General features: G+C 35.3%; 3 protein-coding genes and 1 pseudogene across 3 annotated transcripts; all 4 read left to right on the top strand.

Annotated features, from left to right (window-relative positions):
* Nucleotides 1-9954: 9954 nt before the first annotated feature.
* On the top strand, nt 9955-10892 carry LOC131408033 (olfactory receptor 52A1-like; annotated as a pseudogene).
* Nucleotides 10893-15749: 4857 nt separating this feature from the next.
* Nucleotides 15750-42118, top strand: LOC131409070 (olfactory receptor 52A5-like). The gene is made up of 4 exons (XM_058546267.1): nt 15750-15896; nt 28177-29116; nt 34731-34752; nt 42031-42118. The coding sequence occupies exons 1-4, from the start codon at nt 15750-15752 to the stop codon at nt 42116-42118; spliced, it is 1197 nt and encodes a 398-aa protein (XP_058402250.1).
* A 2357-nt stretch (nt 42119-44475) lies between these two features.
* Nucleotides 44476-45414, top strand: LOC131408032 (olfactory receptor 52A1-like). The gene has a single exon (XM_058544602.1). The coding sequence runs from the start codon at nt 44476-44478 to the stop codon at nt 45412-45414; it is 939 nt and encodes a 312-aa protein (XP_058400585.1).
* Nucleotides 45415-62272: 16858 nt separating this feature from the next.
* LOC131409069 (olfactory receptor 52A5-like) lies at nt 62273-63244 on the top strand. The gene has a single exon (XM_058546266.1). The coding sequence runs from the start codon at nt 62273-62275 to the stop codon at nt 63242-63244; it is 972 nt and encodes a 323-aa protein (XP_058402249.1).
* The last annotated feature ends 8845 nt before the right edge of the window (nt 63245-72089 follow it).

The following is a 72089-nucleotide window of genomic DNA, read 5'->3' as shown; positions in this document are numbered from 1 at the left end:
GTTGTACACGTTAAATGTATACAATTTTTGATTGTCAATTATACCTCAACAAAGCTGGGGGAAAAGTCAATAATGCTTTAAAGCAGCAATAATGAATGAGAAAATAAAATAGAAAATGACCTCATTCAAAATGGTAATAAAAACGTATATATACCTAAAATAAATGTAGGAAATGTTCATTGCATAATATACCTTGTAATAATAATTGTCTCCAAAGCAATATATAAATTCAGTGTAATCCCAATTAACTAATATTATTTTATTGTTTGCATGCAGATTTTTTTTATTGTGGTAAATCTATGTATCATAAAATTTGTTACATTAATCATTTTTAAGTGTACAATTTAACAGCATTAATAATATTCACAATATTATACAACCATCACTACTATCTAATTCCAAACATTTTCATCACCCAAAACAGAAACTCTATACCTATTAAGCAATAGTTTCTCATTCCCCTGGTAATATTTAATCTATTTTATACTTCTATGAATTTGCCTATTCTAGATTTTCATATAAGTGGAATCATAAAATTGTGTGTCTTATTTGTTTCACTCAAAATAATGTTTTCAAAATTCATCCTTGTTGTAGCATGTATCCACACTTTATTTATTTTTATGGGTGCATAGTATTCCATTTGTATGTATAACTCACACATTTTTATTCATTAATCTGTTGTTATACACTTTGGTTGTTTCCGTCATTTGGCTATTGTGAATAATGCTGCAATGAACATTAACGTACAAGCATGTATGATTAGCTGTTTTCAACTTTTTGGATGCATACTCAGGAATGAAATTACTGGGTTATATGGTAATTCTATGCCTAACTTTTTTTGGGAACTGTCAAACTGTTTTCCACAGAATTTGCACCATTTTACATTCCCACCAGCAATGTATGATGGTGCCAATTTTTCCATATCCTTGCCAACACTTGTCAGTTTTCTTCTTTTTTAATTATAGACATTTTAGTCAGTGTGAAGTGGTATCTCACCGTGGTTTTGGTTTGTATTTCACGTGGCGTTGGTCATTTGCATATTTTCTTTAGAGAAATGACTATTCAAGTTCTTTGCCCATTTTTTAATTGGATTGTTTGTCTTTTAGGTTTTGAGCTGATGCAGTTCTTTCTATATCCTGGACGTTAAACCCTCTCAGATATATAATTTGCGAATATTTTTCCCATTTTGTAGATTGTATTTTCATTTTCTTGATAATGTCATTTGATGCACAAAAAAAATTTAATTTTGATGAAGTCTGACTTATTTATTTATTTTCTTAATTTTGTTGCTTGTGCTTCTGGTGTCATATCTGAGAAGCTATTGTCAAATCCAATTCATGAAGATTTACCTCTGTTTTTTCTAAAAATTTTATGGTTTTAACTTTTTTATTTGGGTCATTGCTCTATTTTTAGGCATGCTGGGTTTTAATGTTTATTTGAGAGAAAATTTTAAAAATTACTTGACAAATTAGACATCAGTTTATTATAAAAACAAAATAATCACAACAGTGAGGATATAACCAAATAGGCAAATTAAAGAGCAGAATCCAGAGTCAAGAAATAGATCCATATTATATAAAACTTTAAAATAAAATATATAGTTTCTCAAAATGTTTGAAGAAGTACAAAATTTTGGATGGAGTGAAAGTTCTCTCCTCTCTCCTGTCTCTCAACTCTCTTAATATTTCTCTTTATTACTATTACTGTCTCTGTCTCCCGTTGTCATTATCTATATCACTTGCTATGTCTACAATTCTATTTTTATCTATATCTCTATTACTGTATCTATTTTTGACTTTGTGTGTGGAATAGCTTGTTAACAATGAAAAGCATATGCTATAAAGAAAAATGTTGACTACATAAAAATTGTGTGGCATGTATATTGTATATGACAAGAATGAACAAAGTTAAAAAACAAAAATATATTGAAAATATAAACAAAAGTTGTTCTATATTTAAATTATAGTTAATGATTTTGTAAAATTAATTATTTGTTGTCTATTTCCTTTGTTTTCGTATCTGCATTCTCTTATATTTCCTGGAAAAAGACATTGGAAAATACTAAAAACTGGGAGAAACTATCCCTGTTTTCTAATGTGTTTAATTTTTCATTTCATGTGTTAAACACTTATTATGTTCCACATATAGTGATAAACAATTTACATATATTATCTTATATCACTATTATTGTGTTTCAAACACCTGGATCTCAGATAACTTAAGTAGTTCCCCCACGATCACAAGTCTATTAAGTGTTAGAACCTTGAATTCTCTTTATTACTGTGTTAAATTGCTTTTGTTACACATTCACTCCTGTACAAAAGACAGGAAGTTATCAGATTCATCAGTCCTCAAATTCTGCATGAAGCTATCATCTCTATGCTTATTATCACTGCCTTTCACTGCCATAAATGACCCAGCTGAGGTTTCAATTAGTTACTTCTGTGTTTGCCACGTAGCCCATGTAGGAATACACTTCCACACATCTAATCAGATTTCTCTTCCACACTTTGTGGTTTATGTGTCCCTTGTTTCAGAAATAAATTTCCTGTATTTTTTTGTAAGGAATTATCTGAAATATTACTGTCAGGAGCTCAGAACTGGATGTACAATAACTGACTAGAGATTTATAGTTTTCCATTCCCTGTGTGCTTCTCAATATCTTCCGAGGAAGTTTCTCCATGACCTTTTCCATGGTTCCATTAAGTTCACACCTGTAATATCCACTCTTGTTGACATCCCAGGGCTGGAGGCAGAGCATATCTGGATATCTGCCTCCTTCTGCCTGTTGTACACCATCACCTTCCTAGGAAACGGCATCATTCTTCATATTATCCACATTGACTCTGCTTTTTACCAACTCGTGTACATCTCTCTGGCCATGCTGGCCTTTGTTGAACTACGTGTCTTTGCTTCCACCACACCCACTGTGCTAGCCATTTTCCTTTTTGGCGTGAATGATATCAGTTTTGGTAGTTGTTTGCTCTGGATGTTTTCCATGCACTGTTTTACTTCATGGAGTCAGGTGTCCTTCTGACTATATTTGTACGCCACTTCATTGCCATCTACAGACCATTGCACTATACAACCATCTCAACAATTCTCTGTATCACTGGGATGGGAGCCACCATTGCCTTGCAAAGTGTGAAGCTCCCATTCCCACTACTCTTTCTTCTGAAGTGTCTGCCTTTATGTGCCAAAATACCCTCACACACTCTTACTGCCTGCACTCAGATCTGATCAAATTGCCTTTCGGAGACACCATCTCCATGGCATCCGGGTTTGTTTGTCATTAAATTCATATTTGTGATGGAATCATTGCTCGTTGTGATTTCTTATGTGCTGATTCTTCACACAGTACTAGGAGTATCTTCTAGGGCAGGATGGTGGAGGGCACTCAACACATGTGTTTCACACTTCTGTGCTATGCTTTTGTATTACATGCGCATGATCAGCCTCTCCTTGTTGTTATCGCTTTGGGCAGCATTTACCTCCACTCCACTGGTTTATTGTTGCTTATAAGTGAGCTATAAGCTTTAGTAGATGGTGAAAAGAAAAATAGCCCTACCCTTCCCCCTGAGAATAGAGAATGTCATTACTCTGAAGTAAGCTTATAGAAGGAGCTGTGGAACCTGGGCTTTTTCCTGGTGATGACATCATTTGTCTATCAAATCCTTGAGTACTCAATTCATTTGTTTTTTTCCCCATGAAAATAGGTAGAATGGGTCTGAGAGGTCTGTGTCCCCAGGTTCATGCAATTTAGTGATATGTATTTGTGAATGTAAAGAATCAGGACACAAAAGAGTATGTATTGCATTATTCACTTTATATGAAGTTTTAAAATAAGTATAACTAATTTAATGTCAAAAAAATCAGGACAGTGGCTACTTCAATAGGTGTAGAGGTGAGAGAATAACTGGGGAAACACATGAGGAAATTTCTGGGAAGATGAATATGCTCTATATTGTGTTAGGGATGTAAGTTGCATGGTTGTATCCATTTGTCAAAATGATACAGCTAATATTTCCATATTTCAATGTATGCCAATTTACCTCTAAACCTGTAAACAATAATAATAAAATAATAATAATAACAGCAATAATTATTGGGTTGCATAGTGCATTATAGGGTGGCAGTATAGAAGATACAAGAATGGCATCATGGTGATAGTTGTTGAACCTGAATGATTGGTAGATGGAGGTTCACTATAATAGTTTGTTTCCTTTGTACATGTTCAAATTTTTGTAATAAAAATTTTTAAAAATATTAAATCTTCATTGACTATGTGCCGTAAAACAGAGATAACTTTCAATTGTCAGAAAAAATATTTGAGTTTAGGAAACTATTTTATTTTTAATGAGCTAATTGTTAGAAAAAAAAACAATCTGAAAATACTGGTTTTAGGAGGAAATGACTGAAACAAACATGAACCTTGCTTTGTAAATAGCCTTAGTTGTCATGAATCCCTCAGTGGTTGACATGCTTCTGATCAAGAAGAGGGCAAGGAAGGAAGGAACAATTTGAGGTAACTCCCCTGGAGAGGGCCTGCGGGGCTCAATTTTTTTTTCAGGTGATTTTGACTTTCCACTAACTACAATGAGTATCTTCATAAACTACACAGTCTTGAACAACTAGCAGTCAACCAAATAATTAAGTGAGATTCCTGTCTTAAATTTAAGTGTATAAGGTGATGGGTGGCATAACTTATATAATTTTTTTCCTGTTTTTATCTAATTTACTCAACTTATTGAATTTTCATCATTTTTTTATATAACTATCTTTGAAAATGCTCAATTCATTGGAATCTCATAAAAATGGATTATGATATTTTTAATAGGCTGTTTTTAATTTTTCAAGGTAGTTTGGAAGCCATTCCATAACAATAATTGACTGGCAATCTCCATCACAATCCTTTAAATAGTATTATAAATCTCATTATACAAATGAAAAAACTAAGACAAACTATGTAAATTTATCAAAGTCATGCAAAGAGAAAATGGTACTTGCAAGAACCAAGTCTGCAATTTGCTGTTGGACAGTTGAGTCAGATATACTTATGTCCAAATTCTAGCTATCTCACTATTAATATCAATGGGACCTTGCTAATGATTTGACCTGTGTGAATTTAATTTCCTCATCTGTAAACAGGGGATAAAATAGAGTTTAGCTTTGATGGTTTAAAGATTAAATAAAATGATGCATATAAAGCAATTAGCATAGTTCCTGGTAGAATTTGCTCAAGAGGTACTTAGATTTTATTATACAATTGTCATTACTTTCCCACCAAATCAGAAGAAAATGTGTGAATCATGCAGCCAAATTGCACATTGCCTGGTAGTAGCTCTATATCTTAATTTTAAATTCAAAAACATCATAAAATCATTAATTTATTTCACAAGAGCTGTACACAGCTTACCATACTAAGTGATTTATGTAGATTAAGATCATTTAATCCACAGAACAGATGTATGTCTAAATATGTGATATTGTCTCCCAGTCTGTAGCTTTATTTTAATCTTTTTAATAGCATCATTGAAAGAACAAATTTTTTTTTGATGAAGTCGAATTTATCAATTTATTTTTCTTGGTTTATGCTTTTGAGTCCTTTGCTTAATACAAGGTCGCAAAAAATGTTATGTTTTCTTCCAGCAATTTTATAAGTTTAGATCTTACGTTTAGATTTTTAATCCATATCAAGTTAGCTTTTGTTTAGGAGAAAAGTTGATTTTCTTTTTATGGATATCAAGTTGTTTCAGCATTATTTCTAAAAAGGACTATTCTTTCTCCATTGAATTATCTTGTCATTGTTTTTGAGAATCAATTGATGTTATATGTAGACATACATTTCTTGATTCTGTATTCAATGATTTGTCAGTGCTTTTGGCAATACAAGTCTCTTAATCACTTTAGCTTTATCAAAACAAGAGATGGACAGAAAATAAATCTAATTGATTTTACTCTGCTGAGGACCTGGGTTGCCAGATTGGTGTATGCTTCATAATGAATGTATATCTATATTTTTGGTAAACAAATTAGATATGATAACTCTTTAAATACCGTTTAGTAGTCTAACCAAAAAAAAACCAAAAAACAAAAAAAGGAAGAAAGAAGATAGTAGGTATTGATCTAGGTATGAAGGGATTTCCAAAGGTTACAATAAAGTGGAAAAAAATTGTTTACACATCCTGCAATTAAATGAAGTGGGCAGGGACAATTTTGCAAAGGACGTGCAGTACAAAGGAAATTTGGATAAGATATGCCGTATGTATCTGGAACAGAGTGAGAAAACAGGAGCTGGAAATATTGTTATAAGAGTTGGTATAATAAAGATAAATAGTAAATTTTTTGAGAAGATAGAATTATTAACAAATTTGTATAGGTGAAGGTGAAATGAACAGAATTTAGGGGAGTACCAAAATTTAAAAACAATCAGTAGAACAGAAGAAGAGAAGGGAACCAAGATGGCAAACTACTCTAAATTGTTTGTTGGTGACTTGAGAATAGACTGAAGATTAGTTCAGATGCCAAGCTGAACTCTGAATCAATTTCATTCAACATAAATCAGTACCATTGTTTCTCTTTCCTTCACAGAGGAAATTTGGGAAAGAGTATTTAGGTTCCCTTGTCTTTTCATCTTTATCTCTTATTCTCCCTGAAATCCATTGTGAATGCCCTCCTCCATTTCACTGAAAGTATCCCTCCGAAATTTGCCAATGTCTCAACATTACGTCAAGTTCCTCTTAAGGTTAGCTACATACAAGAAAGTCTAGAAACCAGATGAAACATGTCAAGGAGAAAGATACCATGTGCATAAGCCTTTCTTACAACTTAATTGTTCTCATGATAAAAGATATACTAACTTATCTCACCATATCTCTAAAATTTGAAGCCATGTGTATATCACATCTTTTTCTTTCCATCAGGAGCACATGGTATGATTCCTTCACATATATAAAACACATAACAAAAGACTTTAGAAGGAAGAGAGGGTGAAAAGAAAAGAGGGACTAAGATACAAAGAAAGAGATGGAGAAAAATTTAGTCAAGTGTGCAACAACTTCCTCAGAGCTCAATAGAATAAGATTTAGAAATGCCCATCATAATTAGTCATTCTGAGAATATTACTAAATTTACAAAAGTAGCTTCAATATACTGAAAATCTGAGGAATGAGACTGCTAGAGAATGAAATGTAAATGTGTGACGAAAGAGCAATTATGAATACATATTTTTCTTTCCAGAAGTGCCTTAGTGAAAGGAAAGGACAGAAAGATATTTATTTAAATAGAATTCATTGGTAGAGGAACATGTCCACATTTAAGAGGATTTTAAATTTTTTGTAAATGAGGACAGCAGAAAAGGAACTCAGCTTATAAAAAGAAAATTTGAGTATACTAACTTCTCTGCATTTAGCCTATGGGGAAAGAGAAAAGAGGAAAAAGAGGAAATTTCTGCAAGTTGTAGAAAAGATTTCAGGGGTATTACATGTGGATGAACTCAAGAGAGCTTAATTAAAATCTGTTGATTCCCTCATGTTTTTGCTAGAGGCTAGGAACTCCCTCATCTCATGTTTATAACTCCTCCTTCTCCACACACCAGGAAACATTAAAATTGGTGGCTAGCATCTTTCTTCTCCAGTTTGAGCTCAATAAATTGATCTGTGCCCTAGAATAATACAGACCTTACCGTGAGTTTTGTTGGAGGATGAACACACAAATATTATCTCAGGCAGGCTTACTGAAGAGGGAGAGTGTCTGTATTGCAGAGACGAAAGAAAAGTATGAAAGGTTGTCCCAGAGTGTCCATATATTGGCAGATGGTCCCATTACCAAGTGGGTTAGGGTTCATGCATTGACTAGGTGCTGTTACGGAGGGTGCAATTAGAAGAAGAAACATTGCAGAACAGAAAATACAAAGGAATGAGACTGGCATCTCAGGAGAAGAGAAGAATTGATGAGTGATAGTGAAATGAAGAACTGACAATCCTCTTCAGTTTCCTGTAAGAGCAGAGCCAGCTCCCAACACAAATTGGCAAGTAAGTCTCATTATTTCCGAGTTTACCTCCATAATTATTTTATTACCAGTTTTTCCAACCGCAGTCACTCCATCCCACCAGCCCTATACTCATTTGGGTACTTCCACCTGCCATCCCATGATCTATACCTGTTGGATAATGCTCACATGTCAGCTCCTTACTCTTAAGTAAGTCAGACACTGTGATTGTTCTTAAAAGATACCTATTCTAATTTTGATTATCATAGAGGAGGAAAATCTTACCCCATTTAGAAAGAGTCAGTGATCTGTGGATTGGGGAGTAACGGAATTAATCATTGGGGAGCAAACCTGTCATGAAATGACCCCTACTGACTTGGTTCTTTCACTTGAGGTTTAGCAGCATAAACCACAGCTGCTTCCTGCGTTATGGGCATATTTGGTGACATTCACTATGTGTTTGGCTGATCATGAGTTTGCTGACATAAAGCAACTTTCTTGGAGAGTCTGTGAAAGAATGAAAGAACCTAATCATATTTTTCACAGAATTACAAACATTTCTCTAATGTACAGATTGAGAATTTCTTGCTTAAAAATATGTAATATAGGGCTGGCCCCGTGGCTTAGCGGTTAAGTGTGCGCGCTCCGCTGCTGGCGGCCTGGGTTTGGATCCCGGGCGCACACTGACGCACCGCTTCTCCGGCCATGCTGAGGCTGCATCTCACATACAGCAACTAGAAGGATGTGCAGCTATGACATACAACTATCTACTGGGGCTTTGAGGGGGAAAAGTATGTAATATAAAAAGTACTGATTTTGATCAGAGATGAACTTTCAGACAAGGCATAAGACCACAAGTTTTCAGAAAATTCAGTCTTCAATGAATTGAGAAGTGATTAAATTTTCTTCAGCTGCCCATAGCCCTCTCCTGAACCAGCCCTCTTCTGGTATCCTAAGGACTGCCCTCTGTGTTCATTTTCTAATTCTATATCTGAATCCTTTTAAGGAACCTGTCCTTTCGTCCTTTATTTTCTATTAATTTCTTATGCCTGAGCTCACAAAATGATTCAAGTGTTCCAGATGATCTATGGTTCAGTAAGGATTAATGAGCCTAAATGTGCCAAATCTCATGCTAATGGTAGCTCTGAGAGCTTAAACCCAAGAAATTAGCTTCTATTCTAGCTAAGTTACCTAGGCAAAATAAAATGCAGTTTTACTAGAAATGAAAAAAGTAGCAAGGAACATTGACCCAGACCTGCCTAAAGTACATGGATTTGAATGATCTTTTCTGAAGCTCTTTCTTCACTTTCTTTTGAAAGGACATCCAGTCTTACTAGATATGTAGGAACCTATAGTTATTATGTACAGATACAGTGTTGCATAGATCATATAGAAACATATAGATATATAAGTACATTAAGCTTTTGGGTTTCAGCCGATTCTATCTCTATTCTTTTTCACAGGGAACTTTTACACTAATACTGGTCAGAGTCTAAGAATTTGCTGGGCTAAACTGACTCTTCCTGACTTAGAGACAACTGGGAATAATAGCATATGAGAGAAGTATCCGGAATGTGGGATTTGGAGAACTACATCAAACTCTGATTAAAATGCAATTTCCAAGCAAAAGAAACAAGTTCAATTTGTTCACTCACAGGTACAGAATGGATATAACAGACAAGTCAGCAGTTAATTCCCTTATCCAGGAGATTTTGGTTCTAATGCAGTTGGCCTGCCATGCACATAAGAAATTATTGTGATTCAGTGCTTGTAGATGCCCTTCCTGAAAATAGTGTTGGTTTCTACGGATCTCTTTTCCCTTCAATAGGATGAATGATATGATCTTAGAGTTCCACCTATTTCAGACAGACTCAATACAATGACTTTGGATAAAATAGGAGATTGAAAAGGAACAGAAGCAGTGATTAACTTCTTTCCTTTGTATCAAGAGAGACAAAGACACTATGGCCATGTTAAACATCACAGTCTTCATGCCTTCTATACTGACACTAATAGGGATCCCATGCCTAGAGTCATGCAGTGCTGGATTGGGATCTCATTCTGTGTCATGTATCTCATTGCTATGATTGGAAATTCCCTGCTTCTAATCATCATCATATCAGAGTGCAGCCTCCATGAGCCCATGTACATTTTCCTAGGCCTGCTAGGAGTCACAGATATTGCACCTGATAGCAGCATTATGCCCAAGATGCTTGGAATCTTCTGGTTCCATATTCCAGACATTTATTTTCATTCCCGCTTCCTTCAAACTTGTCTCATACATGCATTTCAGGGCATGGAGTCAGGCATCCTGCTGGCCATAGCATTGGACCGTTATGTGTCCATCTGTTACCCACTAAGACACGCTGCCATCTTCACCCGCCAGCTAATCACCCAACTAGGGGCTGTGGTAACACTCAAGGCTGTCATTCTAGTGGCCCCAAGCCTACTATTGATAAAGTGCCAGTTTCAAAATTATCATACAACAGTCATCTCCTACTCCTACTGTGAGCACATGGCCATTGCAAAACTGGCTGCAGAAAATGTCAACGTTAGCAAAACCTATGGTTTGTTTGCAGCCTTTGCTGTTGCAGGTTTTGACCTCATATTCATCACCTTGTCCTATATACAGATATTTATCACAGTTTTTCGTTTGCCCCAGAAGGAAGCTAGGTTGAAAGCTTTTGATACTTGTATCGCTCACGTCTGTGCCTTCCTCTAGTTGTACCTCCTTGCCTTCTTCTCTTTCTTTACACACAGGTTTGGTTCTCATATCCCCCCTTATATCCATATCCTCTTTTCCAGCTTCTACGTGCTGGTCCCTCCATTTCTCAATCCACTTGTCTATGGTGCAAAGACCAAACAGATACGCGTTCATATGGTAAAAGTGTTCTGTTCATAAAATCCATCTTGATTAATACCTTCATGCCTTCCTCTTTATGCAATATCAACAGTCTATCAAAACTAAATAAAGTAACAAAAATTCCTCATTATTTGAGATTCTTGAGTTTTCTATTTAATTGTTTTCTGAAAGTTGTCAGCTGAAAGTTCTGAAAGTGAGGTGATTTTCAGATCATCATAGCCCATGACAACTGTCAGTCAATGGGGTTGCGTATGCTACCTGGGTAATGAGAGTGAGAAATGTAGAAAGAGCAAAATAATGAACATATGTCGTTTCCTTTGCTGTTTTATTTTTTAGTCCCTGGTTGAGCTTCCTCCTCTAAGAATTCTTCTCCAGAAGGTTTCATGAATTACTATGCATCACCCACTGAATTTAAATGCACCCAAGGCGTATTGTTCTAGGGTACACAGGTGGTCAATGAAACCATGTTGTTGATCATGTTTCTTGTCTTCCCAGTCATGTTTTTTTTTTTTTCCTGGGGAAGACTCACCATGAGCTAACACCTGTTACCAATCTTCCTCTATTTTGTATGTGAGTTGCCACAGAATGGATGCTGAGGAGCGGTATACAACCACACCCAGAATCGAACCCCACCACCAAAGCAGAGCATGCTGAACTTAACTATTAGGCCACCCGGCCAGCCCCCTAAGTCATCTTAAAAAAAAAAAAAAAATCAGAGGAAGTGCATGTTAATCATGTTCTATCCAAAAGAAACAAAACAAACTAAAACAAAACTCCACTGAATCCCTTTAAGACTAATGAGACAATAAACTCTAAAAATGTCCATACATTTTCAGGGTCATTGCCAGAGTTAGGCTCAAAAATCATGAGAACTCACATGTTCCATTTTACACATCAATTCTTTTTCTGCTATCTCCACCACTTACTTCTTTATTCGTTCATCAAGTGTTATCACAAACCCACAATATTATAAATATTATGCTAGAGAAGAGTGGCATAGTGCTAAATTTGACACAGTGCTTAGGTTTCCTGAGTTTGTAGCCTTATATTTCTGGGAGAGAAAGAGAGAGATTCAGGAAAATGAAAGAGAAGTAGTAGTTGTCCGCGTGGATTGTGGGGTTAGCAAAGAAAATGAAGTATTGAATCTAACTGAAAGCAGCAGTCAGGAGAGTCATATTTGTTTTGTTTTCTATTTTAATTAGTAAGTCTGATTTTTGAGGAATGCTGAATGCTGGTCCAAGCAAGTAAGGACATTCTATGCCAGGTAGATGATAGAGGAGATTTAAACTAGAGAACATGGTTTAAGGTTTTGCAGTTTTGTTTTGTTTTTTTCTTTCAATGTAATGTACAATTTTGGAAAACAAAGAAAATAGGTATCAAGAATGGCCACAGATACTGTGCAAAGTTGTTGAACTTTATTCTGAAAACTATAATGTGTCATTGGGGAGTTTTTCTCTATGAGTAAGGCATGTATTGTTTGTGTACATGTGCGTGTGTGTGTGTGTTTGTGTATCTACTTGAGCATGTGGCAGTATATCTTCTCAGCAGATATAAAACATCATGTGTCAACCTGACTGGGCCTCAGGGAGTCCAGATATTTGGTCAAACATTATTCTGAGTGTTTCTGTAAGGGTACTTTTGGATGAGATTAATGTTTAAATTGGTAGACAAAGTAAAGCAGATAGCCCTCATAATGTGGTCCTTATCCAATCAGTTGAAGACCTGAATAGAAGGAAAAAGCTGACCCTCCCACAAGTGTGAGTTCTACCTGCCTGAAGCCTTTGAATTGGAATATTGACATTTCTACTACCTGTGGCCTTGAATTGAAACATTGGCTCTGCATGTGTCTTTAGTTTGCTGGCCTCCAGACTAGAATTACACCATCAGCTCTTCTGGTTCTTAGGCCTTCAAACTCAAATGAACTAAGACATTGGATCTCCTGGGTCTCTAGCTTACTGACTCACCTTGCAGAACTTCGTACTTGCCAACCTCCATAATCGTGTGAGCCAATTTCTTTTCTTTCTCACTCTTTATATATATATATATATCCTATTGATTCTGACACTCTGGAGAATCCTGGCTAATGCAATGATTTTTAAAAAAAGACTGTAATTCTAGAAGTCAAAACTGAAATTAAAAGTTACGATGGGGTTCTAATACATTAATACCTGAGCCCATATTTTATGATTTCATACCTTTTAGGCGATAACTTTGAAAAGAATAGAGTATTACAGCAGAGAATAGTGATATTGTCTCCTGTGGGCGAGGCCTTAGGCTAACACACACAAAGCCAATTTTCAAACTTTATTTATTTATTTTTTTTAATGTTTTTTTTATTTGTTTATTTTGGTTTTGTTATTGTTTTTTTTTGCTGAGGAATATTCATTCTGAGCTAACATATGTTGCCAATCTTCCTCTTTTTTTCCTTGAGGAAGATTAGCCCTGAGCTAATATCTGTGCCAATCTTCCTCTACTATATATGTAGGACACAACCACAGCATGGCTGATGACTGGTGTAGGTCCACACCCAGGATCCGAACCCGTGAACCTGGGCTGCCAAAGTGGAGCATGTGGAACTTTAACACTCGGCCACTCAGCCATGGGGCTTGGTCGTTATTTGTAGTGGACACAATTTTTTAACATGAAAAATTTTAAGGAGTATATCCAAAAGTTAATACCGTTAATTAATAAGTGATATTAGGAAGGTTGTAAGATAAAAGGTCCATAAAAAACATTGTTTTATAATCTACATACCGGAAAACAAAACTGGGAAGTAAAAACAAAACAAAAAAGTGGTAAGTAAAAAAAATAATTTTCTATAAAATTATAAATTTGCTATTGATATAAAACTATGAGACATTTAGGATATTTTTAGCTGCACAATAAAATAAAACACTTTCAAGGATTCTATACTGAAAATTACCAACACTGTTGAGAGAAAGTAGACAATGCTTAAAGAAATAGAAAGCTATACCATATTCATGGATTGGAAATCTCAACATTGTTAAGAGGTCAATTCTTGTTAAAGATTTTATTCTTTTTAGAAATTATCTAAAGATTCAGAGTAGTCCTGAATGGAATCCTAACAAACTTTTGTGACAAGAATTGAGAGGCAGGGGGCTGGCCCAGTGGCCTAGTGGTTAAGTCTGCATGCTCCACTTCAGTGGCCCAGGATTCGCCGGTTCAGATCCTGGGCGCGAACCTATGCACCACTCATCAAGCCATGGTCTGGCAGCATTCCCTACACAAAATAGAGGAGGATGGGCACAGATGTTAGCTCCAGGCCAATCATTCTCAACAAAAAGAGGAAGACTGGCAACGGATGTTAGCTCATAGCCAATCTTTCTCACCAAAAGAAAAAAAAAAAAAAAAGAATCGAGAGGCCAATTCTATATTTAAATGGAAATTTAAAGGAGCTAGATCCAAAGCAATATTACAATAAAAAATTAATTTTGAGTATCAGCCTTAAGATAAAGAAATAGATTAATGAAACAGAATAGACAATCTGCAACTAAACCTACATTTTTATAGTTGATTGTTTTTCTACTGTTTCTAAAGCAACGCAATGGAAAACGGAAAGCCTTTTCTAAAAATGGAACTGCAATGATTGGTAAAAATTGGTATATGTATAAAGAATCCTAACTTCTATTACATACCATACAAAATAGTAATAAACTGAAATGTAGAAACTAAATACAAACCTTTTAGGAAGAAAAATATTGAATACAGAATATCTACATGACTTGAGAATAGGCAAATATTTCCTTATTAGGACACAGAAAGCTACAAGACATCATCTTTTTAACAACTTTGACTTCAAAAAATGTGCAATTTTGAGAAAATTAATAATCAATAAACAGACCGTGAGATTGTGCCATATATATATATATACACATATATTCTGACAAAAGACTTGAATGTAAATTATACAAATATCTCTTACAATTCCACTACAAAAAAGCAAAAGCAGGCAAATTTCTTGGTCAGATACTACATAAAGAAAAAAAAACTACTAAGATACCCATTAACATCTGTGAATATCAAAAACATTTTGGTGAGGAAAAGAAGCTGAAAAGTTCATATTTTTTATGATTTTATTTATATGATGTTCTAGAACAGATGAGATTAATATAAGGAGAAAAAAATAAATGAGTGATTTCCTCTCTAGGGGTGGGAGGTAGCAGACATTGATCAGGAAGGGACATGATAAGAGAACTTTCTGGAGTGATCGAAATGTTCCATATTTTGATAAATTTTTGAGAAATAAAATAGTCATAAAATAAGCTTAAGATTTACACATTTAGCTGTATGTAAATCTTTCCTCAAAAACAAAAAAGTAATATAAATAAATATTGAACATCTATTATCTTTGTTTTCACAGTAATATTGACTAGCAGTCTGGAGACTACTCACAGTATATTTTAGGCTTGACAAAATGAGAAAAATATTGAGGATAGTGGAAGATAATTTTCATAGTGTTGAGAAAATGGTTGCTGATACGGAAAGAAATGAGATGAGAATGAACATAGAGGATTTGGATTCTGATTAGAATTTTAAGTATGCATTCATTATTTTTAATAGAGAGAGATATCTACACATGTATATAAACCCAATTATATATTTGTATGTTTCTGTGTATGTATTTGTATGTTGTGGCAGCGACCCACATACAAAATAGAGGAAGATTGGCACAGATGTTAGCTCAGGGCGAGTCTTCCCCAGCAAAAATAAATAAATATATAAGTAAATAAATAATAATGGTAATGTTATAACCCATTGAATAAAATCAGATTCTATGAGTTCACACACATATGAATAAAGCAATACATGAATAAACTAACAAAAATATACACTACATGAATATAATAATAAGGAAACATAAAAGAAACACAAGAGATGGCTATTCAAGATAATAAGCAGTCTAAATTCTTCAAAACTTTCAGTATGAAGAAAGAACAAGAGTCAAAAATACGAAAACACTGTGGCAGCCAGTCTCCTGGCAGAACACTTCCTGCAGGCAGCCAGTTGGGGCCTCCGCTGACAGTAATTGATTTGCAGCAGCAGTGTTCCCTGTAGAGCTAACCAGAAGGAGTTCATGACAAAATGTACAGACAAGTTGTTGGGTAAAGATATTAAAGATAATCACTATCTGAATGTTGAAATTATTCAGCCAAAAAACCTATTTTGTCTCTCTTAAATGTAGCAGGCAATCATGATGGAGAGCCTCTCCTAATCCATGATACTACCAGCACATCATCAGTATAAGAAATTCTGTTTGCCTTTCTTTTTGCCTTAACAATATGATATGCATTGAATGAATCTAAAATTAACAATAAATTGATTATTGGTTTGTCTTGATAAAAAGAGAACATAGAACATAGCTCTCTTATATCTGAAATGAATCAGAACACCATCCTATCCACCTTGAATCTGGCAGGAAAATTATGAAGAATCCATATGCACTAGAAAGGTACCTGACTCATATTGGCTTTTTCAACTCCTCAACTGAGCCATTCTTCGATAGGAACCCTCTACCTGAAAGACAGCAGTATTGGGAAACAGAATCAATTTAATGAAGAAATGATTGCTTTTAATTTTACTTAAAGGTCAAAGCAAATATTTCTGGAAAGCTACTCGTGGAAATAAGATCTTTCAGAATGGTTTTCTATGGTTAAATCTTTTGAGGAGCAAAATCCAAACATTTAATTATCTCTACAATATTAATTTATCAAATGGATATTTAAACATGTGACATTTTATAAACTGTAAGTTTTTCTTTAAATTGGATTAAAATAAGTACTGGTAAATTTAATATATGCTGATGCTTCTACACTGCATTTTAATAAATAAATAAATTAACTTGCAGGAAAGAAATACGCCTGTTAACATAGAACTTTCCTTACCTTCACTATTGTCTCTAAACAATTTTTTTTGAGAATATAGACTAAGGCTGTTTAACATTGTAGCTAGTAAACACATGATACTATTTAAATTTAGATGAAAATTAATTAAATTAAAATAAAGAGTTCAGTTCCTCAGTCTCTTATAAGCCACATTTCCAGTGGTCAATGGTCACATGTGTCTAGTGGGTACTACCTTGAACTGCTCACATACAGAGCATTTTTATATTCACAGAAAGTTCTGTTGGACAGCTGTGGTCTAGATAACATAAGAAGTAAGAGAAAACTTATCCATAAAGAATATTACACAGGAACTTGCTGGGACAAACAATTCGCATATAGATCAACCTACTGATTGAGGAGTCTCAATTTTTGTTTGAGTTTAATTACACAATGACTATTTTCTCCTGACTATCCCCAGCAACATTACTGGGTCAGATTTACTTCTCCAACTAGGTAATCTCTACCATAACAATGTCTTTGGATGATTCCATGGTCATTGTCAGTTACCAGAACATTTTTCCACTGAATAAGACTGGATGCTGCTTGGTTTTTTTAAAACTTGAATTTCATACTTGACTCAAGAGGACTCTTCTCCTCTCTTACCTCCTTCCCCCACTCCACCCAACCTGTAGTGTTTGAAGTAGAGGAGAAGGGTGAAGGTTGTCTCTGAGACACCTTCTTTTCTTCCTTCTAGTATTTGCTACTCTGTATTAGAAGACAAGATGGGAATGTAGATAGGATAACAAAATTCTCCTTATTTTTTTGTCTCCACAATGTTGGTTGCAAGGGGTCTCTGCTCTACCTCTAGTTTAGGCTGATTTCAATTTGGTCCTGGTGGCTTCTCTTGATGTAGCAGCCTCTACATAAGCAGTGTACACATGAAGTCCATATTGGACCTCTCTGTGCCAGAAATCCTCCCAGTCTCCCAGGGCCTTGCAAAAAGGAAACTCATTTCCTTCAACCTCACCAGAAACATATCTTCAAACAAAAGATTTTAGTCATTTGGAGGTCTGTTCCACAAAGGTTCCACATCGAAATATGTAAACAATTTACTTTTGATACCTGATGTTTTACAGTTACAAATTTGCTGTTTGCAGAGAACCTCAGATGTGAACAACTCTAATTCATCTGGATAGAGAAACAGTATAACCAGTTTCTCACAGTGAGCGAATATATGGGGCTCTTTGACAAGGTTATTTGAGATGGAGTCAGCCTATGTCTAAGAATAAGAGTAGTCAATACAGATGAGAGAAGGGCCCAATGCAGGTCAAGTTCTACTTGAATATCTGAGGACTGCCCCTGAACAATAAATACTTATATTTGAAAAAAGTAACTCTAACATAGTGATAAAAAGCATGGGATTCAGAGTCAAATGCCTGAGCTGATAATCCATCGCCAACGCATATTAACTCTGTGAACTTAAGCAAGTTGCAGAACTTTCTGAGCCTCTGTGCAATCATCCCCAAAATAGTGTCTCATGAGTAGCTACCAGGATCATACAGGATAATGCAAATGCAGAGCTTACATTGTTCTTAAATAGTTGTCATTAATTTATACATCACATCCTAATAGCATTATAAACCATGAATTATTTTAAAGCCTTTAGAAGGAAGAGAAGAAGGGAAAAACATGGAAGAGGAGAAGGGGATTTTTAAGAAAATACTTGACAGACTACCTTGTGATAAGTAATTTCACCTTTTATTGCACACACTGCCCACACGCTGGATGGCTCTGTTCTCCGTTGCTAGGCTGTGCTTCGCAATGTGATTTTCTTTACTAAGCACCACATCATTTCTGGTGTAATTTTCCTTTTTTATTAAAATCACATTACCATGTGACATTTATCTAAGTTGCTTTGTCCATAGGCACCACCGAGACCAATAGTTTTTCAAAATTCATATATCTTTTTATGATGCTTCTACAAATGAGAATGTCGCAAAGAGTATGGTCACAAAATTTCACACAAAAACAAATTTAATACTAAGAAAGGCCTCTCATGTCTAAATGTTTATGCCTCTCACCAATTTTTTGTAGTAGAACTAGAATAAAAGAAAATAGTTTCCCTGAAATAAAAATTAGAAAGCAAAATCATCTTTTACAGCATTTAAGTAAAAATGATTTTTTTGTTAATAGCAAATTTTTGTTAATAGCAAAACACTTTTATTTTAATTCAGTTATTTTATGTGAAGAGGCACCTCTGAGAAAGTAATGTAGGTACTTGGTATGGACTGAAAAGTGTCCCCCTAAAATTCATATATTAATCCCTATCTTCCAATGTGATGTAATGGGAGATGGAACCTTTGAGGGATAATTAGCTTTAGATGATGTCATGAAACTGGGACCCACAAGATAGGATTAGTGACCTCATAAGAAGAGACACTAGAGAGCTTTCTCTTTCTTTACCTGCCTTGTGAGGACACAGCATGAAGGTGGACATTCACAAGCCAGAAAGAGAGCTCTCACCAGAAACTGACCATTATGGCACCTTCATCATGGAAATCTAGACTCCAGAACTGTGACAAAATATTTTTCTGTTGTTTAAGTTATCTAGTCACAGTATTTTGTTAGGGCAGCCTGAGTTGACTAAGATAGAACTGCCCATTATTTTTATCATCAACAACAAAAAATTGAGTTTGTTGAAAGAAATGCATGCATCGTTACAAAAATCAAGACAGGTTAAATTGAAAGAGAAAAAAAAAAGAAAAGAATAAAAGGAGGGACAATATGAACAAGAAGCAAAGTAGAAAGCCACAAACCCTTCTTACTCCCACAGAGATACCCACTCAACAATAGGCCTGATAGCAAAGGGTGCCTGGTTGGGAGCCACTAAAAACAAAAGCAATGGTTTGGACTGGCATGCACTCACTCTCCCTAGTCCTCCTCCTTTACAATTCAGTGCATAAGGAGCTGAAGAAATCCCCAACATTTTGCTTCTCCTTTGGGAGGGAAAGTATTGGAGCACCTGTCCAAGGATGCGAATTTTTGGGGGGGCTGCTCTAGGTGCTGGTTTCTGTCTCAGCTCTCTTGAAGCACTGATGGGACCTGGCATACTCTAGAAGCCTGGGGACTGCAAAGAATAGAAGAGCTGGGTGGCTTTCTGCTGCTCCAGAGAACCTGTAGTACCACACAGACACCAGATGGAGAAGATTATGAGCTTCTGAGGAAAGAAATCTCTGATCTCTCTCCTTGGGAATATACATGCACAAATCCAGATAAGACACATCCAAAGAAACATTTGAGAGGCCCCCAGAATCTCTGGCCAGGCTGATTGGTGAAGGTTGTTCCCAGTACAAAGTCAGTCCATAAAGATGGGAGGACGTGGCTGTTTTTCAAATGCATAGATCCAAACACACAGTCACAAGGCACATGGAGAAACAGGAAACCCTGGCTCAATCAGGGAAATAAAATAAATCTCCAGAAGTCAACGTTCAAGAATCAGAGATATACGAATTAGCTGACTAAGAACTGAAATAACCATCACAAAAACACTGAATAAGCTAAGGAAAACAACACCTGAACAAAATAAGAATATTAACAGAGATGGAAAATATTTAAAAAATCAAACAAATTTTGGCGCTGAAGGATAAAATATCTGAATTGAAAAAATTCACTACAGAATTTCAACATCTGACTTGACCAATCTCAAGAGAAAATCACTGAACCCCAAAACAGAATTTTTTTTTAAAATTGAGATACATTTTACATACCATAAAATTCACCGTTTAAAGTGTACAAGTCTCTGGTTTTTAGCATATTCAAAAATTGTGTAACCATCACTACTATCTAATTCCAGAACATTTTTTTATCACCCCAATAAGAATGTCCCATTCCTCTTAGCAGTCACTCCTCATTCTGTCCTGTTCCCAGTCTATGGCAACCACTAATCTACTTTCTGTCTCTATCAATTTGACTTTTTACGTCTGAATAATGTTCCATTGCCTGGATGTTCTCTGAGTTTGCTCTTGCACCTGGCAGTCAGGACTCTAGGCAAGTAAGCTTTTTCATGATACCTGTCCTCTCTGCTGGGTAAGGACTAAAATCTTAATTTAGACAATTTCACAGATAATATTGACATGCCAAGGCCCTTCTATTTTATATTTTCCATACTTTATTTACACATATTTCATCTCACCTGATAAATTTTATCAATATTTATCAATATCAAAAGGTATTCAACTCCCATTTCTAATGCTGTTATATTTAAAAATTAAATGCTTTGTGTCTGGTTTTCTCTGGAAAACATGCAGAAATAAAAGCCTTTTCTGAAAATTTCTCTTTATATTTCCTATTACATTTCACAGAGAAATGCATTTCCATTAAAATGCTTATGAAGTCAACTATTTCTATTTAATATTTGGAGTTCTAAGGAACTATATCTGTCACCAGAATAAGGAGTCACTTCTTTTCCAAAGCATCTTATACTCACATAGTTCTAACGGGTTTTAACTAAACAGTATCTAAGAACATTTTGCTCTCTAACATTAAATAGCATTATAAATCCTTGAAGTTCAAACGTTTTTCCAAAGGTATCCTGGGAGTCACTCAATAGGTCTATATTATTAGTTAAACTCTACATAAAAAATTATTTATAGATATTGTAACCTGATGATCTCACATTTGTATACTTAAAATTCTATGTGAAAAATATTCACCTTTTTTACCTGAAAATATTTCATTTTCTTTTGGGTCCATCTGCTTATGTTTTGGTGAGTGGTTGGCACTATAATATGCATTATATGTTTGTTTTCCTGGTGTAGATACTGTAGCTATGGCTGATGTCAGTCTACCAACATGAAGTCACTGAATACAGAGCTGAGAAGCACACAAACGTCTCTCCTAAGCCAGTAGGATTTGGCACCAGCACATAACTGCCCTCAATCTTGAATCCTATACCATTGGTTTTTCTGAGATGAATATAATTTTAAGGCAGTTTAATGACAAGATGTAGTCAGAGAGTCTTTTAGTGCAAAAAGACAGGTCTACTAAATAGAGGCAGACCCAATGACACAGGACAAAAACAGTATGACTCCAAGTAAGGTTATCAGGTCTCCTAGATGCAGGTAATCCAGCCTTGTTAGACCTTTTCTACAAAGATAATGGAAGTCTTTTCTCTTCTTCTTCTTGATATCAAAGCTTAAAATCCCTTTTGTAAGGCACAAATGCTTTTTTCAACTAAATTAATACTGCCATGAATAATAGACCCCAGCTGGAAAGTTCATAGAGATATGGGGCTGATACTAAAAACTTTGAAAATACATATAATCATTTCATCAGAATTCTGAACATGACTGGGACATTTTGTTGAGAGGTGGTTTGGATAAAGGAAAGAATAGTGTCACCAAAGTTCATGTGGAATAAGTTCAGAAAGTGAAGGTGATGGAGGCTCTGAGGTAAACTTTCCACAGTCAGCCCCTTTCATAGGATTAAATAAGAAATAAGAGCTTCCCTGACTGGAATTAGATTACAGAAATATTCCTTTTATTGTTCTGTCAGCATATATACGCTGATTAGCCTGAATATCTCTAGAATTTTTATTTCCCTTTACTGGCTAATTATTTTTGTAAATGGTGTCAGTGACTTCTTTTGTGTTGTAGAGGAACATTTTCTTCTCTCAGGAATGTTTAAAAGGAAGTCAACTTTGGTTCTCAGTCCCAAAGAGAAACCAGAGTTTGAGAATGTTTTTCAGATGCAGAACCACTATTAGACAATGACTCTTCTAAGTTCTGAACCATATTTTGCCTCCTTTTTCACCCTTGTCCCAGGTGAACCTAAAAACTCACTAGGGAATGGTCAAAACCAATCCACCAGGTGTGTCCTATAGTACAAAACACTCATCCTTCACTAACTGAAACATCAAAAAGATCCACCCTCTGGCTTCTACATGTATTACCACAGATGATCCCTGGTAAGTCTCTGGGCTTGAGATTCTGCACTGAGTGTGGGGAAATGGAGGACTGGTTTCAAAGAGAACACGTATTTCATGCAATCCAATATGATGCCAGAATGACAAAAAAGAAATAGAATCTTACAGTAGTTGTGTGTTCAAACAGTATAAAATTTTGTTTCATAACATTTCTGAATCAGTTAATGACACAATGGATGACAATTTTAAAGTGAGGTTGGCAAATAGGAGGACCTCTAGAGAATGATCTGGGCTAATAAATGAATGGAAAGCTTATTTGTTAAAAGCTCAGGAAATTATATATGTTTAAATTGAGAAAGATTCAGATAAAATGATGCCTTCCAAGTTTTTCAGGGAAAATGCTTATTCAAGTGAAATGCTCATCAAATATCTGAAATTATACATGGGAAGGAGAGAATAAACTTCTAAGTATTATTAGCTAGCACTTTTTGACAGAACAATACACTTTATGTTTATTTCTAATATTTCAAATAGATTAGATAATTTAATCCTCACAGTCATCCTGTAATGTATGTTTATCCATTAACATTGTTTTAGCAACAAAGAAATTGAGACAATTAGAAGTTTTATAACCAGCTGAAGAGCATGCCAAGCTAAGTAGTGGCATCCAGGATTTAAACTCTCTTGACTGACTTCAGATCCTGTGTAATTAACTGCTGTGAAACTTGGTTTAGGTGTGTCTTTGGAATGTAGACCTACGACTTTTACGAGAAATTAAGTGCAAGGTGGTTAGAAGCTCAAAATAAAAACCGACGTGATATTTAGGGCTGTCCTGAAGTGTGGCAAACTGTTTCAGAAAACAGTGTTCTCTATCACTGGAGGGCTTGAGGCAGAGAACCATGGATGAATATCAGAAATTTTATAGACGGTAAAGATTCCCAAGATTGAAGGGAATGTGGATTTAGATCCTAAATCCCTTAGTTCTTTTAGATTCTGGGAATCAACCTGGGTCAGAATTGGATTTTTAAGTAACACTAATGGTTCTGGGTTGATGCTATACATGAGATTCATGATTGTTTCCCTGGCTTATGAATTTCAAGAGTTTAAGATATCTTTCCTCCCTCTTCTAAATATCTACATAAATGTACACACAAATTTGCTTCTACCTTGTCTTTTGTCATCTGGTGCATCAACTCCTAACCCAAGAACATCTTTAGCCTCATCTCTCTCAACTTCCCTACATCAAGTCAGTGAGTCTCATAGATTTTGACTCCTTAATATTCCTCTGATATTGCCAAATCACTCTGTTATCTCCTATGAACTATCATAAATATCCATCTAACTTGATCTTCTAATGCTTAGCTTTCATCCCTTCAAGCCATTCATCAAGCTGCTAGCAGATTGAATTTTATAAAAGGCAAAAGACCAATTTTCCACCTAAAAATTTAAAATTATTTGGCTTAAAATAGTAACTTCACATTTGCTAACCTTCACTTTTCATTAGCCTCAAAAATCATCATTTCTGTTTATGAAACAATTTATAAGTGAAAACTATTTATTGATTCGCACTGATGGTTCATGCTTCTGCGATTTTGTACAAACTATTTCTTTTGGAATGCCCTTCTCCAATCTCCTTTATCTGGCTAGTACCTACTGAAGAAGTATTCTCCCTGATAGCCAATTTACTTTCAGGTACGTAAATGTTAATTCTTATGAATTAAAAATTATTTTTTCCCCAATGTAAGACTGTAGAACAATGGTTAACAACCAGGGATCATGTACCTCCCCCTACTCATCCAGTGGACATTTGACAATGACTGAAGACATTTTTGGTAGTCATGATAAGAGAGAGCGACTGGCATCTAATGGGTAGGTGCAAGGGATGCTGCTAAACCTCCTACAGTACAGAGAATTACCCCAAACAAAAAATATATCTGAGGGGCTGGCCCCGTAGGGTAGCAGTTAAGTGCTCGAGCTCCGCTGCTGGCAGCCAGGGTTTGGATCCCGGGTGCATACCGACGCACCCACTTGTCAGGCCATGCTGTGGCGGCATGCCATATAAAGCGGAGGAAGATCAACAGGGATGTTAGCTCAGGGCCAGTCTTCCTCAGCAAAAAGAGGAGGATTGGCACAGATGTTAGCTCAGGGCTGATCTTCCTTACCAAAAAAAAAAAAAAAAATTATCTGATCTAAAATGTCACTTATGGTGAGATTTGAATAACCTGCCTTAGAATAACATCAGTTAGACTTTATGAAGTTGGAATGTAAAATTATCAGGAAGAAAGGTAACTACTTTCTTCACACAATGAATGGTTCTTAGACTGAAGACAGTGTTTTCAATTTTATACACTTGCTTCTTTGTTTACTTGCTTTCTTCTCTTTTTGCTCCATTCTTCAGATTACTCACAATACATACTCCTGTTGCAATTCAGTTTGCATGTTATCCTCTAAGGATTTTCCAGGTCAACTATTACTTATGTGGCCATATTAAATATCCCAAATTAATATTCCTGGTAAAGGCAAGAGCATACACTTTTGTGCCAAATCACACAGAATGTTAGCCAATATATGGATGACATGATTTTGCAATCATGGTGTTATATCAGACACATAGCATCTAATAAATATGTATATAATATATGTGTTATGCCTATTTGATGAATAAGAAGGTATTAGGGGAGTTGTTTCTATCAGAATCTAAACACACTCAAACTGATTAAAATCTTTTGTACATTTTTGCACAGCCCAGCCTGATTTAGGGACACTCTTATATGTATCTCATAATCTTTATTGAAATATAATTATAAAATATCAGAGGACATAATTTTTTTTCTTCTGTCTTGGTCACTATGCCATGGAATTTGGATCCAGGTAGATTTACCCATAACAACGTCTTAGTGTTTCATTAATATAATAAGGCAATGGTGTCAATATCATAAGATAAGGAAGATAAAATAATCTAAAATATTTAAGGATCTTATGAAGGTGAATGACATAATACATGTTTAATAAACGATAGATGCTAGTTTTAAATTCCAAATACTTTGTATAATGTAGGTACTTCAAAAATATGGGATAAGTAAATTTAACTTGTTCCTCAATTGCTTCAACAAATATTTGGAACATAGTGGATACTTAACAAACGTGTGTTGAATAAAATCATTAGGTAATAAACTTTTAATTTGTGTGTACTAATGCTACCTTCTGATTTGAAGAAGATCTAGTTTGGCACATTGTTTATTTGCTAAAAAGAAGTGTTTCAGAATAAGAAGTCTCAGAAAAGAAAGCCTTGCTCAGAGTTGAATAAGTTTTAAGCAAAAGAGGCAAATTCTCCCACAATTGGCCTGAGGTGTGTTCTAGGTAACCTTAGATGCCTCAGAGATAATCAAAGTTTATCAGGGAAAAAAACTTGAGGATGATGGAGAAGACATGATTGTGAGATTTTTCTACTTTCCCAATCTGTTGTTTTAGGTCTTCCTCATTGTCTTTATCTGATTTATACATCGATGAAATGGTTTCAGAAAATTGGATTGGAAATTACTAAACAAAAGTAAATATGACTTGTAAATTAATATTTTGCATATTCTGGGGAGGAAATATTTTCTTGAAGAAGTGATAAATAAAGGGTGTAAGGAATCATCAGGTAAAAAATCCCTCGAGGGCTTTGAAAATGATAAGGCGAAACCTCTCATAGGAGGCCTTGAAGACTGTAGTGTCATGTGTTTTAGAGACCAATGAAGGGCAGAGACAAAGAATAGGATGGATCTAGTCCTATGAAAAACAATGTATAGAAGAAAATGTTTGCCTTCATTGAAATCATTGTATTTAGAGTGAATATAAGAAGCATAAGGGTATAAGTAACAAAAAACTACATTTCACGGATAGTCTACATTATTACAAATACTTAACAATAAATGATTGTTCAGGCTTAGGTATGTAGTAATGGTTACTGATGGGGAGAGAAAAGAACAAAGGACATAAATTGGCACTTGAAATTAAATAAAACAGATGTGCAAATAGCAAGACATAGTAAGGGACAGCCAAGGAACACAGCTATGAATTAAAAATAAATGATTTATTTCACAGATAATAAGTAGGAAAAATTGCACAATGTGTGATTGGGTTTTGGAAAAACACCGAAATTTTGAAAAATTTTGTTGAAAGAATTCTGCGTCTATTGGAGAGGGACCACGATGTGAAGAGACTAACCTAAGAAGACAAGCTACTGAGCTACAAAATGGAAAAATATTCTGCTCAAACTTATCTTCTGATTATGATTAGCAAAGTGGTCTACCACCAGAGTGGAACCTTTATGTGCAGCCTACATGAAGTTTAGTTCTTGAAATATCTTTATTTTGCATTAAATGATTCTTTTCCTAATTCCAATTGGCAGGTCACAAAAAAGCACAAGTGATGAGTAGCAAACACAAAATAAAGGGAATCTGCTTGGCCCAGTAGTTGTGGATCAGAAAAAAGCCATCTAATCCATTTAATGTTGCTCTTTGAAAATGATTAAGGCATGTTGAAACATAGAACTTGATGGTTGGTGTTACAATAACTTTGTGAAAAGAAATAGAAGATAGGAGAAGAGTAGTGGGAATGGAAAGAATAAAATAGGTCACATTCCATTGTATATATATACTACATCTTTTTTATCCATTCATCCATTGATGGGCTATAAGGTTGTTTCCATATCTTGGCTATTGTGAATAATGCTGCAGTAAACATGAGAGTGCAGATATATCTTCACTATTCTTTTTTCATTTCCTTTGAATATCTATTCAGAAGTGGAATTACTGGATCATAGAGTATCTGTTTTTAATTTTTTGATGAATTTCCATAGTGGATGAACAAATTTACATTTCCACCAACAGTGTACAAGAGTTCCCTTTTCTCCATATCCTCGCCAACACTTATCTTTTATCTTCTTAATGATAGCCATTCTAACATGTGTGAGGTAATATCTCATTGAGATTTTGATTTGTATTGCCCAGATGATAAGTTTATCTAACCATGAGAAAGAAGGAAATCCTGCCATTTGCTACATTAATAATGGACTCTGACATTATACTAAGTAAGATAATTCAGACGGAGAAAGACAAATACTATATAATATCACTTATATGTGGAAATCTTAAAATGATAAACAGAGAGTAAAATGGTTGTTACCAGGGACAGAGGGATGGGGAGATTAGAGTTATGTGCTTTAAGAGTAAAACTAGAACATAAAAAAAAAATTGATAGTGACTATAGACAACAGCATTGTATTATAACCCTCAAATTTGCTGAGAGACTAGATTTTAGTTATTCCAACAAAAAAAAGAAAAGATAATTATGTGACATGAGAAAAGTGCTACCTAACACTACAATGGCAATCGTATTGAAATATATGATGTGTCAAATCAAAAAGTTTTGCACCTTAAACTTACAAATTGTTGTAAGGCAAATATACTTCAGAATAAATAAAGATAAGATGACATACTCCTGAACTAACTAAAGTATATCTTGCTAAAAGAAATTAATTTCTTCTTATTTTTAATTCATGAAGTCTTGACAGGGAATAGAAGGTGAAACAAGATTATCATTCTTTGATTCTTCTGACAAAATCACCATGTTCATATTCAATGGCTCAGTCTTCATGCCCTCTGTACTAACACTCATGGGGATTCCTGGCCTGGAGTCAGTACAGTGTTGGATTGGGATTCCATTCTGTATCATGTACCTCACTGCTGTGATTGGGAATTCCTTAATTTTAGTTATAATCAAATATGAAAACAGCCTCCATAAACCCATGTACATATTTTTGGCCATGTTGGGGGCCACAGACATTGCACTTAGCACCTGTATTCTTCCCCAAATGTTAGGTGTCTTCTGGTTTCATTTGCCAGAGATTTCTTCTGAAGCTTGCCTTCTACAAATGTGGCTTATTCACTCATTCCAGGGAATTGAATCAGGTGTGTTATTGGCGATGGCCCTAGATCGCTATGTGGCCATCTGTGACCCCTTGAGACACGCCACCGTTTTCTCTCAACAACTCTTAACTTACATTGGAGTTGGGGTGACACTCAGGGCTGCCATTCTTGTAGCGCCATGCCTGCCACTTATCAAATGTCGTCTTAAACTCTACCGAACTACAATCATCTCCCACTCTTATTGTGAGCACATGGCCATTGTGAAGCTGGCTATTGAAGATATTTGGCTCAACAAGATATATGGTCTATTTGTTGCCTTCACCATCTTAGGGTTTGACATAATCTTTATCACCTTGTCCTATGTTCAAATCTTTATCACTGTCTTTCGACTGCCCCAGAAAGAGGCACAGTTCAAGGCCTTTAATACATGCATTGCCCACATTTGTGTCTTCCTACAGTTCTACCTCCTTGCCTTCTTCTCTTTCTTCACCCATAGGTTTGGTTCATACATACCACCATGTGTTCATATCCTTCTATCAAATTTTTACCTCCTAGTCCCACCTTTTCTCAACCCTATTGTCTATGAAGACCAAACAAATCCACAACCATGTCCTGAAAATGTTTTTCTCCAAAAAACATCTCGATCATTAGTGACTCTTTCTATAGAGATTTTAGGTTGGTTCAAAGTAGCAACTTGAATATGGTAAAGTTATATCTTCTACAAATGTCTACACACAAAAAACAAGTCTTTAAATATCAGATTCTCATATTGAAGGAGGTATTTAACAAATCAACAAAATACTTAAGAATTTTGGTTTCCTACTCATACAAAGGACAAAACTCTCATGCTGAGATTTAAATTTTTTCCGTTATTCTATTTTTGTCCCCTCCATTTAAACCTAGAGCTTCCTTTCTGCAACTCTTAGACCTACATAGAAACAAAATTGCAGAAAACAACACTTGATTCCAGGTAACTTCCAAGGTCTATGTCACACATCAATATTCTCAACTGCTAACCCAACTCACAGCTCTAATTCTGGCTATGTCTCATTTTCCAATATCTGCTTGTAAATCTATATTTTGACAAATTTCGAATCAATTATCTACTTTTGTCTACTTTCTCTGAAATATAGATGAATATGAAAGTAATATAAAATCGATAATACCAATATCGTCAATACAAAAAGCATATGATGCAAACCAAAATCTGTAAACATTGACTAATTTGTATAGGAAAAAATGCACTAAAAAGATTGATAAGAAAAGAATTAGGCATATTCAAAAATATACGTTTTTAGGAAACAAAAATGTGATCTATACTTAAATAGAAAACACCTTTTCAAAGCTACACATTTTAAGGATTTTACCCCATTTTACTTTTACCTAGATTTGGAGGTTCGTGCTCTAGAATCGAACACATAGACAAATAAGTTCCACTGCATTTGGAGATTGCCTAATGCAGGGATCTAGAGTATAGGATCTGTGTCTTATTTACACTTGTATCAACAATACACAGGATGATGACTGAAACTTCTTAGAATCTCAGTAAAATTGACATTGAATACTAAACAATTTAAACATTTCCCTGCTGCTTATCAATGGTATTCAAAAGCAAAACATCTGGAGACTATAAGGTAATAATTCAACATCATAGTACAGAAATCTACATAGTAGAGAGTTAAATCCAATATTATTAAGGTAAACAAAGAAGACTAGTTGAATGAATCATTACTTAATCATGAAATAAAGTATGAGCCAAACATAAACCTAGAGTATGAGAAACTGACTCCTAAAACAGAGACTTCAGGTCTTTCTTCACTCTTTGCTGCTCCTCTGCCCACACAACTTCATCCTCTTTCAGGATGCTGCATTGATAGACATCAGGTATCAATTTTCTTCAATCAGCCTTCAAGATCAAAAAGATGATTTTTGAAAAGAACCAACGAGACAGAGAGAAATGTTTGGATCTCTAATTTTGGACTAATGTATAGTCAGAGAAAGAAATAACCTGAGAAAACATGTGACTACAAAAAAAGAAAGAGAACATGTCATTCAAGATGTAGAGATAGAAGATAATTTTGGAAAAAGACTTCTTATTGAATGAAGAAGAAAGAAATTTGTCAGAATGTCCTTGGTTTTTAATAAAATTTATGTAAACATGAACTATACGAAATAAGAATGATAAACACATTGACAAAAGGAATAAAACCGCATGTTAACGAATAGTTAACATACGTAAAAGATATAAGTGGCTGAATGAAAAAAAATAATCCAAGTATACGTTTTCTACACAAGATTCACTTTAGATTTAAGGAAACACATAGGCTGAAAGTGAAGGACAGAAAAAGATATTTCATGACAATGGTAAACAAAAGAAAGCATGAGTCGCCATAATTCTATCAGCCAAAACAGATTTTTAGTCAAAACTGTCACAAAAAGCAAAGAAAAACATTATATAATATTTAAAAGATGAATTCACCAGGAAAATATAATAATTAGAAACATATGTGTCCTATATCCAATCACCCAAATATATCAAGCAAATATTAATACAAATGAAGGGAGAAATAGACAACAACACAAAAAAAGTAGGAGAGTTCAATGCTTGACTTTCAATAATGGATCCAGACATCCAGACAGAAAGTCAATGGGAACCTGAGGACTTGAACACTATAGACCAAATAGACTTAACTGACAAATACAGAACGTTCCACCCAACAGCATCAGAATACACATTTTTTTCAGGCACACAGGAAACATTTTCCAGGATAGATCACATATATGGTCACAGAACACATTGTAAAAATGTAAGAAGGTTGAAATAATACGAAACCTGTTTTCTGATTGCACTATAGTGAAAGTAGAAAGCAATATCAGAAGAAAAACTAGAATATTCACACAAATATGTGGAAATTAAGGCACTCTCAAACAATTGATGGGTCATAGCTCAAAGAAGAAATCAAAAGGGTTGTTGGAAAATCTCTTGAGACTAATGAAATGAAACACAGCATACTAAACCATAATGGATGCAACAAAAGCAGTACTAAGACAGATGTTTATAGCAATAAATGCCTATATTAAAAAAGAAAGAAAAATTTCAAAAAATAATCTAACTTTGCATCAAGGAATTAGAAAAAGAAAAAATGAGCTAAGCCCAAATTAGCAGAAGATGAAGAAACAGTAGAGCAGAAATAAACAAAATAGAGTATAGAGTACAATAGAAAAAATCAGCAGAAGAAAGATTTGATTTTTGAAAAGATTAACACAGTTGACAATCCTTTAGCCAAACTAAAAAAAGGGGAGATGATTCAAGTAAATAAAATCACAATGGAAAGAGGAGATATTACAACTGATGCCACAGAAACACAAAGAATCATAAGAGACTATGATGAACAATTATAAGCCAACAAAGTGGATAACCTACAAGAAATGAATAAATTCCTAGATACATACAATCTGCCAAGACTGGATCATGAAGGAATAGAAAATCTGAACGTGTCTATAACTTACAAGACAATTGAATAAGCAATCAAAACCACCCAACAAATAAACACACAGGACAAGATGGATTCAACAGTGAATTCTACCAAGCATTTAAAGACTTGACTCCAAATCTTCTCAATCTCTTCCAAAAAATTGAAGAGGGAAATCTTCCAAACTCATTTATGAGACCCGAATTACCATGAAAACAAGGCATTACAAGAAAAGAATATTACAGACCAATATCCATGATGAACCTAGATACAAAAATCCTATTTGCAAAGGTACATGCACCCCTGTGTTCATTGCAGCGTTATTCACAATAGCCAAGACTTGGAAGCAACCTAAGTGCCTATCAAGGGACGAATGGATAAAGAAGCTGTGGTATATATACACAATGGAATACTACTCAGCCATAAGAAACGATGAAATCCAGCCATTTGTGACAACATGGATGGACATTGAGGGTATAATGCAAAGTGAAATAAGTCAGAGGGAGAAGGTCAAATACCGTATGATTTCCTTCATTAAGTAGTAGATAATAACAACAATAAACAAACACATAGGGACAGAGATTGGATTGGTGGTTACCAGAGGGGAAGGGGGGAGGGAGGAGGGTGAAAGGGATAATTTGGTACATGTGTGTGGTGATGGGTTGTAATTAGTATTTTGGTGGTGAACATGATGTAATCTATGCAGAAATAGAAGTACAATGATGTACACCTGAAACTTTTACAAAGTTATAAACCAATGTTACTGCAATAAACAAAAAATTAAAAAAAAAATCCTTAACAACATACAAACAAACTGAATTCAAGAACACATTAAAAGGATCATACACCATGCCTAAGTATGATTCATACCTAGGCTGCTGGGTTGGTTCAGCACACACAAATCCATAAATGTGATACACTGTATTAACAGAATGAAGGAAAAAAGTCATATGGTGATCTCAATAGAAGCAGAAAAATCATTTGACAAAGTTCAACATCATTTCATGATAAAAACTCTCAACAAATTAGGTATAGAAGGAATGTACTTCAGTATAATAAAGCCATAGCTGAGAAGCCCACAGCTAACATCACACTCAATGGTAAAAAGTAAGACAATATTTTTCCCCTAAGATCAGGAACAAGACAAGAATCCTCACTCATGTCACTTGTATGTAACATAAAGCTGCTTGTCCTAGCTAGAGCAATTTGGCAAGAAAAATAAATAAAAGGCATCTAAGATAAAGAAAGAAGTAAAATTACCTCTATGCACAGATGACATGATCTTATATGTAGTAAATCCTGATTCCACAAAGCAAATTGTTAGAACTAATAAACAAATTCTACAAAATTGCAAGATACAAAATCAACCTGCAAAAAAATAGTTGTGTTTCTGTATGCTAAAAACAAACAGTATGAAAAGGAAACTAAAAAAATTAATCCCATTCACAACAGCATCAAAAAGAATAAGTCTTGGGAACAAACTTAACCGTGGAGTCAAAATACTTGCATCCTAAAACTACAAAACATTTCCAAAAGAAATTAAACCATACACAAATAAAGACGAAAAAATCTCATGTTCATGGATTGGAAGAATTAAAATTCTTAAAATGTTCTTACTATTCAAAGTAGTCTATAGATTCAACACAATCCCTGTCAAAATTCCAAGTAAATCTTTTGCAAAATTGAATAAACAATCCTAAAATTCTTATAGAACCAGAAATTACCCTGAGTAGCCAAAACAATCTTGAGAATAAAGAACAAGTGTGTACAAGTACACACTTCTTGACTTCAAAACGTATTACAAAGCTACAGCAATCACAAACATATGCCACTGGCATAAAGACAGACATATGAGACCAATAGAACAAAATAGAAAGCCCAGAAATAAACCCATGCATATAACATCAAAAGGTCTTTACAATGGTTCTAGGGCTACACAATTGAGAAAAGAGAGTCTCTTCAACATATGGCGTTATGAAAACCGAATATCCACCGGGAAAGAATGAAATTGGACACTTACTTTGCACCATACACAAATTCCACTCAAAATAAATTAAAGACTTAAACATAAAACTTGAAATTATAAAACTCCTAGGAGAAATCATAGAGAGAAATCTTCCTAACAATGGTCTTGGCAATCATTTCTTGGATGTGACACCAAAAGAACAAGCAACAAAAACAGAAATAGAGAAATGGGACAACATCAAGCTAAAAAGCTTCTGTACAGCATAGGAAACAATCAACAGAGTGAAAAGACAGTCTATAGAATGGGAGTAAATATTTGCAAAACATATATCTGAGAGAGGGTTAACGTAAAACATATGTAAAGAAGTACTACAATTTAATAGCAAAAAACAAATACAAAACCTGGTTAAAAACTGCACAAAGAACTTAAATAGACATTTCACCAAAGAAGACATACAAATGATCAACAAATATATGAAAAGATGCTAAACATCCCTAATCATCAGGGAAATGCAAATCAAACCCAAAATGAGATACCTTGTATCTTAATGTTAGGATGGCCATTATAAAAAATAAATAAATAAATAAAGCAAAAAAAGCAAGTAACACGTAACAAGTGTTGGCAAGAAAATGGAGAAATCAGAACCCTTCTGCACTGTTAGTGGAAATGTTTTCTGGTGCAGCCATGATGGAAAGTAAAGTGGAGTTTCCTCAAAAAATTAAAAATAGAAATACCATATTATTCATATATTTATCCAAAAGAATTGAAAACAAGATCTCAAAGCGATATGCATTCCCACATTCATTGCAGCATTATTCTCAATAGCCAATAGGTGGAAACAACCTAAATAACCATGAAAGGATGAATAAATAAAGACAATGTGTGATATGCGTACAATGGAACATTATTCAGCCATAAAAAAGAGCAATTCTGTCATACTCTACAATATAGATGAATCTTTAGGACGTTAAGTGATAGCCAATTAGAGAAGCATGATTCCACTTATATGAGGTATTTTAAGAAGTGAATTTCACAGAAACAAAAAGTAGAATGGTACTTACCAGGAGATGGGAGTGAGATGAAGAGAGTTGTTTTACTATGGGTATAGAGATTCAGTCATGCAAGATGAAAAAGTTGTAGAGATCTGCTGTACAACAATGTGCATAAAGTTAATGATACTGCACAGTACATTTATGATTTTATTAAGAAGGTTGATTTTATGTTATTTGTTTTTCCTCCTACATTTAAAAAAGAATTGAGGATAGTCATTTCCCTTGAAGATGTTATGACTATGTCAGTAGCTCAGAAATAACAGAAGTAAAACCGATGAATCGTTGCAATAGTAACTAGTAAAAGTTTATTGGGTATACACTCAAAGACAGTTTGTAAACCAGGATCACTCAAATCAAAAGGCGGAATGAGGCTCAGAGGTATATTGTTATAAAGCAGCTTATATGGTGAGAAATCACTGACAGTTTATTTTTCACAGTGACAGGTTATAATATTAGAATTTTCTTAAATGATAGGGAATTGGTCAGTGGTCACCTTATATCAACCTTGGAAAACAGTTCAAATTTTCCCTATGATTTCCAGATGCATAAACAAAAAATGACCCAGGACAAGTTGGTCTTGAAAAATAAGCTAAATAAAGCTTTGTTTGCATGGCTAAACTGGTTTTGTCTGGTCAGGGAACTTTCAAGGTTGGTTTCTCTTTGTTTTTGACTTTAACAACTATATGGGAATGGGGGGGGAGGAGGTGGCTTCTAAGGTGCAAGTAACACTGTATTCCTCAATGAGGTGGTACGTATTTATGTCTACCTTGTGAAAATTATTTAAGCTGTGCAACATGTAATTCTGTTTGTATGTTAGACTTCAATAAAAGTTTTTAAAATGTTAAGTAAATAATTTCTCAGAGACATAAAAAAAAAGTGTTTTAAAGGCACTCTTCTTGAAAATATTCTCAATTCAGAATAGTGTGCAATTGTTCACTCAGTTGACCTACCCATAAAGATAGTCATTTGCTTCTGATTGGTCAATACTGTACACCACCTCAATCACCAACTCCTAGTGATTATCTCCAAAAATTCTCAAATATGACCTCATTTCTCTATTAGTTATTATTTATGCCCATTGTCAATCTTTCACAAGAATTTATGAGAAATAAAATATATATTCCATCTTTATTTTATTAGCAGTTCTTATATGTTTCCTGCTTCAGAAATTTTCTAAAGTTTGCATTCTAAATTTAAAACAGTCTCTCACCTCCATATATTATGTATTTGTTTTCAGAATACTTTAAATTTCATGCATTTTTCTACAGAAAATAAGCTGCTTGATGCATCTGTATACCGTTCCTTTGACTATGTATGTAAAAACTTGTACTTCTTTGCTTGCCTAACTGCTATTCAGCTTTTAGAATTTAGTTAGGTGTATCCTTTAGTTAAAACACTTTGGGCATTTGCCTTGTTTTTTTCTATACCCCTCCTAAGCTTTCATAACAAGTATCATATTAACCCCCATTTTTCTTTTTGTAACTGCTTCCTCCACATGGATCACACGTCTAATTTATCTGCATGGTCATGACTTACATAGTACATGACATATTTAATGATAAATATATATGGAATGAAGAAATGGGAAAATAAATACTTAGGAAAATTTTACCAAAATTTGTATATGATAAGCATGCATTCTCACAAAAGGATTATTTACATATTTTCTAAATGAGAAGGATATATGGAAGAAGAAGTGTTCCAAGCTCAAATAACTGAATCACATAATAATTTAATATTTCCAGAATAAATTTCACAATGCCTGGTAGTAATATCTCAATATCCTAATTTTAAGCTCAATAACATCAATAATTGAAGTCATAAATTTATTTGACAAATCTCTATACAATGTACCATACTAAGTGATTGACATAGATTAAGATAATTTAATCCACAGAACAAATATATGAAGCCATTATCAACGTTATCTACATGGTACAAATATGGAAATTGAAACAGAGAGAAGTCAAGGATCATGCCCCAAATCACAGTTAGTCAGTGGCTGAATCTGGATTCAAAACTAGACAATCCAATTCAAAAACTCATTCTTTAGGGCTGGCCCGGTGGCATAGCGGTTAAGTTTGCACCCTCCACTTCGGTGGCCCAGGGTTCTCAGGTTCGGATCCCGGGTGTGGACTGATGCTCTGCTTGTCAAACCACGCTGTGGTGGCGTCCCTTATAAAGTAGAGGAAGATGGGCACCGATGTTAGCCCAGGGCCAGTCTTCCTCAGCAAAAAGAGGAGGAATGGCAGTGGATGTTAGCTCAGGGCTAATGGTCCACATTAAAAAAAACTCATTCTTTAATCAACCATATTATGAGTGGTCCCATAACATAAAAATTCAAATCCAGTTTCAAAATTGGAGTCAGAAGATTATCAAGCAATTATATAAACCATTTTCTTCTTTCAGATTCATAAGGACATAATTTTCTCACCTCTGTTTTCTCTAATTCTAGTCATGTAATGATGATATCTAAATGTTTCTTCAAGAGGATTTTTATAAAATGAGTCTCCACTTGACACCAGTCTAGGTACTAAGTGATTGTCGTTTACTTAACCCCCTCACCATCAGAAATATCATGAAGATCATGTGGGTCAAAATTTGTTTCTCATTGTTATGACAAAGAAATGTTAAAAACAGCAACTAAATGTTATTTATTGCTTTATATGACATATTATTCACTCTGAGTTTGGTTCCTAGATGTGATGGGATGAATCTCCTCTTGGTATCTCACCAAGAATCTGCCTCATCTCCTCATTGTTGTTGTACACAGCAGTTTAGACAAGTTTATGCTGCAGTAACAAATAGCCCTCAATCTCAGTGGTTTAAAACAGAAAATTTCTCTCTCTCTCATGCTACGTTTACAACGTGGTGGAGGGTTGAGGGTGGAGTTATGCTCCATACAACTATCACAAAGAGAAGTTGGCAGAGCCTCTTAACCATGTAAATATGAAGCTCTTAGATGAGGCACTGCATATAAAGAAAAAAATATAGCAAAGAAATACCAGAATTTTGTTGCATTCACCTATAAGTGACACATCAATACTTCTCACATTCAATTTTGCAAAGCACATTTAAAAGTCACACATTTATAGATGTAAAGAAGAGAATGGAAGAGAAGGAAACCAAGAAATACTGATAAACAGCAGCAATGTGTCACTCAGGTTTACAGTTAATCTGCTGTCTTGTCATCAGAGTATAGCCTGATGAGATAGAAATCTCTGAGTACGATGTGACGTCTCAAACTATTCTTCCTGTTATCTGTTATATCTCCCATTCAGTCAGTACTATTCTTCCTATGAAACTGGAATCATTACAATTAAATAGAGCCAGTCTCTTATTTATTGATTATTCTATGTATAAGTGCAAGTACTCCATCAATTTCTAACAGGAAAAGAAGAAATACTATGTCAGAAATTCACTTGACTATTACAAATTGAAACAGACTAGACATTAAACAATAGAGACTAGTGAAGACTGAAGTAAATAAGAGATTTTTCCCCATAGGAAGAAGGTAGAATTATGCAGTTCTAGCCAACTTTTATCTTTTAGGAATAAAGTCCAATGTTACCGTATTTTCGAAAGAAACCACATATCCAAAATTTTAGGCTATTATGAACAACAGTCTTATGATTATTTCAGTAAAAATCTTGCATAGGCTCACATTTTTATTTCCGTTGGATAAATACTATGAGTGAGATTGCAGGGCCCTATGCTATGTGTAAGGTTAACTTTTAAGCCAAATTTCAAACTGCTTTCTAAAGTGGCCAATTTTACACTCCTATCAGCAGTGTATGAGAGTTCTAGATGTTCCTTATTATCACCAATAATTGGCAAACTCAGTCTGTAAATTTCATCTCTCTTAGTTGGTGTGTGGTTTCATCTCATTGTGATTTTAATTTGCATTCTCTATCGACTAAAGATGCTGAGACTGTTTTCATGTGCTTATGTCCCATTTGTGTGTTTTATTGCGTGTTTGTGAAGTAACTTCAAATCTTTTGCACATAGTGCTGGAAATATTCCTAAATACCTCTAAATATATCTAATATTTTGGGCTCCATAGGTACTTAAGCTAGTTTTTCTTTATCGAGGTTTTTCAGTTTGTGATGATAATCCAAACTTTAGAATTATGTTCTCTCCTGTGCTGCTGATATCGTCGCATGATGCGCAAAAGACTTCATGAGTTAATAAACAAAAATTTTAGAATTAAATTGCTTGTCATTTTTATTGTTGTAAATGTTTGTATATATTGTGGATACAAATAATTGACTAGATGTATGTTTTACAAATATTTCTCCCAGTCTGTGGCTTTATTTTAATCTTCTTAACAGTATCTTTGCAGAACCAGTGTTTTTTATTTTAATAAATTCTAGTTTATTGATTCATTTTTATTCTTTTATACTTCTTGGTCCTTTCTAAGAAATCTTTGTCTAATATAGGATCATAGAAAAATGTTGTTTTCTTCTAGCAGTTTTATAATTTTAGATCTTACAGTTAGATCTATAATCCATTTCAAGTTAATTTTTGTTTAGGAACAATGCTAATTTTTTAAAAAGAATATTCAGTTGTTTTGGCATTGTTTTGGAAAAGATTATTCTTTCTCCACTGAATTACCCTGACATTGTTTTTGAGAATCAATTGACTTTATATGTGGGCATTAATGTCTTGACTCTTTATTCCCTATGATTTGTCAGTGAATGTGGCAATCACTGATGTGTGAGTCTCTTAATGTGAGTCTCTTAATTATTATATGTTGTTAAAGTAAGAGAAGATAGATCTAATTCATTTTAGTCGGCTAAAGGCCTAGATTGCCAGTTTGAGCATGTTTCATAACGAATATATACCTATACTTTTGGTAAACAAGTTAGAATTGATGCCCCTTTACTCTGAAGAGCATCAGTGGCCTAATGAAAAAAAGAAAGGAAAAAAAATGAAAGAAGCAAAGAAAAAAAGAAATAATAAAAGTAAGAAAGAAAAAGAAAGAGAAAAAGAGAGGGAGGAAGGAAGAAGGGAAGGAAGGAAGGAGGAAGAAAGAAAAAGAAAGCAAGCAAAGTAGAAATAAAGGTAGGAAGAAAGGAAGAAAGGTAGGAAGTAATGAAGAAAGATAGAAAAAAACTACATAGGTATTGATCTAGTTACGAAGGTATTTCCAAATGTTAGAAGTGGAAAAAACACTGTTCACCCTTCCTGGAGCTAAATGGAGCCATTAGAGACAGTTCAGTAGGTAGAATTACAAGCAAAACTGCATAGTTTGAGGGTGAAAAGGACCCAGGTTAGAACTTCGGGAAGCACCAAAATTTAAATACAATCAGTAGAAGAGAAGAAGGGGAGCGAGCCAAAATAGTAAAGTAGTTTAAATTGTTTGTTGGTGACACAAGGACAAGCTGAAGATTAGCTCAAATGCCAATCTGACCTCTGAATCAGTTCCATTCAACACTATTCAGTACCATTGTTTCACATGACTTTACAGAGAAAAATCTGGAAAGAGTATTTAGCATCGCTTGTCTATTCATCTTTATCTCTTATTCTCCTGACATCCATTGTGAATGCCCTCCTCCATCTCACTGAATGTATTTTTCCTAAAATTGCCAATGTCCCAACATTGCCTCAAGTACCTCTTAAGGTTAGCTGCGTACAAGAAAGTCAGGAAATCAGGTGAAACATGTCAAGGAGAAAGATACCATGTGCAAACTTTTTCTTAGAATTTGTCATTTGTTCTCATGATAAAAGATGCTCTAACTTGGGGCCATCCTGGTGGCGCAAGCCGTTGGGTGCACGCGCTCCGCCGTGGTGGCCCAGGGTTCACTGGTTCGGATTCCGGGTGCGCACCAACGCACCGCTTGTTGGGCCATGCTGTGGCGGCATCCCATATAAAGTGGAGGAAGATGGGCACGGATGTTGGCCCAGGGCCGGTCTTCCTCAGCAAAATGAGGAAGGATTGGCAGATGTTAGCTCAGGGCTGATCTTCCTCACAAAAAAAAAAAAAGATGCTCTAACTCATCTTCCCAAATTTCTAAAAATCTGAAGGCATACATATATCATTCTTTTTCTTTCCATCAAGATCACCTGGCAAAATTTCTTAACATATGAGGCATATAACAACTGCTTTGGGAAGGAAGAGAGGAAGAAAAGAGAAGAGAGAGTAAAGTATAAAGGGAGGGAGGGAGAAAAATTAGTTGAATTTTCAACAACTGGCTCAGAGCTCAATGTAGTAGGATTTAGAAATGTCCATTCTAAATGGTCGTTCTGAGAATATTACTGAATTTACAAAACTATCTTCAATGAAATAGAAAACTGAAGAATGAGACTACAGGAAAAAGAGAGGTAAAAGTGTGATAAAAGAGCAATTATGAATACAGATTTTTCTTTCCAGAACTGTCTTAGTCAAATGAAAGGACACAACGATATTTATTTAAATAGAATTCATTGGCAGAGGAACATGTCTACATTTAAGAGGACTTTAGATGTTTTGCAAATGAGGACAGCAGAAAAGGAACTCAGTTTATTAAAAGAAACTTGTGCAATTTACTTTCTCTGCATGTAGCCTGTTGGGAAAGAGAAAAGAGGAAAGAAAGGAAATTTCTGAAAGTTGTTGAAAGGTTTTCAGAAATATTAGGCGTGGATGAACCCAAGAGGGCTCAATTAAAATCTGCTGGGTCCCCAGTGTTCTGGCTATTGCTGAGGAAATCCCTCATTCCATGTTTACAACTCCTCCTTGTCCACACGTTTACCAGGGAACGTTATAATTGGTGGGTAGCAGCTTTCTTCTCCAATTCAGACTCAATAGATTGATCTGTGCCACCAGAATAGTACAGATCTTGCTGTGAGTTCTGCTGGAGGATGAACGCACAAACATGATGTCAAGCTGCCTTACAGAAGACAAAGAGTGTTTGTTTTGCAGAGACAAAAGAAGCCACAAAAGGCTATCCCCGAGTGTCCATATATTGGCAGATGGCCCCAGCACCAAATGGCTTAGGGTTCATGCATTGACTGGGTGCTGTTACACAGGGTGCAGATAGAAAAAGAGGCACTGCAGAACAGAAAGTGCAGAGGAATGAGACTGGAATCTCAGGAGGAGAAAAGAGTTGATGAGTGATGAGCGATAAGGATATGAAGAACTGACAATCCTCTTCAGGGGTCCTGGAAGAGCAGAACTGGCTCCCAACAACAATTGGCAAGTAAGTCTCATTATTTCCAAATTTATCCCCATAATATTTCATTACCAGTTTTTTTTTTTTTTTTTTTTTTTTTGGTGAGGGAGATCAGCCCTGAGCTAACATCCACGCCAATCCTCCTCTTTTTGCTGAGGAAGACCGGCTCTGAGCTAACATCTGTTGGCAATCCTCCTCCCTTTTTTTCTTCCCCAAAGCCCCAGTAGATAGTTGCATGTCACAGTTGCACATCCTTCTAGGTGCTGCATGTGGGACGTGGCCTCAGGATGGCCAGAGAAGCGGTGCACCGGTGTGTGCCCAGGATCCGAACCCGGGCCGCCAGCAGCTGAGTGTGCGCACCCAACCGCCAAGCCACCGGGCCGGCCCTCATTACCAGTTTTTTCAACCATAATCACTCCATCCCACCAGCCCTGTACTCACTTGTGTACTTACACCTGCCATCCCATGATCTATACCTCTTAGATAATGCTCATGTGTTAGCTCCTTACTCTTGAGTAAGTCACGCCCTATGATTGTTCTTAAAAGATGCCTGTTCTAATTCTGATTATCTTTGAAAAAGAAAATCTTTACCTCTACAAGAAAAAGTCAGTGATCTCTGGTTTGAGGAGTCGTAGAATTAAACATTGGGGAACAAATCTGTGGATACCAAAGAACTTAGTGGACTGACTGGTCTCTCCTACATATGTCAGCTGATAGAGCCTTCCTGTCATGAAATGACCCCTACTGACTTGGTTCTTTCACTTGAGGTTTAGCACCATAAATCACAGCTGCTTTCTGCATTACTGGCATGTTTGGTGACATTCACTGTTTCTTTAGCTCCTCATGAGCATGCTGACATAAAGCATCTTTCTTGGAGTCTATGAAAGAATTAAATAACCTAAGCCTATTTTTCACAGAATATCAAACATTTCTAATGGCTTGAGAATTTCCTGCTTCAATATTTTACTTATTAAAAAGTAATGATTTTGACTTGAGATGAACTTGCATATAATGCATAAGAGCCCAAGTTTTCAGAAAATTAAGTTGTCAGTTCATTGAGAGGTGATATATTTTCTTTACTTGCCCTGTAACCCTCTCCTGAATATCTCAAAGTCTGTCCTCTGTCTTCTGTTTCTAGTTGTATATTTGACAGCTTTCACGGAACCTGTCCTTTCACCCTTTATTTTCTATTCATTTCTTATGCCTGAGCTTACAAAATGATTCAAGCATTCCAGATTATCTATAATTCATTAAGTATTAATGAGCCTAAATGTTCCAAATCTCATGTTAATGGTAGCTCTGAATAACTTAAACCCGGGAAACTAGCCTCTATTCTAGGTTACCCGTTTACCCATTTTCTTATATTCGGTAGTCATCAAGGATGAGTCCTCTGGTCCCCTAGGCATAGCTGCTGAAGATTTCCTTGTCTCCCAGAGATCCCTCTCCTTTAGGTACTCTGTAATGTGTATTAGAGAATTTCAGGTATTTTAAGCACACAACTAATTTTAAGAATTTCAGCTGTGAGAAATATAGGCAAAATAAAATAGTTTTACTAGAAATGTAAAAAGCAGCGAGGAACTTTGACACAGATCACCAAAATACATGGATTTGAAAGATTTTTTCTGAAGTTCTTTCTTCACATCCTTTTGAAAGGACATTCAGTCTTCCATAGATATGTAGAAAAATATAGTTATATATAGATATTATGTTACATAGATTATACGAATATATAAATATATTATGCTCTTGAGTGTCAACTGTTTCTGTCTCTATTCTCTTTCACAGGGAGACTTCTACACTAATATACTGGTCAGATTCTAAGAATTTGCTTGTCCAAACTGACACTTCCTGACTTAGAGACGATTGGGACTCATAGCCTAACACGGGTAGAAGGAATGTGGAATATGGAGAGATTCATTAAACTCTGATTAAAATGCAATTTCTAGGCAAAATAAACAAGTCTAATTATTTTGCATGCAGGTCCAGCATGAAGATAACAGACATGTCAGCAGTTTTTTCCCTTTCCCAGGTGAACTTGCTGATTCTAATGCAGTTGGCATACCACACACACAACATTTTATTCTGCTACAGTAGCTTTTGGACGTCCTTCCTGAAAAAAATGATGTGTCTCTGTGGATCTATTTTACCTTCAAAAATATGAATGACATGCATGATATGATCCTAGAGTCCTACCAAAAACACACAGACTCAATATAACGACTCTGGATAAAAATATGAAGTAGAAGAGGGACGATAGCACTGACTAACTTCTTTCCTTGGCATCAGGAGGCCCAAAGACACTATGTCCATGTCCAACATCACAATTTTCATGCCTTCTGTGTTGACACTAATAGGGATCCCAGGCCTGGAGTCTGTGCAGTGCTGGATTGGGATCCCATTCTGTGTCATGTATCTCATTGCTATAATTGGAAATTCTTTGCTTCTGATCATCATCATTTCAGAGCGCAGCCTCCGTGAGCCAATGTACATTTTCCTAGGCATGCTAGCAGTCACAGATGTTGCACTTAGTACCAGCATTATGCCCAAGATGCTTGCAATCTTCTGGTTTCACATTGCAGAGATTTATTTTGATTCCTGCTTGTTTCAAATGTGGCTCATCCATACATTTCAGGCCGTGGAGTCAGGCATCCTGCTGGCCATGGCCCTGGACCGTTATGTGGCCATCTGTTATCCCCTAAGACATGCTGCCATCTTCACCCACCAGCTAATCACCCAAATAGGGGCTGTGGTAACACTCAGGGCTGTCATTCTAGTATGCCCATTCCTATTACTGATAAAGTGCCGGTTTCAATTTTATCACACAACAGTCATCTCCCACTCCTACTGTGAGCACATGGCCATTGTGAAACTGGCTGCAGGAAATGTCCGGGTTAACAAAATCTATGGTTTGTTTGGGGCCTTCACTGTTGCAGGATTTGACCTCATATTCATCTCCTTGTCCTATATACAGATATTTATCACAGTTTTTCGTTTGCCCCAGAAGGAAGCTAGGTTGAAAGCCTTCAATACTTGTATTGCTCACATCTGTATCTTCCTCCAGTTCTACATTCTTTCCTTCTTTTCCTTCTTTACACACAGGTCTGGTTCTCATATCCCCCCTTATATCCATATCCTCTTTTCCAGCTTCTACCTGCTGGTCCCTCCATTTCTCAATCCACTCGTCTATGGTGCCAAGACCCAGCAGATCCATGTTCATGTGGTAAAAATGTTCTGCTCATAAAATTCACCTTGATTAACACTTTCCTGCCTTCCTCTTGATGTGATAGCAACAGTCTCTAAAAACTAAATAAAATAACAAAAATTCAACATTATTTGAGTTGCTTGAGTTTTGTATTTGTTTTGTGAAGTTTGCCATCGTGTTAGGTGATTTTCAGATCATCATAGCCCATGACAACTGTCAGTCAATGGGGTTGTGGATGCTACCTGGGTAATGAGAGTGAGAGAAGTTGAAAGAGCAAAATAGTGAACATATGTCGTTTCCTCTTTTATTTGTTATCCCCTGATAGAGCTTCCTCCTCTAAGAATCCTTCTCCAGAATGATTCAGGAATTACTATGATTCTCTCACTGAATTTAAATGTCCTCAAGGCTTATTATTCTAGGTTCTTCAATTACTCAATGAAAACAAGTGTTGATTGTGTTTATTGATCTTCCCATTCTTCTAAAAAGAAAAAGATCAGAAGAAGTGCATCTTAACCATGTTCTATTCAAAAGACAAACAAAACAAAAAACCTTTAAGGATCTAATGAGACAACAGAGTCTAAAAATTTCAGTATATATCCTGGGTCATTCAGGTAGTTACAGGCACAAAATTCATGAAGACTTAAGTGTTCCATTTTACACTTTAATACTTTTCTGCAACCTCCACCATTTATTTCTTTATTAATTCATCAAGTTTTATCCGAAACCTATGACACTATAAATATTATGCTAGAGAATAATGGCCTAGTGTTAAATTAGACACTTTGCTTAAGTTTCATGAGTTTTTCTCCCTACATTTCTAGGAGAGAGAGAGAGGTAGGAAAATAAAACAGAAGTAGTAGTGGTGTGCATGGATTGTGGGGTTAGCAAAGAGAATGAAGCATTGAATGTAACTGAAAGCAGCAGTCAGAAGTGTTGCTTGTTTTGTTTTTTATTTTAACTAGGAAGTCGTCTATTTTAATTAGGAAAATTGATTCTAGAAGAATGAAGAATGAATGTCCAAGCAAGTAAGCACATGCCATGCCAGGTAGATGATAGAGGAGATTTAATCTAGACAATGTAGTTTAAGGTAACTGCACAGATTTCTTTTTCAATGTAACATACAATTTGGAATGACATAGAAAACATGAATATCAAGAACGGCCATGGATGCTATAGAGACTTGTTGAACTTTATTCTGAACGCTATGATGTGTCATCAGAGAGTCTTTCTCCCTGAGAAAGGCATGTCTTCTGAATGTATGTATGTGTGTTTGCGTGTCTACTTGAGCATGTGGCAGTATATCTTCTCAGTGGGCGTAAAACATCATGTGTTAACCTGACTGGGCCCCAGGGTGCCCAAATATTTGGCCAAACATTATTCTGGGCGTTTCTGTAAGGTACTTTTGGATGAGATTAACATTTAAATCAATAGATTGGAGTAAAGCAGATAGCCCTCCATAATGTAGAAGTCCCTATCCAATCAATTGAAGACCTGAATAGGGTGGAAAAGGCGACCCTCTCTCAAGTGAGAAATCTTTCTGCCTGAGGCCTTTGAATTGGCATATAGACTTTTTACTATCTTTGGTCTTGAACTGAAACATTGGCCCTTCCTGTGTCTTGAATTTGCTGGCCTTCAGACTGAAACTACATCCTCAGCTCTTCTGGTTCTTAGGCCTTCAAACTCAGACTGAAACTTAACCATTGGTCTCCTGGGTCTCCAGCTCGCTGACTCATCCTACAGAACTTGGGAGTCACTAACTTTCATAGTTGTGTGTGCCAATTCCTTATAATAAATGTCTTTTTTCTCTCTACATATATACATCCTATTGGTTCTGTTACTCGGGAGATCCCTGAATAATACAATGATTTCTTAAAAAAAACTTTAATTCAAGAAGTCAAAAGTGAAATTAAAAGTTATGATGGTGTTATGATAAATACCTGTGCCCATATTTTATAATTTCATACCTTTTAGGGATACTTCTGAAAAGAATGGTGTATTAGAGCAGAGAATAGTGATATTGTCTCCTGTGGACAAGGCTTCATGCAAACACACACACAATGCCACTTTTCAAACATTATTTTAGTAGACACAATTTTTTAATGTGAAAAATCTTAAAGAGTATATCAAAAAGTTAATACCATTAGTTAATAGGTGATATTAGCAAGGTTGTAATATTTAAGGTCCATATAAAAATTGTTTTGTAATTCTACATAATGAAAAAATGGGAAGTAAAAAGATAAAAATTTGCTATAGCTGTAATACCATGAGACATTTAGAACACATTCATGTGTACAATAACATAAAAGACTTACAAGAATTCTAAAGTGAATTATAAAACATTGTTGACGGATTGTGGAGGAAACCTAGAGAAACAGAGAGCTTTACTATGTTCATGGAGTGGAAATCTCAACATTGTTAAGTTATCAGTTCTTCTTAAATTTATCAAAGATTCAAAACAGTCCTAAATGGAATGTTAATCAACTTTTGTGACAAGAATTGAGAAGCTAATTGTATATTTTAAGTGGAAATTAAAAGGAGCTAGATCCAAAACAATCTTTTTTATTTTTATGTTTTGCAACTAAAGGAGCTAGCCTCTGTGCCAATCTTCCTCTATTTTGTATGTGGCTCACTGCCACAGCATGGCTGCTAATGAGTGGTGTAGGTCACTGCCTGGGAACTGAACCAGGGCCACCAATGTGTAGCACATCAAACTTAACTAATAGGCCATGGGGCCAGCACCTAAACAATCTTAAAGTAAAAATTAATTTTGAGTATTTACAATATCTGAAATTAGTACTTAACATAAAATTATAATAATCAAGACAGCGTGGTATCAGCATTAAGATAAAGAAAGAGATTAATGAAACACAATAGATAACGTGCATGTAAATTCACATTTGTATAGTCAGTTGATTTTCTACAGAGGTGCTAAAACAATTCAATGGAAAATGGAAAGCCTTTTCTGAAAATGGAACAGCAGCAATTTGTAAAAATTGGTATATATATATATGAAGAACCTTAAATTCTATTATACACCATACAAAATATTAATAAACTGAAATGTTGAAACTAAATATAAACCTTCTAGGAAGTAAAATATTGAATAAATATAGAATATCTACATGACACGAGGCTAGGCTAATATTTCCTTTTTAGGACACAGGAAGCTATAAGACAGCTTCTTTTTAACAACTTTAACTTCAACAAAAGTATAATTTTGAGAAAATTAGTAAGCAGGAAAGAGACTGTGAGATAGTGCCATATATATACCTACATGTATATTCTGACAAAAGATTTGAATGTAAGATTTGAATGTAAATTATATAAATAACTATTATAACTCCATAATAAAAAGACAAAAATGGGCACATTTCTTGATCAGAGACTTCAGAAAGAAAAACCTACTAAGATACTCAATAACATCTATAAATATCAAAAACATATTGATGAGTAAAAGAAGCTGAATGGTTCATATTTTTATGATTCTATTTATATGATGCTCTAGAACAGATGAAACTAATCTAAGGAGAAAAACATAAATGAGTGATTTCCTCTGCAGGGGCAGGAGGTAGCAGACATCGATTGGGTAGGGCCATGATGAGGGAACTTTCTGGAGTGATGGAAATGCTCTATATCTTGACAGAATTTTAGGTAACACAGTAGTCCAAAAACAAGCTTAAGAGGGCCGGCCTGGTGGTGTAGCAGTTAAGTTCACATGCTCTGCTTCTGCCGCCCAGGGTTTACTGGTTTGGATCCTGTGTGCAGACAGTTGCTTGGCTTGGCAAGTCATGCTGTAGCGGCATCCCATATAAAGTAGAGGAAGATAGGCAAAGATGTTAGCCCAGGGCCAATCTTCCTCAGCACAAAGAGGAGGATTGGCAACGGATGTTAGCTCAGGGCTGATCTTCCTCACAGACACACACACACACACTCACACAAACTTAAGATTTACACATTTCACTGTATGTATATCTTTCCTAAAAAACAAAAAAGTAGAATAAATAAATATTGAATATCTGTTATGCTTGCTTTCTACAGTAATATTGCCTAGCAATCTAGAGACTACTTGCTATACAATTTAGGCTTAAATAATTAGAAAAATATTGAGGATGGTGGAAGATACTCTTCACACTGTTGAAGAAGACAATTTCAAAATATGGAAAGAAATGAACATTGAAGATTTGGATTCTGATTAGAATATTAAGTATGGATTCATTATTTTTGATAGAGAGAGTTACATACATATGTCATATAAAACCAATTATATAATTGTATGTTTTTGTGTTAAACGTATATGCACGTTTATTTCTGTACATCTGTTTCCTAGCTCTGTTCACTGATAGGTGCTAAGAGCAATGACCAATGAGTAACAATGAATAACCTCTGTGCGTAGATCTTGGTTTCTCAACAACTTTTTTCATTAAAAGAGACCAGGGATCCTTAGAAAAATGGCTGTTTCTAGGGCTTGAGCTGTGAAAGGACAAAATAAGTTGGACCCATAGTGCTGTGCCAGAAAGTATGGAAGTGCTCAAAGTATGGCAGGGACATGTCAAAAGGACCCATGATCTAGTATGAAGGGGCTTTCTGGACAAATTCAGGAAATTTACAGCATTAAAATCAATAACAATAGGAATGGATTATAACCCATTGAATAAACTCATATTCTGTGAGTTCACACACATACAAATAAAGCAGTCCATGAATAAACTAACAAAAAAACACACTACCTGAATATAATAATGAGGAAACATCAAAGAAACCCAAATGATAGAAATTCTAAATATCATCATTTAACTCTTCATTTACCAAAGAAACAGTCTTGAGTCTTCAAAATTTTCACTATCAGTAAAGAACAAGAGTCAAAAATACAGAAACACTCTGGCAGCCAGTTTTCTGGCAGAATTTTTCCTGACGGCATCCAGTTGCGGCCTCTGCTGGCAATAAGCAATTTGCAGCAGCAGTGCTCCCTGTGGAGCTAACCAGAAGGAGTTCACGACAAAATGTACAGCCAAGTTGTTGGGTAAAGATATCGAACATATTCACTATTTGAATGTTGAGGTTCATCAGCCAAGAAAGCCTACTTTACCTCTCTTACTGGTAGTAGGCAAACATGATGAAGAGCTCCTCCTAATCCATGATAGTATCAGCACATCATCAATATAAAGAGTATTTTTTGTCTTTCTTTCTGCCTTAACAAAAGGGTATGCATCCACTGAATCTAAAAATTAATAATAATTCAATCATTAGTTTGTGTTGATAAGAAGAGAGCATAGAACATAGTTCTCTTATATCTGAAATGAATCAGAACACCATCCTATCCACCATGATTCCGGCAGGAACATTATGAAGAGTCCATGTGCACTGGAATGGCTATTGACCCGTATTGGCATTTTAAACTTCTTAATTTACACATTCTTCAATATGAACCTTCAATATGAACTGAAAGGGGGAGTATTGAGAAACAATAAACTTAAGGGAGAAATTATTGGTTTTAATTTTGCTTAAAGTCAAAGCAAATATTTCTGGATAAAATACCTATGGGGAAATGATCTTTCATAATGGTTTTCTTCGGCTAAAGTGTTGCAGGGCAAAATCCAAGCATTTATTTCTTTCTACAGTATGAAGTTAACAAATGGGTTTTTAAAATGTGACATTTTAAAAACAATAAGATTTTCTTTAAATTGGATTAAAATAAGTACTGCCACATTTACACTACACTTTAATAAATAAATAAATAAACTTGCAGGAAAAGAAAAATGCCTGTTAACATAGATCTTTCCTTACCTTCACTGTTATCTCTAACACAATTTTTTCTTCAAGAACCTAGACCAAGGTTGCTCAACACTGTAGCTAATAGACACATGGTAGTATTTAAATTTAAATCAAAATCAAGTAAATTAAAGAGTTCAGTTCCTCAGTCTCTTATAAGCCATATTTCAAGGGGTCAATGGCCACATGTGTCTAGTGGGTACTATATTGAACTGAACACGTATACAACATTTCTATCATCACATGAAGTTCTATTGGACAGCTGTGGTCTAGATAACATAAAAAGTGAGTAAAATTTTACCCATAAAGAAAATTACACAGAAACTTGCTGGGAGAAACAGTTCACTTAAAAATCAGCTACTGATTGAGGAGTCTGAAGTTGTTGGAGTTTAATTACAAAATGACTATTTTCTTCCAACTATCCCCCAACGTTACTGGGTCAGATTTGCTTCTCCAGCTAGGTGATCTCTACCTTAATGCCTTTGGATGATTCCATGGTCATTTTCAGTTATCAGAACAACATTTTTCCAGTAAATAAGACAGGATGCTGTTCATTTTTTAAAACTTGAATTTCATACTTGACTCAAAGTTCTTCTCCTCTCTTACCTCCTCCCCCCACCCTCCACCTAATCTGTAGTGTTTGAAGTGGAGGAGAGGGTTGGTGTGTGTCTCTGAGACTCTTCCTTTTCTTCCTTCATATATTTATTTGCTACTCTGGATTTTGTGGCAAGATTGGAATGGAGATAGGGTAACAAAACTCTCCTTAGTTGATGGTCTCCACAATGTTGGTTGGAAAGGGTCCCTGCTCTACCTCTAGTTTAGGCTGATTCCAATCTGGTTCTGGTGGCTTCCGATGTGGCAGCCTCTACATAAGTGGTGTATATGTGAAGTTTCACGCTGGGCCTCTCTGTGTCAGAAATCTTCCCAGTCTCCCAGGGCCCCTCCAAGGATCAACTTATCTCCTTCAACCTCGCCAGGAGCATATCTTCAAACAGCAGACACAGTCAAGCACTTCCCTTGAATGTGAGGGAATCGCATAGTGAGTGAGGAGAAGGGAAAAGAAAAGTGTCTCATATTTTTAGCAACAGAATAAGTCTCCAGATTCTGTAGCTTAGTAAATATTTAGACGGAAAGAGTGTCAGACTCCCCTGTTTTGAAACACTTCCAATGTTCATGAGGATCTTATTGAAGCTGACTCACTCAGCTCTGTGGATGGAGAAGCACCATTGTCTCCTCCTCCAAGGGCAGGGAAAGCAGGAATCTTGAAAGGCAGATTGTGAATGTTCTTTGTCTCTCAAGTTCAGACACAGCAGGAGGAAATTAGGTGGAGGAGGAGAGAAGAGGTGGTAACTGGTATTGGTAGTAGGCGCAAATGCCATTTAACCTTGGCAGCTAATAGTAACTAAGCAATACATAGAGCTTTGTTTCTTCAGCTTTGGGTTTTAGCCATAATTCTAAGACAACAGGAAAAATGTAACTCCACATTGTCTTGCATATTCCATAGATACTAAAATCAGCCTTAAATTTATGCCTTAAATATTCCATCCTATGGTAATAAAGAAGATTTAGATCATTTGAAGGTCTATTCCACTACAGGTTCCACGTGAAAATAAGTAAATCATTTACCTTTTGATACTTGATATTTTACAGTTTCAAATCTGCTGTTTGCAGCCAACCCCAGAGGTGAACAACTCTAATTCATCTGGATACAGAAACAGTATAACCAAACAGTGTCTCACCGTGCGAGAATATATGGCCTTCTTTGACCAGGCTATTTGAGACGGAGTCAGCTAGTGGCTAAGAATGAATGAGAGGAGGGTCCAATGCAGGTCAGGTTCTACTTGAACATAGGAGGACTGCCACTGAATAATCAATACTTATATCTGAATAAATTAACTCTAATATAGTGATAAAAAGCATGGGATTCAGTTTCAAATGCCTCAGCTGATAGTCCATCTCCAAACCATATTAACTCTGTGAACTTAAGCAAATAGCAGCACTTTCTGACCTCTGTGTAATCATCCCTACACAGTGTAGTGTCTCAGGAGTAGCTATTATACAGGATAATGCAAATGCAGAGTTTACATTATTCCTAAATAGTTGTTGTTAGTTTTTATATTACATCCTGCTAACGTTAGAATTCATGAATTATTTTAAAGCCTTTAGAAGTGGGAGGAAGAGGAAAAGAAAAAGAAGGAGGGGGCACTTTTAAGGAAATACTTGACAGCCTGACTTGTGATGAGTAATTTTACCTTTTACTGTCCATCTAGTAGATGGCTCTGTTCTCCATTGCTAGACTGTGCTTCCCAATGTGAATTTTTTTTTTCCCGGCACCACATCATTTTTATTGTGACAGTACTTTTTAATTAAAATCACATAACAATGTGACATTTATCTAAATTTGTCCATAGGAACACCTGAGACCAATTGCTTTGGAAATGCATATCTTTGTATGATGCTTCTATAAATAAGCAAGTCACAAAGACTCAACTCACAAAATTTTACAATCAAAAAATTTAATAGTAAGAAAGGCCTCTTTTATCAAAATATTTATATCTCTAACCCACAATTTGTAACAGCACTGGAATAAAGGGAAGTATTTTCACTGAAATAAACATTAGAAGACAAAATCATCTTTTAAAACAATTAAGTATAAATGAATTTTTTGTCAAATTCTTGTTAAAATGACAAAATTCTTTCAATTTAATTTTATTATTTTATATGAGAAAGCAACTCTGAGAAAGTAATGTAGACACTTGATTTGGACTGAAATATGTCCCTCCCAAATTCATATGCTGAAGCCCTAACTTCCAAAGTGCTTGTAATTGTAGACGGGGATTTTGATGGATAATTAGATTTAGATGAGGTCCTGAGGGTTGGGACCCTCATTATGGGATTAGTAAACTTATAAGAAGAGACAGCAGAGAGCTCACTCTCTCTCACTTTCCCTATCATGTGAGGACACAGCAAGAAGGTAGCCACCTACAAGATAGGAAGAGAGCCCTCACCAGAAACTGACCATGTTGGAACCTTCATCTTGGACTTCCAGCCTCTAAAACTGTGACAAAATAAATTTCTGTTTTTTAAGCCACCTAGTCTACGGTAACTTGTTATGGCAGCCCGAGCGGATTAAAACAGAACTCTACATACTTTGGTTATCAAGAAAAATTTTTGAGTATGTTAAAATCAATGTATGCATCCTTACATCAATAAGACATACTAATTTATTATTATTAAAAAAAGAAGTGGAAGAGGTGACATCAGAAAGAATCAGAACAGAAAGCCTCACACCCTTCTTACTCCCACACAGACACTCAATCAACAACAATACAGGAACCAATTCCCTTTGTGAGAAATCCAGAAACCAGAAAAGAAACTCCTGCACCCCAGACAAGTGCAAAACCACTAAATTGTAGTGTAGGAAAATTGGTGGTAGAACTCAACTTAGTCCGTTCCCCTGGCTGAGTGCAGCATGATCAGGAGAAAACTCCAGCTACTGGCTTCTCCTTGAGGAAGGAAAGAGGAGTGAATCATACAACCAATTTTCAGACGTTTCTAGGGTTGCCTGTGGGACTGGTTTCTCTCTTGCCTAAAGCTAAGTGCTGACGGGAAATGTGCCAGGTTTGGGGCCACTGAGAACAAAAGCCATGGTTTGGACTAGCATGCACTCACTCTCCATAGAATCTTCCCACCCCCCAATTCAGTGTAGAAGAAGCTGGAGAAATATCCAACTCCTTGCTTCTCCAAGTGAGTGCCCAAGGATCTAGTTTTTGAGGGGCTGCTCAAGGCACTGGTTTCTGGGTCACCTCTCTTGGAGAACTGATGGAACCTGGAATACTCTAGAAGCCTGGGAACCACAGAGAATAAAAGAGCTGGGTGGCTTTCTGCTGCTCCAGAGATCCTGCAGTACCACAGACACTAAATGAAGGAGGAGATTATGAGCTCCTGACAAAAGAAACCATCCAATCTTTCTGATTGGAGTTGAAGCACTCAAATCCAGATAAGGCACATCCCAAGAAACATTTGAGAGGCCCCCAGAATAGCTAGCCAGGCTGATTGGTGAAGGTTGTTCCCAGTACAAAGCCAGTCCATAAAGACTAGAGGAGGTGGCTGTTTTTCAAATGCATAGATCCAGCACAAAGTCACAAGGAACATGGAGAAACATGAAAACCTGACTCAGTCAGAGGAACAAAATAAGTCTCCAGAAATCAATTCTAAAGAATGAGAAATTTATGAATTAGTGGACAAAGAATTGAAATTAACCATCATAAAGGTGTTCAGTGAGCTAAGGAAAAAAATATGTGAACAAAATTAGAACATTAACAGAGACAGAAATATAAAAAAACAAAACAAATTTTGGAGCTAAAGAATACAATGAATTAATTGAAAAAATTTACTACAGGAGTTAAACACTTGACTTGATCTAGCACAACAGAAAAATCACTGTACTCAAAAACAGATTATTTTTTTAAAATTGATACATAATTTACATACCATATAATTTACCCTTTAAAGTGTATGAGTCTTTGGTTTTTAGCATATTCAAAAAATTATGTAATTATCACTACTATCTAATTTTAAGACATTTTTATCACCCCAATAAAGGTATCTCGTTCCCATTAGCAGTCACTCCCCATTCTGTCCACTCCCCAGTCTATGGCAACCATTAATCTACTTTCTATCTCTATGGATTTTACTATTCTGGGCATTTCAAGTAAATGAGTTATACAATACATAGCCTTTTATGTCTGGCTTCTTTCACGTAGCATAAAGTTTTCAAGGTTCATCCATGTTGTAGCATAAATCAGAACTTCATTCCCTTTTATGTTTGAATGATATTGCATTTGCATGGATGCACCTGTTTCTTCTTACACCTAACAGGCAGGACTCCGGCCAAATAAGCTTTTCCGTAACCCCTCTCTTATCTGCATGTTAAGAACTCCCATCTTAATTCAGAAAATTCTACAAATAATATAGTCATGGCCAGGCCCTTCTAATTCATATTTTCCATGTTTTATTTACATATATTTCTTCTCACTAGCTGAATTCTATTAATGATTCACAGTAAAAGCTATTCAACTTCCATTTCTAATTCTGTGACTTTTAAAAATTAAATGATTTTTTTCAGGTTTTCTCTAGAAAACTTGTGGAAATAGAGGCTCTTCTGAAAATTTACTTTCTGTATTTCCTGTTACATTTCACAGAGAAATATATTTCTATTACAATGCTCATGGAGGAAATTATTTCAATTTAATATTAGGAGTCCTAAGGGACTATATCTGTCACAAAATAAGGAGTCATATTTTTTTTAAATATTTTATTCCCCCATAGCTCTAATGGATTTAAACTAAATAGTACCTAAAAATATTTTTGTGCCTAACATTCTACAGATTCTTCAAAGTTCAAACATATTTTTCACGTTTCCCAAAATATTGTGGAAATCATTCAATAGGTCTATATTGATAGTTACACTATATATAAAGAGTAGTGTGCAGATTGCAGAACCTGCTGACCTCACTTCTGTTTACTTCATAGTCTATCTGAAAAATATTCATCTGTTTTTTCCTGAAAATCTTTCATTTTATCTTGGGTCCATCTGCTGTTACTTTGGTGGGGTTTTGGCACTCTGATGTACATTGGTTGTTCATTTTCCTGATGTAGATACTCCAGGTATGGCTGATTTCATTCTACCACCATGAAATCACTGAATGTAGACCTGAGAAAAGATACAAGAACCAGCTCTTGTAAGCCAGTATGAGTTGACTCCAGCACATAACAGCCCTCAATCCTATGCCATTGTTTTTTCTCGGATGAATATAATTTTATGGCAATTTAATGACAAGATGGGATCAGAGAGTCTTTCAATGCAAAAAGACAGGTCAACAAAATAGGGCCAGACTCCATGACACTAGACAAAGACAGTGTGACTTCAAGTAAGGTCATCATGTCTCTCACACAGATGAATGTTATCCAGGCTTATTAGCCTTCTCTTGTACTAAACAGAGAGTAGGAGTCTTTTCCTCTCTTCCTAACATTAAAGCTTTACATTGTTTGTGTAAGGCACAACCCTTCTTTAAACTTAGTAAATATCTGCCAAGAATAGTAGTTCCCAGCTGGGATGTCCATATAGATATTGTGGCTGGCACTAAAAATTTTGAAAATATTCTAATCATTTCATGGGAATTCAGAACACAATTGGGACAATTTGGTGAGAACTGGTTTGGAGACAGGCACAATTAGTGTCACCAAAGTTCATGTGGAATAAACTCAGAGTAAAAGTGATTAAAACTCTCAAGTGAACTTTCCAAAGTTAGCCCCTTTCATGAGCTTGCATAAGAAATCAGAGCTTCCTCTACTGGCATAAGATTACAAAAATATTCCTTTTATTTCTCTGTTAGCATGTCTACACTGATTTGTCTGAATATATCAAGATGTTTTTATTTCCCTTAATCGGCTCATTATTTTTGTAAATAAGTATCATTGACTTGTTTTGTGTTGTACTGGGACACTGTCTTATCTTAGAAATATTTACAAGGAGGGTCATTCTGGTTCTCAGTCCTAAAGAGAAATCACAGTTTGAGAATTTTTTTCAGATGCAGAACCACTATTAGACAATGACTCTTCTAAGTTCTGAACCATATGTGCCTACATCTTCACCCTTATCCCAGATGAACCTAAAAGCTCACCAGGGATTGGTGAAAACCAATCCTCCAGGTGTGTCCTATAGTACAAAACACTCATCCTTCACTGACTGAACCATCACAAAGATCCTCTCTATGGCTTCTATGTTTGTTACCACAGGTGGTCCCTGGTAAGTCTTTGGGCTTGAGATTCTGCACTGGGTATGGGGAAATGGAGGACTGGTTTCAAAGAGAACATATATCCCACGTGATCCACTATGGTGCCAGAATAACAAAAAATCAATAGATCTTACAGTAGTTCATTGTTCAGCTCTAGGAAGGTTTTGTCTCATGCATTTCAGAATATTTCTGAATCAGTTAATGACACAAGGGGTGACAAATTTTAAAGTGAAGTTGACAAATAAGAGGACATACAGAGAATATCTAGGCTAATAAATAAGTGGAAAGTTTATTTGTTAAAAAGTCAGGAAGTTATGTATGTTTAGACTCAGAAAGATTCAGGTGAAGTGATGCTTTTCAAGTCTTTCAGGGGAAATGCTAATTCAGGTGAAATACTCACCAAATATCTGAAGTTATTCATAAGAAAGAGAGAATAAATGTCTGTGGATTAGTAGCTGGCATTTATTGACATTTCCATACATTTTAAGTTTATTTCCAAATATTTTAGATGAATGACGTCATTTAGTCCTCTATGTCACCCAGTATTGTGTTTCTATCCATTAACCCTAATTTTAGCAGTAAGGAAATTGAGACAAGGAGAAGTTTGATTACTGCCTGAAAAGCATGTAAAGCTAAATAGTGTCATCTAGGGTTTAAACTCTCTTAACTGACCTCACAACCTGTGCATTAACTGCTGTGATCCATGGCTGATGTCTGTCATTGGAACTTGAAACAAAGATTTAGAATCTTACAGAGAAATTAAGAGAGAGAAAAGTTGAGGCTTAATAGAAAGACGATCTATCCGACATTTGGAGCTGTCCTGCAGTGTGGCAAGCTATCTCAGAAAACAAAGAGAGTTCTCTATCACTGGAGGGCTTGAGGCAGAGAACAATGGGTGAATGCCAGAGACTTTATAGAGGAAAGAGAGTCCCGAGATTGTAGGGAGGCTGGATTTAGACCCCAAATCCCTTATATCCTTTAGATTCTGGGAATCAGCCTGAGTCAGAATTGGAGTTATAAGTGACACCAGTGATTCAGGGTCAATGCTTTACAAGAGATTCATGATGGTTTTGCTGGTCTATGAATTTCAAGGGTTAAGATATCTTTCTTCCCTCTTCTAAACATCTACATATCTGCACACATAAAGTTGCTTCTACCTTGTCTTTTATCATCTGGTGCATCAACTCCTAACCCAAGAACATCTTTAGCCTCATCTCTCTCAACTTCCCTACATCAAGTCAGTGAGTCTGACAGATGTTGCTTCCTTATATTCTTCTGATATCGACACATCACTCCATTATATCTCTTCTGGACTATCACAAATATTTCTCTAACTTGATCTGTCTATGCCGAGTTCTCATGCCCTTCAAGCCATTCATAAAGGTTCTAGCAGACTGAATTTTTAAAAGGCAAAATGCTGCTGGCATCTACTGTGTAGGAACCAGGAATGCTGCTAAACCTCCTACAATATAGATAATAACTTCAACAACAATAATTCATCCAACATAAAATGGCAATTATGCCGAGATTAAAAAATAGACCTAGAATAGTAGCAATTAGACCTTATGAATTTGGGAAAACTATCAAGAAGAAAGCTAACTATTTTCTTCATATGACGTAAGGTCTTTCATTTTATTTTAATACTTTTTTGCAAGGAAACATTTGCCCTGAGCTAACATCTGTTGCCAATCTTCTTCTTTATTTTTTTTTATCCCTCCCTAAAGCCCCAGTACATGGTTGTATATCCTAGTTGTAAGCCGCTGTAGTTCTTCTGTGTGAGCCACCATCACAGCATGGCAACTGACAGATGGGTGGCGTGGTTCTGCAACTGCGAAGTGAAGCTGGGCTGCCAAAGCGATGAGCCCGGAACTTTAACCACTAGGCCATCAGGGCTGGCTCATGATATATGGTATTTTAGACTGAAGACAGTCTTTTTGATTTAATTTGCCTGCTACTTTGTTTATTTGCTTCCTTTTTCTCTTTTTGCTCCCTTCTTCTAATTACTCATATTATATATTTCTGTAGAGCTTCAGCTTCCATGTTATTCTCCAAGAATTCTCTAAGTCAAACATTACTTACATATCCGTGTTTAATTTCCCAAATTAATATTCCTAATAAAGGCCTTGGCATACATTTTAATTCAAATCACAGAGATTGTTGGTAAGTATATGGATGATATGATGTTGTAAATGTGGTCCTATATTCAGACATATAGCATCTGATAAACATGTATTATAATGTATAGATTATACCTATTTGGTGAATTAAAAAGGTAATATAGGGGTTGTTTCCTTCAGAATCTAAAAGGCACACACTGATTAAAATCTTTAATATATTTTTATACAACCCAGCCTGATTTAGTTACATACTGATGTATATCTCATAAACTCCTCTGAATATAATCATAAAATCTCAGAAGACACAATTTTTTTGTTGTTCTTTCTGAGCCAATATGCCGTGGAATTTGTATACAAGTATATTTACCTATAACAACAAGTTTTACTTTTTCATTAGTTAAATAGAATAATGATGCCAATATCATAAACTATGGCAAATAAAATAATCTAAATATATAAAAATCTTAAGTAGAATAACATAATAAATATTTGATAAACGGCAGATGCTACTTTTTGATTTATAAGCATGCAGCACAATGTAGATGCTTCATTAATATAGGCTAAATAAATTTATCTTTGTTCCCCAATTGTTTCTGGAATATGCTGAAACTTAATTAACGTATATTGAATAAAATCATTGGGAAATAAACTTCTAATTTGTGTGGAGTCTGAAGTGAGGAAGATCTAGGTTGACATATTGTATATTTACTAGAAGGAAGAGATCCTGGACAACGGGTCTCAGGAAGGAAGGCCTTGCTCAGAGTTGACTAGGTTTTAAGAAAGGAAACAAGAAATGCTCCTGCAACTGACCTGAGGCAGGTTATAGGTATCTTTTCATGTCCCAGACACAGACACAATCTAAATTTATCAGAAGAAAAAAACTTGAAGGATGATGGAGAGAATGTGATTGTGAAATTCTCTTGTTCCCAATCTGTTATTTTGGGTCTTACTCACTATTTTTATCTGTTTTATACTCTGCTTAAATGGTTTCAGAAAATAATCTATGCAAATAATAGAAGAAAATGGTTAGAATTTGTAAATTAGCATTTTTAATACCCTAGGGCAGAAACATTTTCTTGGAGAAAAATGCAGGTTGTAGGGAATCAACAGGCAGAAAAGCCCCAGGATTTGGAAAATGATAAGACAAAGGAGGCCCTGGAGGCAGGTAGTGTTATGTGTTGGCGTATCAAGTGAAGGACAGGGGTATGAAGAGGATGGATCTAGTCCTATGAAAAACAATGTGCAGAAGAGTAATTTCACCTCTACAGATATTATTTTGTGAGTGGATAGAAGGTGCATGAGGCTAAAAGCAAAGAAAACGTATTTCATAGAGACTTTGAGTCATTATGAATAGTTAAGAATAAGTTACTGTTCAGGCTTAGGAATATAATAATGGTTATTGACAGGGAGAGAGAATAGCAGAGGATATAGATTGGCACTTGAAATTAAATATAACAGATATGCAAATAACAGGGCACATTGAGAACAAGCTCTGAAAGGAACTGATAAGGAAAACACTCATGGATTAAAATTAATGGATTTATTTTCTAAGAGAATATGTTGGAAAAGATACAAGATGTATGATTGAGTTTTGATAAAACACAGCAAATTTCAAACATTAGGTTGAAATGTTCTGGTAGAATCTATTGGGGAGGGGCCAAATTATGAAGACACTAACTTGAGCAAAAAAAGCTCATGGGCTACAAAACTGTAAAATATTCTGGTTGAACTACTCTTCTGATTATGATCGAGTAGAAGAGTCTCCTACAACTGTGAGTCCTTTAAGTCCAGCCTAGGTGGAGTCTGGTTCTTGATATATCTTTACTCTACATTAATGATTTTTCCCCCAATTCCAAATGACATGCCACAAAAATGCACAGATGATTATTAGCAAACACAAATTAAAGGGAATCTATTTGGTCCAGCAGTAATGGACCAGAAAGAAGACATCCAATCCATTTAATTCTGCTCATGGAAAATGATTCAGGCATGTAGAAACATAGAACCTGACGGTTGATCTCTCATTGGGAAAAGAAATAGATACAGAGGCAGAGTTGGGGTAGAAAAGATAAAATAGTGTACTCCTAAACTAACTAAAGTATATCTTGCTAAAATAAATTAATTTCTTCTTATTTGTAATTCATGAAGTCTTGACAGGGAATAGAAGGTGAAACAAGATTATCACTCCTTGATTCTACCGACTAAATCACCATGCTCATATTCAATGGCTCAGTCTTCATGCCCTCTGTACTAACGCTCATCGGGATTTCTGGCCTGGAGTCAGTACAGTGCTGGACTGGGATTCCATTCTGTATCATGTGCCTCACTGCTGTGATTGGGAATTCCTTTATTTTAGTTATAATCAAATATGAAAACAGCCTCCATAAACCCATGTACATATTTTTGGCCATGTTGGAGGCCACAGACATTGCACTTAGCACCTGTATTCTTCCCAAAATGTTAGGTGTCTTCTGGTTTCATTTGCCAGAGATTTCTTTTGAAGCTTGCCTTCTACAAATGTGGCTTATTCACTCATTCCAGGCCACTGAATCAGGTGTCCTACTGGCGATGGCCCTAGATCGCTATGTGGCCATCTGTGACCCCTTGAGACATGCCACTGTCTTCTCTCAACAAATTTTAACTTACGTTGGAGTTGAGGTGACACTCAGGGCTGCCATTCTTGTGGCACCATCCACCGTGCTTATCAAATGTCGTCTTAAACTCTACCGAACTACAATCATCTCCCACTCTTATTGTGAGCACATGGCCATTGTGAAGCTGGCTATTGAAGATATTCAGATCAACAAGATATATGGTCTATTTGTTGCCTTCACCATCTTAGGGTTTGACATAATCTGTATCGCTTTGTCCTATCTTCAAATCTTTATCACTGTCTTTCGACTGCCCCAGAAAGAGGCACGATTCAAGGCCTTTAATACATGCATTGCCCACATTTGTGTCTTCCTACAGTTCTACCTCCTTGCCTTCTTCTCTTTCTTCACCCACAGGTTTGGTTCTCACATACCACCATGTGTTCATATCCTTCTATCAAATCTTTACCTGCTAGTCCCACCTTTTCTCAACCCTATTGTCTATGGTGTGAAGACCAAACAAATCCGCGACCATGTCCTGAAAATATTTTTCTCCAAAAAAAATCTTGATCATTACCATCTCCTTCTATAGAGATTTTAGTTTGGTTGAAAGTAGCAACTTGAGTATAGTAAAGTTATATCTTCTACAAATATCTACATCTGGAAAAAAAATATCTTTATGATTAGGTGCTCATAATTAAAGGAGATACATAACAAATCATGAAATACTTAAAAGCCTTGATTTGTTACTCATACAAGAATAAAACTCTCTTATGCTGAGATTTCAAATTCTTTACTTTATTCTTCTGTTTTTGTCCCGTCCATTTAAATGTAGAGGTTCCTGTCTGGCAACACTTAGACCTACGTAGAAACTAAATTGCAGGAAACAACACTTGATTCCAGGTAACTTCCACGGACCATATCACACATCAGTATTCTCAAATTTCTAATCCAACCCATAACTCTAATTCTGCTTATGTCTCATTTTCTAATACCTGTTTGAGAATCTATATTTTGACAAATTAGAATTTTAGTCTGCTTTCTCTGAAAAATTGAGGAATATAAAATTAATGTAGTATCAGTAATAGCAATATCAGCAACATAAATAGTATATGATGCATCTCATATACTGTAAATAGTGATGAATTTGCATAGGAGAGAATACACAAAAAAGATTGACAGAAAAAAATGAGATGTATTCACAAATATACTTTTTTCAGAAACAAAATGTGACAATACTAAAATAGAAAAGACCCTTTCAGAGACATTCATTTTAACGATCTTACCCAATTTGAATTTTACCCAAACTTGAAAGTTAAAGTTCCAGAATGGAGCACATAGAAAAATAATTCCACTGCATTTAGTAATTGCCTACAGCAGGTGTCTTGAGTATAAGACTTGTGTCTTATTTGCACTTGTATCAACAGTATATAGGACAATGCCTGAGACTTTTTAGAACCTCAGTAAAAATGACACTAAATAATGCACAATTTAAACACTTTTCTGCTGTCGATCAATTGAAAAGCAACCAATATGGATGTTTTAAGGTAAAATGCAACATTACCATACAGAAAATCTGCATACAAGGGAGTTTATTAGAGTAATAGTAAGATACACAAAGATGGTGACTTGAATGAATCATTACATAATCCTGAAATAAAGTATGAGCCAAACAGAAAATTGGCACATGAGAAACAGACTTCTAAAACAGGGACTTCAGATCTTTCCTTACTCTTTGCTCTTCCTCCGCCCACACGCCTTCAACCTCGTTCAGGATGCTGCATCAACAGAGATCATGTTTAATTTTCTTCATCAGCCTTCAAGACTGGGAACCACTAAGAAGATTTTTGAAAAGAACCAAGTAGACAAGGAGGGCCCTCTGGATCTCTTATTTTAGATAGATTCGTAGTCAAAGAATAAATAACCCAAGAAAACATCCCACTACAAAGAAAGGAAGGGACCATATCCATCAAGAGTCAGAGGTAGAGAATAATTTTGGAAAAAAGTCTTGGTGAATAAAGCAGAAAGAAATTTGAGTCGTAATGTTCTCGGTTTTTAATAAAATTTATGTAAATATGAAGTATGTGAAGTAAATAATGAAAAATACTGTAACAGAAGGAGTAAAATAACATGTTAGTGGATATGAGACAAACGAAAAAGAAGTTTAGTGAGATAATAAAAACTTAATTATTTCATTTTAATTCTATATTAGAACATTAATTATTTCAGGAAGCTGTGGCATCCATAGTGCATAACGAATAATTGATGAGGACATCATACCCTCAAAAGAAAGAAAAATGGCAAATAGATGAAATCTTTCTCAGAGATTATTATACATAAGGGACAAAGAATGGAGATAAATAAGTACATGATATTCCTGAATGATAAACCAAAACAAATAGAATATGATGACAAATTAATCGTGAGTAATTGAAAAACCATATTTCAAAGTATAAAGTATAAAAATGCACCAAAGTAGAAAATGAAATGAGAAAAACACCTATATTTGAAAAACTCAAGTTAAAAAGAAAAAAAAAATTTACCTAAGTGTATCAAGAAGAAAAGAAACACCTTTTATATACTTCAAAATACCTGGTTTCATTTATCCTCAAGAGTATGAGAGAAGGTAAACATAAAAGAACCTAAAAACATATATTATGATATAGCAAAATATGTTTTTAAATAAAAAATGTAGGGTATAATATGGCTGTGGGCTGGCAATCAAGATATTTAAGCCTTTAATTAATTGAAGAGAACAATAACAAAGTGTAATAATTGAGCAACTATTTTTGCATCTAAAATAGAAAAATATATATAAGTCAATTAGTAAGAGTAGACAGTTCAATTCAAATTTCAAAAACTAAAAACCTTACCTTACATAAATAAGTAGTTAAAATTTATCTTTGATTTAGGTAATTAGAAGCAAATGCATAATAGAGCCACAGCGCAAGCATATCCTCTTTGTTTTTTGAAATATAACTCACATACAGAAAAGTGGAAACGGCAATTATTATAAAGGAAACAGCCATGGAACTACCATCTAGAGAAAGAAAGAAATCACTGTTCATTCCCTACATGCCTTGTACATATCTCTTTGTCATTACAATTTCCATTCTCCCCAAAGGTAACGTGTATACCAACATCTAACACTATAATTATTTCCTTGTTTTTCTATATATGTTTACAACCTAAGCATGTATTCTCAACCTTATATTTTGGTTGTGCTTGTTTGTAAATTTTATATAAATGGAATCACATAGAATATATTTTTCTATCTTGTTTTTTGTGAATTTCATCCAGGATACTGTTTGTACCTCTGTTACACTCATTTTCTTCCTGCATAATGTACCATGGCATACATAGACTATGATTTTGTTACTCATCCTATTTTTATGAACATTGAGAAGGGTCAATTATGAATAATATATTCATAAACATTCTTGTATACTTATCTTGAACGTAAAATTATGATTTCTGAACCTAAAAGTCTAATTGCTAACCATAGGGTACTGACATCTTCTGACATTAGTAGATAATGTAATATATTTCTAAAATGCTAGCATCAATTAGGCCCACTAGCAGAATATGAGAATTTGCCTTGCTTAACATCTTTACTAACACTTGATAAAGCCGTTCGTAATTTTAGCCACATAGTGAATGTATAATACTAGCTCTTTGTGATTTAGTTGTCATTTTTCTGACAGCTAATTAGATTGATTCAAATTTTTATATATTTATGGCAATTTGGATATTCTTTTTCACAAATTAAAGACCTTTGTCCATTTTCTACTGGATTATTCGTATTACTTTTTTATTAATATTTGTGAGATTTTTATATATTTTAGAAGTAATACTTTTCTATGTTATACATATTGAAAATATTTTCTGCTTCTTTGTAGGATATTCTTGATGTACTTTTGAAGAACAGATGTCCTTATTTCAATGTAATCCAAATTACTAAACATCTAAATAAGGGCTAGCGCTTTCCATGCCTATTTACGAAATCTTTGCCTGTTACACGTTTGTGAATATAGTCACTTTATATATTGTTTTTCTTTCGTATTTAGATGTAAAATCCATTTAGAGTTGCTTTTTAGTTATAGGTGAATTAGAGTATATTGTATAATTTTTAAACTTTATTATAAAAATGGCACACAATTAACTGTACATATTTAAAATGTAGTGTCTGATGAGACTGGACACATGCATATATCCATGAAGCCATTAGCACAATCAATCCATTGTGTTTCCTCATGTGCATTTGTAATACGTCCCTTCCTTTACCCCAGTCTCCATGCAACCACTTATCTACTTACTATTGCTAAAGATCAGTTTGCATTTTCTAGAAGTTATGTAAATGCAATGATATAATGTGTAATTACATTTTTTGTTCTGGTTTCTTTCACTTTCCTTACTTATCTTGAGATTCATTCATCAATAGCTCTGTTTGTTGCTAAATAGTATTCCATTGTATGGATTGAGTACAATTTGTTTACTTATTCATTTGTTCATGGATTTGGGTTCTTTCCAATTTGTGTCTATGACAACTAAAGCGGCTACAAACTTACAGTTACATACCTTTATGTGAACCTATGCTTTCAGTTTTCGTGGGCAAATACCTAGGTGTAAAATGGCTGGGTCATAGGATAGGCATGAGTTTATGTTAGAAACTGCCAAACTGTTTTCCAAAAATTGTAACATTTTACATATCTACTAACATTTTATGAGAATTTCAGAACTTGCTGATATTTAATGAGTTTTTTAAATTTTAACTATTTGATGGTTGTGTAGTGGAATATTTTTGAGGTTTTAATTTGCGTTTCCCCCATGAATAACAATGTCGAGCACTTTTTCTTGTGATTTTTGGTATCTTTATATCTTGGTTTTTGAAACATCTATTCAGATCTTTTGCCCATTTCTTTGTTAGGTTGTTTGTCTTCTTACTATTAAATTTTCTTGCATGTATATTCTGGACTCAAGTCCTTTTGCCAATATACTTGTTGTAAATATTTTCTCCCTCTCTATGGCTTGCCCTTTCATTTTTTTAATGATATCTTTCAAAGAACAAAAGTCAATTTTTTAAGTGCAATTTTATGGATTCTTCTTTTCCATTTGGGTCTTTTTTTTTATTTCTACAACCAAGGTCACAAAGATTTTCTCCTATGTTTTTATCTAGAAGTTTTATAGTACTGTGTTTTCAATGTAGTTCAATGAAACATTTTGAGTATACTTTTTGTGTACTGTAGGTTTGATAGTCATTTTCATTTTTCATATAGACAGTTATTTGTTGAGGAAATATTACTACACCTATTGTAATTTCTTGGCAGCTTTGTTGAATATCTGTTGTTTATATATTGGTGTATCAGTTTAATTGGCCAGCCCTGGTGGTCCAGTGGTTAAGATTCAGTGCTCTCATCGCTGTGCTTGTGTTCATCTTCTGGGCAGAGAACCATATCAAACGTCTGTCAGTTGTTATACTATGGATGATGCGTGTTGCTGTGATGCTGAAATTTATGCCACTAGCGTTTCAGATACCAGTATGTTGGAAGAAGGACCTGGCCACCCACTTCTGAATAGCAGTGGAGCATTGTCTGATACAGCACCAGGAAGGTGAGAGGATGGTGCAAAAAAGATTGAGCAGCGTTTTGCTCTTCTGTACACAGGGTTGCTAGGAATCAACTACAGAGCACCACCAATAACAATGCCTACTTACCAAAATCACTGCAGCTCTATGGTAAATCTTCAAATTGAGTTAGGTCAGCCCTCTCACTTTGTCCTTTTACTTAAAAAGTATATTTGTTAGGTTTTTTGCATTTCCATATAAATTTTAGAAGCAGCTGGTCACTATCTCCAAAAAGCTTGTTAGTATTTTGATTGAGACTGCATTTAATTTATAAAGCAAATAAGGGAGAATTGTCATCTTAACATTGAGTCTTTTAATCACGAACATAGTGTCTCTCTCTATTTAGGTCGTCTTTAGTTTTCTCTTCAAAGTTTTTAAATTTTCATTTTATAAATATTGAAAGTATTTAAAAAAATGTTTTCCTAATTATTTTATGCTTTGTTGATACTATAAATGTAATTTAAAATTTTATTTGTAAATGAAATTTGTTTGTTACTAGTCTACAAGTCAATTTATTTTTGTATTAGCATTTTATCTTGTGAATTGCTAGATTCAGTTATTAGTTCTAGTAAGTGGTTTATAGTTTTCCTTGAGTTTTTGTATATAAATAAACATATCATGTGCAAATAGGATAGTTTTGTTTCTTCTCTTCTCATCTTTATGCCTTTTGTTTATTTTTCTCTCCGTATTGCTATGGTTTGGACTTCTGTACAGTGTTGAATAGAAGTATTTACAGAGGGTATCCTTGCATTACTCCCAATCTAATGGAGAAATTTTAGTTGTACATTATTAAGTATGATGTTAATCATAGGTTTCTTATGGATACATTTTATCGGTTTTAATAATTTCTCTATTATTCCTAGTTTTCTGATGGTTTTATTTTACATGGATGTTAAATATTTTCATATGGTTTCTCCACAATTATTGAAATGATCACATAACTTCTGTCCTTCATTTTGTTTACATGGTTAGTTTAATTGATTGACTTTATTTTTGTTGTTTATCTAACATTTAGTTGATATATATAATTATAACAATAAACATAACATGCATATAATTAGATTTAGAGGCAAACAGCAGACTGCTGAGAAGCTCAAAATTCGGCTGGTGAGGAAAGAAGAGAGGAGGCTGCAAGGACACCAGCTCACTTCCCTGGAGCATCAGTTGGTGTGTCCCACAGGTGGAGAGTGGCAGCAATCTCCATAAGTCAGTCCAGAAGTCAGTTAAGAGCTTCTGTCGCCTTATTCTTATTTTACAGATGATGGAACTGAGGCTTAAAAGAATTAAAGTAAGTATCCAGGAGCACAAATAGCCCAAGTTTGAGTCCTGGCTAGGAAGACGCAGAGCTGTTTCATTACAAAAGTTGGTTCTTGACCACCGCATGCCGCTTTCATAACTTCACAGCCTTTTGTAATTTGTGTTTTACCTCTGGCCTTTGTTTTCTCTCAGGTAACCAGTGGAATGTCTACACCAGCTAGTATATAATTCTAACTTCAGGAAAGGGCAATTAACTATTGGTATTTATTTGATTCTCTCAGGACTTGAGAGTCTTATGTTCCTAGTTACATCTAAATCTACTTTCACTATCCCTAGAGACGGCTCTTGAGAGCACATTGTTATCCCTACTGTCCTCTCTATTGAATTAACCTCACCCAGTCTACTGTAATAACCATCATATGGAGTACAAGAACCTAGTCTAGCTGATTTCAGGTAGGCTCCCAGTCAGCACACGGATCTATTTGGCATTTTAGTTGCCGTTTGACCTCCTTTCCAGGCCAAATTTGTTCCATGCTGCAGTTCCAGGTACATATAGACTTTTTAAGGTATAAAGAAGGCCTGTCCAAAAAGTCATGGTGCATACACAGTCGCTAAGGGTCTGCTCCCTTCCCAGGTTTGAGGTCCCTTTCAACTGAGGGCTCCAGCTAATTAGATTCAGAGTCTGGGGTAACGGGCAACCACCTATAGCAGCTAGAGAGTTGAGATACCTGTGAGATTGACATATGCCCTCTCTGTGATGCAATAAACTTATATAAATGAAGGCTTACAACAAGAAGCTTGAAATGGGAGCTTGCAGGGATTGCCTTAAATTAAAGATAGACAAACAAAGGTCAATCCAGGAATCAGACAGATCTGAGTTTCTGCTCTGCCCTTCCCTCAACTTCCTGCATACCCTGGGGCATGTCATTTCCTCTTCTCTAAAATGGGGCTCACTTTAGCCACCTCAGAGACTTGTGAGGAATAAGTGAGAAAATGCTCACCAAGCACGTAGCACAGGACCTGGACCCAAATGCATCTTACATATTCAGGGCCAGATGTGAACACTCCTGGAATTAAGATTCAGAGAAGAATGACTACAGGATCAAATGCTGAGAGGCAGAAATGAATGGAGCATCGTATTGTAGAGTTTTTTTTTAACAAAATTAAAATAACAGTATGTCCAACATTCATATACGTCACATTAATTAAGGTATTGCTTCTTGACAAACACTATGTCATTGATAAAGATATTTTGGATATTTTTTCACAAACTGTTAAAAATCATAATATAATATAAAGTAAAAACAATATATCTAATATAACTATTAAAAAATAACCAGTGAAAACTACTAAAGAGTAGTGTGCCAAAAGATTAATAATATCAGACTTTGATTAAGATTATGGGTATATTTTCCTCTCTTTTCTGCATTAATTAGTTTTTATAGAATAAGAAAGTAAAAATCAAAATTGATAGGTATTTTAAATTAAACTATATATTAGAGATATTTAAGAGTATGGACGTGATCAGGAGATGGTTGAAAAACCTGTGATCTCCTTCTCTAGGAAGAATGATCCCTCTTCAACTCCTGGCTTTGCAGTTAGGAAATATATCATCTATGAGTTGCTGATTGTCTTCTCTTTTTCTTAGCAACCCATACTACTTAAAGAGCTTACTATACAGTAAGCCCTGTCCTCCCTACCACTTCCAAACACATTCCCCCCTGGGATGACTGAACTGCATCTGGAAATCCTTTGAATCTCCAAGGCATGGCCAAGAATAAATAAGTAAAATAAGAAGAGGCTACTATTTGTTTCATTTCCAGTTTCCTTTCCTGAAAAAGCATGTGATAAAGCTGGCCAATTTGCTCAGTCAAGGAATGGAATCCTACACTATGCACTCCCCACTTTGAGTTACATTTCCCTGTCATTCATGTGAGAACAAGAGGAATCCCAATCTCTGATGCTGTGAGAGACACAGTTGCACTGCTAAGAGAACATGCTTCAACACTGCCATCTGCTAACTGGACTAGATATATGAGGTCCCCTGGGAATAGAGTAAGAGGACAGTCTTAAGAAATGGTGGCTGCCCCACTGGCCCTAAACCTCCTTCTTCACCATAGGAAGTAAAAAATATATCTCAGGATTTGCAAGAGGTTGATGAAGTTTGGTCATCAGGGAAAATTATGTTAGAAAACACAATCTTTTACAGCTGGGACCAGTAAAGAGTAAGTCACTTCCCGCTGCTGTTTCTGGATACTGAGTAAGTGGATAGTTAGAAATATGTACTAGGTCAAGTGGAGATGAAATTATAGTTCAAATACAAACACAAGTACAGCCAATAAATGTAGAGTCCAGAAACAAAATTCCAAATCATAAAAGTAAAGAATATAAATATATTTTTGATAGTGTCTGACTTGGAAGTTCTAGGAACTACAATTTAACAAGAGTCATGATAAACTGGAGATCTGCTTTGGAAGACTGAGAGGTTAAGGACAGTTAGCAGCATGCTGTTGGAGAAGTTGGCTAGACCTACAGATGTTTCACTTGAAGGAGAGTG

This window comes from Diceros bicornis, chromosome 7, assembly GCF_020826845.1.
Source record: "Diceros bicornis minor isolate mBicDic1 chromosome 7, mDicBic1.mat.cur, whole genome shotgun sequence".
NCBI lineage: Eukaryota > Metazoa > Chordata > Mammalia > Perissodactyla > Rhinocerotidae > Diceros > Diceros bicornis.
The sequence above is the reverse complement of the archived record's forward strand: the minus strand, read 5'-3'. Positions and strand labels throughout refer to the sequence as shown.

Excerpts from the sequence above, each read along its gene's own strand:
- LOC131409070 (XM_058546267.1), top strand. The coding sequence starts at position 15,750 with ATGGCTATTCAAGATAATAAGCAGTCTAAATTCTTCAAAACTTTCAGT. Across the intron at positions 15,897-28,176 it reads AGTTGGGGCCTCCGCTGACA|GGAATAGAAGGTGAAACAAG; the intron begins GTAATTGATTTG and ends AAGTCTTGACAG. Across the intron at positions 34,753-42,030 it reads ATTGAAAACAAGATCTCAAA|GGTGCAGATAGAAAAAGAGG; the intron begins GCGATATGCATT and ends GCTGTTACACAG.
- LOC131408032 (XM_058544602.1), top strand. The coding sequence starts at position 44,476 with ATGTCCATGTCCAACATCACAATTTTCATGCCTTCTGTGTTGACACTA.
- LOC131409069 (XM_058546266.1), top strand. The coding sequence starts at position 62,273 with ATGCTCATATTCAATGGCTCAGTCTTCATGCCCTCTGTACTAACGCTC.